The sequence below is a fragment of the Sesamum indicum genome, linkage group LG9, assembly GCF_026168435.1.
Source record: "Sesamum indicum cultivar Baizhima isolate 11 linkage group LG9, ASM2616843v1, whole genome shotgun sequence".
NCBI lineage: Eukaryota > Viridiplantae > Streptophyta > Magnoliopsida > Lamiales > Pedaliaceae > Sesamum > Sesamum indicum.
Window position 1 is genome coordinate 10,018,962 of NC_142665.1, and position 72,089 is coordinate 10,091,050.

Here is a 72,089-nt window from a genome sequence, read left to right on the forward strand (position 1 = left end):
ATTGACTTTAGGTCAAATGGGAGATCGTTAGAATAGGTGACCGGAAAGCCAATTAGATTGGCACACTTGTAATCCATTCTGACAATAACTCGATTCCATGTAATATTATTTAGTGAATAAAATGAGTATTCACTATTGGCATTTTGTTTATTGTGCTCATTATATATATTTGCAATTCCTTTAGACATCACAACAAAGCCTAGAAACCACTTTGACAGTCGTGCAACAGTTGTCAAGTTGAAAACCTCGAGATTGGGCATTGAGTGTCCTATGGAGACTTGCATTAAGAGTCGCATTCATTTGATGAGTGTCGCGTTTCATCGGCAACAGACGTGGGATGTTTATGCAGTCTTAGTGGGTCGATTAGCTAGGTATCGAATCGACTGAACTGACTCACGGGAATTGTTATGTGGAAGCCTTGGAAGCTTGGTCTGTATAACTTGAATCTCTGGCTCCGATAATATGGGAATAATCCTTAGACTTGAGGAATCACGGCAGTCACGTGCGTACAATGACTATATCTTAGATTTGTACCAGAGGTGATTGTGTCTCAGAGATGGTCATCATAAGCTTTATCCCGTGCAGTCAAAGCATGTAGCGAGGACAGTGTGTTTCAAGAAGAGGACCCTTCCCCTGTCAATATATGACAGAGGTCTCCTATACACTTGGAGATGCGTCCACACTCTATGAACCTGTGGCCACAGTCATTGGTTGAATAGGAAAAGAGGTTCCTATGTCGAGCAATTTGACATAACGCAATTTCAAGTATTAAGCATAGACGAGCCGACACCCAATTTCATGTCCTAGACTAAGGCTAGGAGACGGTAGACGGAAAGACCATACCCGTATGGACTCGAGAGCCTAAAAGTCCACGTAGATATTCGCCTAGTCTCTAGTGTACCATGGACCATTGCTAGATGGCCACCCATGGTTAGGGATTTCTTGATCAAGATTTGATCGAGATTTATTAATTAAATTAAATTTAATTGATAAAAATATTTAACACTAGCCCAAGTCTAACTAAAAGGTGAACCTAAAGAATCACACACAAATCACTGACAAGGGACGGGGAATTAATTGACAATTAATTATTCGAATGGGTGACCAAAAGCCAATTGGATTAGCGATTTTGAGAACCATTCAAGTAATCTTTATTTAAGCAATGTTGTCCTAATGAATGTGGTAAGATTTCGTCGTTAACATACGTATCTGTTGTGCTTATCAAATTACGTCAAACACTACTTGGACGTCACAACAGATGCCCATAGACCACTTTAACAACCGTGCAACAGTTAGACTGCGCATTGGATGGCAATCATGAAACCAACTATTTAGGGTTGGGTCTGAAATGTTTCAAATCAAGAATCTCGAGACTGGGCATCGAAAGTCCTACTGAGACTTGCATTAAGAGTCGCATTCATTTTATGAGTGTTGTATTTCATCGGCGATAGATGTGGGACGTCTATATGATCTTAATGGGTCAATTGGCTAGGTGTCAAATCGACTGAATTGACTCGCGGGGATCGTTATATGGAAGCCTTGGAGGCTTGGTCGTATGACTTGAGTTTTCGGCTATGATATTATGGGAGTAGTCCTCAGACTTGAGGAATCATGGCAGTCACGTGCATGCGATGACTGGATCTTAGATTTGTGCGAGAGATGATCGTGCCTTAGACATGGTCATCATAAGCTTTGTCTAGTGCAGTCAAAGTATGTAGCGAGGACGGTGAGTTCCAATAAGAGGATCCATCTCAAAACGTGACAGAGGTATCTGCTATTCACTTCGAGATGCGTCTACGCTCTATAAACATGTGGCCTCAGTCATTGGACGAATAGGAAGAAGTGGTTCTTATGTCGAGCAATTTGGCATAACACGATCTAAAGTATTAAGCATAGACGCCTAGTCCGGGATGGAAACCGATGCCCAATTCCATACCCTAGACTAAGGCCGAGAGGCGGTAGATGGAATGACCATACTCGCATGGACTCGGAAGCCTAAAAGTTAGCATGGATATTCGCTTAGTCTCTAGTGTCATGGACCGTTGCTAGATGGCCACCCATGGTGATGGGCTTTCTTGATCAAGGTTTGATCGAGAATTATTAATTAAATTAGATTTAATTAATAATAGTATTGGACACTAGCCAAAATCTAGCTGAAAGGTGAACCTAAAGAGTCACACACAAATCACCGAGAAGGACAAGAAATTAATTGGAATTAATTCCATAAGTAATTGGATTACTTATATGTGAGAGGGATCCATTGGATCGACAAGCCCAAGGATAAATTAATTGGATTAATTTATATTAGGCTTGCCCATATTATTCAATAAGTTCGACTTATTATTTAATAAGAGTTATTGGGTTCATATATTTAATTGGATTAAATATATGATGGACTTAATTAAGTGGATTTTAATTAAATTAAATTTAATTAATAGGATCTTGTATTTTAATTAATTAAAATCGGCCCAAGCCGATTAATTAAGTTGGTGAAAATTATTAGAAAAAGAAAATTATTGACTAACAAATTCACTTTTGGAAAATGTCATGTTAGTCATCCTTTATTTGGAATAAAGAATTTTTTTACCTTATGGATGATTAAAATAAACCTAGACATATTTTAATGCATCCATTCAAGGTATATATGTGTATTAGTTATTTAGAATAACTAATGAATAAATACACAATACACAAAATAATTTCCTCTCCACTATTTCCACCATTCGGCCACCCCCCTCTCTATACATACTTGGTGTGTTTGTCTCCTAATTTTCTTCTAGCAAAGAGAATTGAGGGATTCCAATACCGGTGTGGTGTGGATCCAACTTTAGAGGGCTTCTACATTGAAGCTTTGCGTGAACAGATCAAAACGAATGTGGTTCGAAGTAAATCAAAGAAAGAGGTAATTCTTGATTTACGTTCTAGTACCTCTCATTTTCATTCAACCATTAGCCCCATTTAGTTTTTATTGTCGTTTATTTAATTAACTACATCGAACGCCCGGGAACTCCAAGTGTATACCTATTGGAACTATCATTTTATTGCGATCTTATTTTAATTTACGCACTTTTATTATCGTCGCTTCCGCTTGCGCGTTCCCGGCCGATCCACTCGCATCTTGCGGTGACTTTCATTAATTCCATGAGTAATTGGATTACTTACAAATGGGAGAAATCTTGAATGGAAGAGCCCAAGGATAAATTAATAGGATTGATTTATATTGGGCTTGCCTTTATTACATAATAAATTGGACTTATTAATCAATAAAGACTTATTGGGCTCATGTATTTAATTCGATTAAATATATGATGGGCTTAATTAGGTGAATTTTAATTAAATTGGATTCAATTAAATTAGTTTGGCCTTGTATTTTTGTTCCAATAAAATCGGACAAGCACCCCTTAATTAAACGCATTGGATAATTCTAGAAAATAAAATAATTGACTAGTAATTCTCACTTTTGGAAAGGCTATATTGGTTATTCTTTATTTGGAATAAAGAATATATTGCCTTATGGATAATGAAATGAACCTAGACACATTCTAGTACATCCATACAAGGTGTGTGTATATTTATATATATATTAATTACTTGGAATAACTAATTATTACACGAAAAAAAGATAAATATTCGTACCCTTCTCTCTACACACTTAGTATGTTTTCCCCCTTATTCTCTTCTAGCAAAGGGAGTTAAAGGATCCCTATATTCCAGTGTGGTGTGGATGAGTATTTAGAGAACTTCTAAATTGGAGTCTCACATGAACATATCAACAAAAGGAGGTGCGAAGGAAATCAAACAAGAGGTAGTCCTTGATTTACGTTTCTTGCGCTCCTCAATTTTAATTTCACCATAAACCTTGATTTAGTTTTTATTGTTTATTTTCTTAACTTCATTGAACGTTCGGGTACTCCAACAGTACACCAGTTGGAATCATGATATTATTATATTTATTTTTTATGAATTTTAGTTACCAGTTTCGCTTGCGCATTCTCGAGCCAATCACTCGCTCGCTCCTTTCATTGTCGATGTCCAGTCTCGAGGTTCTCGACTTGGAACATTTCAGACCAACCCTAAGAAGTTGGTCTCTTAATTGTCATCCAATGCACATCCCAACTACATAGATTATCTAATTGGTCTATGGGCATTTGTTGTGACGTTAAAATACCGTTCAACGTTAACAGTAAACACAACAAACACATAATGCCACAGATGAATGCTTACTACATTCATCAATTAATATTATATTAATAAAGACTGCTAAATAGTTTCCGAAACTGTTAATTCAATTGGCTTATGGTCACCTATTCTAACACCAAGGCCCACAAGCGGGCATTTCCAAAAAAACCTCACACAGAAGGGAAGTATATTGTTTATGTCAAACACATAAAACATATTTATTTGTTAGCTGGAGGAGGGACAGTATCATCATCACCAGCAGGATGGACCACTTTCAATGGAACAATATCCTCCACCATGGGGTCTTCTGGATCTATTGGAGCCTCATCCTCTCGAGGGATATGAAGTAGGTTCTAAAGCAGTCCAAGGGTATTCTTCATCAGGTTCAGGTGCATCTGCAAGACCCGTGTGAATATCTAGGAAACCAGTAGAGTAGTCAATGGTAGGTAGCCAGCATCTGCAAATTAGGAAGCACAAGTCCGGTATCCATGAAAATAGTACTTCAAAGCACTATTTGTGAGGAGAAGCTGAAATTCCTCAGACTTCTTGAACTCTGCCATCTGGCTGACCCATAACTCCTTAAACCTTTGTTTCTCCTCCTTGATAGAAGGATAATCCTGCATTTTTAAGGCTGCTTGCTCCAAGTAATAATGAAGACTCGATATCTCAAACTTTAGATAGGATATACTGGTTTTCATGCTTGCGCTTTTTTTCATGCATTTCTTTCTCCATTTCTTCCACTTTCTTCTGGGCCTCCTCGGCAGTAAATCCTCCTTGCTCCAACAGATCCCCAACCAGCAAGGCGGTCTACAAATAGGTTAGGTAGACCCATCAGGTTAACATATGCTAAAATTAAAACTTTTTCTCCCTTGATTCTTTACCTTGCTAACATAAGAATAAGAAGCCAAGAAGTTCATGGGTTGATCATGAAGTAAAGCCTCCAGGACAATCCTGTCTGGGGGAGCAAGGAGCCCCTTTATGAAATTAGATGCTGAACTGACCTCACTTTCCTCTTTTAAGAGGCAAAACAATCTCGTTAAATTTAAGTTTCTATCTCTTGATTTGCACGTCTACTGGACGGGGAGTGCTAACGCGGGCTGAAGGTCTGGGAATCAGAGGAGCAAAGGAGCCAGTGGAAGCCTTGGCCTTCTTAGCAGAGGGTGAGATTAGATTTGCTTGGCGCTTTCCTTTAGGATCACCAATAAATCGCTAGGGTAGAAGAGGGGCTTTTGGCATAAGAGCGTTTGGATGACTAGCCGTCCCTAGAATTTTTCCTTGCCGAGAGCCTTGTCTTGCAATAGTTTGTTAAACATGTTGACTGCATCAAATTACAAGTACGTCAGTTTTGTTGGAATAGGTGACCAGAAAGTCAATTGGATTGGCAGTTTTTGGAACTATTCGAGCGATCTTTATTCAAGTAATATTATTCCAATGAGTATGGTAAGTATTCATCTTTGGTATATGTGTCTGTTGTGCTTACCAACTACGTTAAAGCGACATATGCTCACATACCATTTAGATAACCCATGTACTTGGGTTGCGCATTGGATGGTGGCTGTAAAACCAACTTTCGAGGGTTGATCTGAAATGTTCCAGATCGAGGACCTCGAGACTAGGCATCGAGAGTCTTATTGAGACTTGCACTGAGTATTGCATTCATTGGATGAGTGTTGTGTTTTATCGATGACAGACATTGGACGTATATGGAATTTCAGTGGATTAGTTGACAAGGTAGTCAACGACTGAACTAACTCGTGGAGATCGTCATGTAAAAGCCTTGGAGGCTTGATCGGTATAACTTGAGTCCTCGGCTCCAAGTACATGAGTAATCCTCAGCTTGAGGAATCATGACAGTTACGTGCACACGAAGACTGTATCTTGGATCTATGAGAGAGATGATTGTGTCACAGATATGATCATTGTAAATCTTATCCAGTGCAGTCAGAATGTGTAGCAAGGATAACGGGTTCCAAGAAGAGGATTCATCCCCTATCAATGTATGACAAAGGTATCTCCTATGCACTTGGAGGAGTGTTCATGCCTTATGAACTTGTGGCCAAATTGATTGATTAAATAGAAAAAAGAGGTTCATATGTCGAGCAATTAAGCGTAACGTAGTCTCAAGTATAAAAATTGACTATACCCATATGGACTCGAGAGCTTAAATGTTCACTCGGATACTCACCTAGTCTCTAGTGCCATATAACCGTTGCTAGGCAGCCATCCATGGTAGCGGGCTTTCTTGACCAATGGTTGATCAAGCATGTTAATTAGATTGAATTCAATTAATCGGTAGTGTTGGACACTAGTCCAAATCTAGCTAAAAGGTGAACCTAAAGAGTCACACACAAATCACCAAGGAAGAACATGGAATTAGTTCTGGAATGTGTATGTAAATAATTGGATTATATTTACACGTGGGGTGATCCATTGGATGGATAGCCCAAGATTAAATTAATTAAATTAGTTTAATTGGGTTCATTTTAATTGATTAATAAATTATATTTATGAATTAATTAAGATATTTTGGGCTTATGCACTTAATTGCATGAAATACGTGTTGGGCTCAATTTAATTGAATTTTTATTAAATTAGATTTAATTAAAATTTATTGGCCCTTGAATTCCCTTGAATTTATTTTACATAAATTCAGCACACTAGCCAATTGATGGAAGGAGAGTTGACCAAAAAATTGCACTTTTGAAAAGTGCAAGCTTGGCCATAATTAGAACCCTCTCTATATAGCATGATTGGATCATACCATATAGATGGAGGAGTTACCTTATGAATGAGTGGGATGTATCTAGACGCATATCCACTTATCTAAACAAGGTATATATATATATATACTGTGCATAATTATTTAGAAAATAATTACACAATACACAACAACACATAGTGAGTGGTGTAGAGAACACACACTCATTTCCTCTCCTCTCTTCAATTCGGCCGCCCCCCATTTCCTCTTTTGGTGAGAGTTTGGCTTTGATCTCTTCTAGAAAAAGGATTAAGGTCTTGTTCATTCCAGTATGATGTAGACTTTGCTTTAGAGGATTCCTACATTGGGATCTTGAAGTGAACAATTCTCGGCTAAAAACTTGAATCGAAAGAGGTATTCTCGTTTTAAGTTTACGCATCTCTTTATTTTTAGAACCATAGCCTCGTATGAATATTTTATTCTCTTTTTCATACAGCATCAAATGCCCAGGAAGACCAAGGGGACACCCCTTGGTATGATCAGTTTACGTTTAATTTTATTTTTTCTCTCTCACTTCTGCTAACGCGTTCCCTGGCCGATTGGCTTGTTCCCTTCAAGCTTAATTACATATACATGTATAAAGAAATATATAGAATTACAAAATCAGAATGCATGAAGAGGGTATACCAGCCATTGTATCAAAGACAACTTCTTTAGTGTGACGTCCGTAGAATTTTGTACATAATTGGGAGACTAATTGGTAATTATTAGGAATTTAAATTTAATTAATAAATAAATTATATATTGAATTTGGGATATAATAAAACTTGAATGGGTTAAATTAGAGTTTGTTATAATATTTTAAAGCAAATCATATTAATTAAGAAATTTAAAAGGACGTAATGGGTATTTTGAAAAAGGTCTAATTAAATAAATAAAATAATAATAATATCATATATATATATAACATATATTACTAAATAATATATATATATGTAAATGATTTATATATATTAGTAAATAATATATCTACTTATATATATGTGTCAGAGAGAAAGAGACAAGAAAAGAAAAAAAAAGAGTAATGAATTGGGGGGAGGGGTGGGCCTTACCCACCGCCCTAATCCCCATAAATATACATACTTATATATATGTTTATATGTACAAAGCATCAACACAACTGCAATTTCCTTTCTTCTTCGGTTGGCGCGTGGGAGGTAAGAATTGTAATTTTAATTCTTAGTAATTTATATAATTATATTATTTAATTAGTCTTTTTATTAAATATAGTTTATATTGAGCGGTGAACTATTTAATCGGAGTATTTTATGATTTTGGCCATTTAAATTAGTGTCGTATTAAATATCACATTTGCTATAAAAATGATATAGTTGAGTAATGAAAATATTAGATTTGTTAGATTTAATTATTATTATAGCTAATTTACACAATTCCATCGGAATGATTAACTAAATTTGTAATTCTATGTATTGTTGCTTAATTAAATTGTATAGCAACGACAAATTGACAGAAAATTTATAGAAATGTTTCGAAAAGTTATATTTAAAAAATATTATGTTATGAAAGAGAGAAAATGAGGTTTCAGTGGTAATGTAATTTACGAATGTTGTTAAAAACGACAGTTATAAATATATAAGGGGTTTGATTAAGTGAATTGGGAAATTAAATATATTGATTATACATATAACATTCTATTATAGGACGTAACGACAAAGTAGAGGGTTAAGCAGTCCCTTGCGAACCGAAGCATTTTGGGATATAAGGTAAGTATAGCTAATTGGATTTATATATATCTATATGTGTAGTATTGTATATATTATATATATTGGTTTCTTGGATGCGAACGTGGACTTGGCTTTATATTATTATGCGTGGCTTTCGTATATCGATTGTTTATATAATTAGTTGTGGATTATTTGTTAGATTATCATAATATTGGTGAAATTGTTACTATGTGATATGTGATGGTAATATAGAGATATGCGGGATATGATTATGTGATAATCATATAATTGATTGTTGATGAAATCAAATTGGGAGTTGTTATTGAGAAAGTGATTATTATCAAGAATAGAATGACGATTGTGAGTTGGAATAAAAGATGATGATTACCTAATTGGGAACACAGTCAATGGTTCATGAAAATGTGATTGATGATAATGTGATTGATATTGAGATATGAAAAATATATGATTTAAGCCAGGTACCATGGCGCGTAGGGTACCGGGGTATTTCGGGGCAGCAGGGAATATCCTGTACTGTTAGCTACACACTGGGGTGGTGTGGGGGTACCATGTTTGTTGTGATGTCAAATGTGTTATATTGCTACACAGTTGGAGTAAAAGAGTGTGGGGATATCACACAACGGGTATCCTGTGCTGTATATGATACGATGATGGCTGGCGGAACCATTGACTGATGTACTCCAGCTAGAGTAAGTGGGGCCCTTAACTAATAAATGATAACGAATGAACATTATGTCGTGGATTGATTTACAGTTGTGAGTATGTATTACTACTTATATCTAATGTTGTTGTATGACGATTGACTATTGTCGGTGTGACTGCATGTACGTGAATCTTTGTCTGTGTATATATATATAGACTGATCAGCTATACTTATTGAGTAGGCAGTTTATTTCTTGCCACGTACTTTTCAGGGAATAGGTCAAACTGACTAGCTACATTGGACTTTGAGTTGTGCTGTCGTTCTTATTAGGTGGGTCAGCCGTGACATCTGAAGCCAAAGTTTTTGATTGTTGGGTTGTTAAAATATTCTGGTCTTTTATCGAGATTTATGTTTAAAGTTGTGGTATGATTTTCCTTGAGGTTATGTACATGAGAACATGTAGTGAGGGTAAATATAACTTTTGGAGGTATCTATTATCTTTTGCGGTATATATATTATTAATAAATTAAAATTTATTTTACGAGTTGAAAGAGCATTACTTATAGAATGAGTTCTGATTAAAGAAAGGATGAAATAGTAATAATTAGATGTAGCGAGTAGGGGGTGCTACATTTAGGACTCGGCCCATAGCAGAAAAGAAGGGTTGGGTGTACTAGCTCTCGAGGATCATACTGAAAAGCATTCAATAGCTCTAATAAAAGTTTGAAAAGGAGCAGGATGGTTACGAGTTGAATATCTAGGCAGGTCTAGAGTGATAGAAATCCAAGATGTGGGGAGGCATCAGGGAGTAGAGGATGACACAAAGAATTAATGGCGTTTCCACTCATTAACAGAAGTATTAGAAGGGAAAATTGGGCATCCCCTCGACAAGTAAAATTGACCCGAACTCACTTTCTTCAACATAAAAAGGAATGAAACTGTGCAGCAGTGGGGGTTCTCCTAAATTTCTTACCAAGAGATAAAAACCAACTATTATACTAATGGTTCTAGGTGGAAATTGATTTAGAGGCACTTTGAGTAAGGTGGACACTTCAGCAAAAAGAGAACGAATTGGGTTATTGATACTTCTATCCATTATAGATAAATGTAAATTTGAATCAATTCATTCGTTAAAAGTTGCTTTTATTACTACTTTAATAGTTCCTATGTGGATCCATTTCATAGTAACGACTACTTCTTCTCTAAGCTTACTTAATTTTTTAAGAATTTTTTATTTAGGAATTAGTTGCATTTTCATCACATTACCAGTAAGTTCCATAGGTATAGCAAACTCACCTGAACTTACTTTGTAGATTATGTGATATTTCCTTTAGTTCAGTCTTATCTGGTTCAAGACTTTTTCAATTCCTCCAATCCTAAATCTATTGTATGCCTGAGGTTGGAATCTTGTCTCATGATTTTTTCAAGCGTTTTATTTGACACTGTCATCCTGAAAAAGAATCCTGACAGGCTTTCGGAAGTTTGAAACCTATCTCTCTTGTTGTAATTATTCTGACTCAGAGATAAAAACCATAGAGATAAAAACCAACTATTATACTAATGGTTCTAGGGGAAAATTAATTTAGAGGCACTCTGAGTAAGGTGGACACTTCAGCAAAAAGAGAACGAATTGGAAATCACAGACCAGTTTCTAGTTGGTCTACATAGAAGCTCACGAAGCCCTTTGGGGGCAAGTGGGAGTGTTCAGCAGAAGAAGGGATCTTAATAAAAAAAATCGTCAGGTATCCTAAATCGAGACCTAAGATCACCTACATCCTCCTCCTTCACACAAGAACGGTAAACCTTATAAGATTCAATACCAAAAGCTACCAACATGTCCTTCATCTTTCTCTCGGATTCCTCCCTAGAAATTCTCCTCTTGCTAGTCACTTGCTCTTCACCCTTGCCCATTTGGAGGCCAGAGTGAGAGGTTGTAGAGAGGGCTGCTAAATCGATCATAAAGTCCTTTATCGCTCGCTCGTCTACACCCTTGTTGGACATGATTAGAAAATCCAAAGGAGAAAAGGAGACTTACCTGGAGATGAAGACACTACAAGATGATAACGGGAGAAAAGACGAGAGACTACGAAATCAAGGGGTTAGAGATTGCTCTAGCCTCAGACACGAGGAAAAAGGGGGAAAGAAAGTTTTTTTTTTTACCTTAGAATATGAATGGTAAAGGTAAAGACAAAGGAAAAATTCCTTATATATGATCTATAATGAATAGTCCTTCTCTTTGAGGACTCAAGCAGACTGTTGTTTCTCCCGCTAACTGCTCAAGTTTTCAGGAAAAACTCAAAAATAAGACTCTTCTCCTTTTTTGTAATCATTACCATTAATGATTATTTGTTCTCTTTAGGTGTAAATTTAAAATTCAAATCACATCTCTATAAGAAAAGGAGGGAATTAGATAAACTTTATTCCCCTTGCCGATAAGCAGGAAATATATATATTTTTGTAGGACAGTCGTATACTCCAACAGTCCAACTCTCCTAGAGTGGGGGGCAGTGATGATGCCACCTAAAGTTATTGGGTCAAGACCACAAGCTAGGCATACCTGTAGCACCCCCCTCAGGTCGGGCCAGTATGCTGTTTCTCCTTTCTGTCAGCTAGAGTACGAATCTTATTTTGTTTGTATAAAGAGAACGTAGGAATGGAGATTAACTGTGGTGGACTACTCGAGGTGTTTGATTTGTATATATGATGTTGTGGGTTGGTTATGTTGTTATGACGTTGGGGTTACGTATTCATATGGATTAAATTATTATGTGCATTTAATTTATAAACACAGGGATTGCTATAAGTATGACGTTTAGGGTAGATATAGCCCTTGTAGCGAAGGGGGGGGTGCTACAATACCGCCCAGCTAGCTCATCAGCAAGAGGAATAAGGGCTCACCAGCAGGACGGATAAAGCCCACTAGTAGCATGGATAAAGCCTATCAACCGGGGAAGAAAGGCCCATAGGCTTACCTGCTATTTTACTGAACTAACAGGCCTAAGAAATAAGTTTATTTCAGTCGAGCACATCATCATATAGCTAGGAGGACATGTCATATAGCTTTCCACATATTTGTACATGTCACCCTTAATATCAGCAGGTGGTTCCAACTAAATCGATGGCTGATGAGCTGAAAAATCTATGAATAATCGATCCCTGGATTTTTAGGAAAATTTGGCAGGATTTTGTCCAGCTGGTATATCTCAGTCAATATTTATCCAAAATGTAAACGGATTTTTTTGGATGATAGCCAACTTGAAAAGCTTTCTAATGCTGTACGGATAATTGACCCTGGATCCAACTCTTTACATGCCTATAAATAAGAGACTTTATGCAGGCATTTGGTAACATCTCTCTTATTCTCAAGCTCTCACTTCCTTGCATTATTCTTTCTCGGATTTTAATATATTCCGAACTTATAATTTGCACTCCACATGAATACTCATTATCATTAATCATATTTCACAATTATTCTCACTTGAATTCAAATTTTTTCTTTTTATTTCTTCATAAATCGTTACTAACTTAACCATCAGAGTGCTAACCTCTGTTTTGCAAGGCTAACCCTTATGGTGTGGCCAAACCTATAGTACCCATCAACATATAAAAAAAGACATGATTTGACAACGAACAATAATTTTTTACTTTCTAAAACACAACATTAAATATACAAGAATATATATACATATATATAAAAGAGACATAATTTAATAATTAATAATATGTTTTGTTTCTCAAAATACAACATCAAATATACAATATTTATTGCAAATTATTTTAAACTATTTATTTATCTCTATTTTTCTTTCTCTAATTCAAACACAACGATACTTTTATAATTCTACTGGGTCAACCTACACAAGCCCGGACCAAATGATCACGGGCCAAGTTGATCTCGAGTATCGTTCGGGATCAACCCGAGCCGACCTGAGCCGATACACAACTTAAAACTCCAACCAGAACAGAAAGAAAACATCCAGAAGTGGGGCTGGATCTGGTAAATCAATGTCACACTCACATGGGCATAGTGACCAGTCATTATCCTGACAACCTTAATTTAAAAGTCAAACTCCCAAAACCCACTCCTAAATATCCAGCTATCTGGATTTGCTCCAAACACGTGTCGGCCTTACAGATAATTTATTATTATTAATCACAAAACAATAATTAATAATTAGTTTGAATTAATCTTGGATAAAGCTATAATTTTCTCAAATTCAAATTTGAACTCGGTTCCTTCAACTCTTTCTTTTTTCCTATCTGGTTGGCTTTTTTTAAGGGATAAAAATTAAACTTACACTCTTTTTGCCTAATTACAGAAATCATCATTTATAGTAAAAAATATAAATAATTTATGTAAGTTTTTAAAGATATAAGTGATTTGTATAAATAATGTTGAAAATTTTAAAGCTATATGTTTTTTTTTTCAAAGGATAGAAAGTTAGATATAATTATCCCTTATTTTAATTATAATAATGGGAAAAAATCAAAGACTTGTTTAGTTGTTATGAATAGAAAATTAATTATAATTTGAATTCAATTACCCAAGATATCTCGATTTGTTTGCACAAACACGAACAATTAATATATTTTTACTAAAAAAAATGAATTATTTCGAAGGATGCAATTTAAATATCACGGTAATTAATATTTTTTTATCATGATTAAATAAATTAATGTGAAATTTGACTATAATTAATTAAAAGAAATAAAAATTGAAAATGAAACCAAAGGAAGCACCGACTTCTAGGGGGTTTACTGCAATTTTATCCATAGTTTAGGTACTCTCAAAAAATTTCCTGTCAATTTAAATATGAATTTTCATCTATATTTGTTTCAAATTTATTTCACATGCATATATATAGGTATATATCATTTTTTGAATAAATTTTGCTATAATATTTTATTTGTGAATTAAAAAATGTTTTCTATTTTAATTATAATACTGAGATTGTTAATTTTTCACCTACTACTAGTCTAAATAATAATAAAAAATATATATTAGAGAATATTTTCTTTTATGGTAAATTACAATAGATTTTTTCTAAATCTTTTTACAATTATAAATATTTTATATTATTTAAAAAAATACAAATGTTCTCTTAAGATTAATTGATGTCTAACAGAAACCTTCTATAAAGGGCTGTCACGGGGGTATGAAATGACCATTAATTTCATAGAAGTATTTATAATTTTTCAACAATAAAAGATATATATATATATAATTATGACAAATTTCAAAAAAGTATGTTATAACTTATCCTTTCCTTTAATACAATAGGGGTGGAGAGATTGAGTTTTAACTCATTTTCTTTTTATTGAGAAAAGGTGATATAAATTCAATCAAAATATTGATACAAAAAATTGCAAGCAACCCCTTACGATATTGCAAATGAGCAAATTACTCTCTTATAAAAAGTATATAGCAATATTACATCTTTATATTTTAAAGTACAGGGATGTTTTAAAGTGAAGCAATTTTACCTCTTTAGACAGTGATGTAAATTGTTTTATTTTTAAAAAAATACAAGGGGTACATTGCTATTATTTTTCTATAAAAAAATAATTACTCATTTATAATATCCTATCGAAATAAATTGCATTAAACCCAATATTGATATCGTATATTAGAGAAAATGAGTATTTTGTTAGAGAAAATCTTTTAAGATAAGGTAGTAACATAATTTTCTTTTACGCCAAAATTCAAATTTCAAAAAGAGTATTAAAGCTAGACCAAAGACTTGGCCTTCAAAAAAAAGTAAAACAGCAGCAGCCAACAAACAACCCGTACTCTAGAGAGAGAGAGAGAGAAGAGGATGGAGAGAGCGACACCTGTTCGGAAGCCTCACACTTCCACTCCAGATCTGCTGACTTGGTCGGAGGCTCCGCCGCCGGAATCTTCCTCCTCCGCCGGTGCTTCTCGACCCGCGGCCCGCTCTAACCAGGTACCTCCGATATTACGTCATTTTCCGGCGACCTGCATCACACATTTAACATCGCGTCATTGCTTCTCATTTTGGAGTATTATTTTATTTTTTATTGTTTTTTGAGTAGCCGTCGTATGGAATTGGTAAGGTGCTGTTTGGAGGTCAGATTACTGATGAGGAAGCTGAGAGCCTTAATAAAAGGTATTTTACCAATTACTCTTTTTTAAGGTCTCCTCTATAGCTCTGCTTTCTTCTCCCTTTTTCTTCAACCCCAACTCCCCCCGCCCCCACCCCGCCCCCCTCTTGTGTTGTATATGTCTATTAGAATATGTTTGTTCTTACCTGTAAGAATTAGAGGGTGCTTGTGTGAAATTATAAGTTATTTAAAATATCTTAAGTGATATTGTAAGTGTGGTAGGTAATTTTTTTTTAGAAAAAGGGTCAAAATCTTAACAAATCATTTTGATATATCAATTGACAATTTGTTATTATTAATAATTAATATTAAAATGCTTCAATGGGCTGCCTTGGTTTTGTGCTATTACAACTTATAAAAAATTGATTGCCCTTAAACAGGAAAATTCTTATTTAGATTTAAAATCGAATTAATCCCCCATTAAGTGCAATAACACTTGTTATGTTACTAATGACTCTTATTAAACTGTACACGAAATCACACAATAAATGCATTTCACGTTGGTCCATAATGTTGAATGAACATGTATTTTACTATTAAATGTTTTAAACTATCTGCGGAAGTTCAGGTAGCCAATCCATTGGTGACAAAACGTTTTTGTGTTCGGAACTTGGACAGGTTTCAGAAACATCATGTGTCAATTGTGCATGGCAAATGTCTGAACGCGAATTCTTAAACGATCTTGGCATATGACATTAGTGTCTGAGTAGAAATGTGTGTATTCATTACTTTCAGGAAGCCTTGCTCAGGCTATAAATTAAAGGAGATGACTGGAAGCAAAATATTCACAGCCGACAGTGGATATGATTCAACAGAATCTGGAACTTTTGACGGTAACTCTAATACCCGAACATCTGTCCGTATCGTCCAGGTATCCATCTATATTTCCACCAGAGAATCGATAGATATTAGCATGTCTAAAGGCATCAGTAATCTAAATTTGCTTGAACTTTTTGTTATTTTCATCTCGTTTTACTACTAGCAAGCTGCGAATGGGATAAGCCAGATCTCCTTCAGCACTGAAGAGAAAATTTCCCTCAAGAAACCGACCACTCTACCTGAGGTAGCGAAACAACGTGAACTGAGTGGAACGTTGGAGAGTGACTCTGAAAGCAGAGCAAAGAAGCAGCTTTCAGATGCTAAAAGTAAGGAACTCAGCGGCAGTGACATATTCGGCCCTCCTCCTGAAATCCCTCCTCGATCGTCGGCTGCTGCACGCACAATGGGAATGAGAGAAAACAAAGATCTGGGCGAGCCTGCACCACGATGTGTACGCACTTCTGTCAAAGTTTCTAATGTGAGTTTAACTTCTTTAGCAGCTGGCCCCCTCTCTTTCCCCTATCTTTCTTTCTTTCCTTTTTCTCGTGATGGTTTAGTTTTATGTGAATAGAAGTGCATGGAAATAATTATTGTTTGGCATGTCTATAAGCACCATAAAATTTGCAATCTCGTAAAAGATTTGAACGATAAGCCTGCATTGCATGAGGAACTTTAAACTGTCTTAGGCTACATTTGGATGAAAAGATTTGAATTTGACAGAAAAGCTTATGGAAAACATTTCTAATGATTCCATAATAAATGAACCTGAAATCTGTCATAATTTCATAATATCAAGCAAAATGAGAGTTAAAGAGTTTGAAGTCCTTTCTAATATGAAATACCCGAACAAATCCAAGGATTTGTTATTTGGGATTTCAAATCCATCATTGCAAACATAATGCTAGTTTCCATGATCTTCGTATTCTAGTTCGACGTAAATTGTGTTATTTTCTGTTGTTATTGCTTATCATGTAAACTTGCAATTGTCTTCTTAGTCCCCAATTTTTCTTTAAGAAGGAATGTTTTTGTTCATCTTAGCTGTCCACAGGTTTACAAAGAAAACTGTTTCTATTGCTCTCTTTCAACAAAAAACGAGAAGCTTTTCGACTGTGGCGTGGAAACATTGTTGGATGCTTAGTTTTACATGAATAGTCCTTTAGGTTTAAAAGAGATATGTCACTCCATTCCTGTCAAGCCGTTATGTATTTTTTCAACTAATGTCGCTGTGCTTGACAACTATTTCTACTATCTATGGCTTCTAATCTATACTTATGAGAGATATTAAATATCGGGAAAAATGCAAGCAACCCCTTTGTTATATCTCAAATGAGCAAATTACCCCCTTATGAAAAAATAAATAGCGATTTATCTCCCTGTATTTTTTAAAATACAACAATTTACCCCCTATATTTTTTAAATGAAGCAATATACCTCCCTGTATAAGGAGGTAAATTGCTTCTTTTTAAAAAGTATAGGGGGGTAAATTGCTATATATTTTTATATGAGAGTAATATGCTCATTTTCAATATCACAGGAGGGTAAATTGCTATTCACCCATTAATTATCATATGATCCTCCTTTCCAACGGTGAAAGTACTTTCTTTTAGGGAAAAATCCAGAGACCTCCCCTGTGATAATGGAAATGTTCAAAAAACCCTTTGTGAAAATTAAATTATCAATTACCTTCCTTGTGATATAAAATAATGTTCAAAAGACCCCCTCCACATAGAAATTGGACCACACGTGTTTTGACTGCGGATGGGCTATGAATACCTATGGTCCCAAAGTTTTCCAGAATTTTAGCAGTATTTGGTCTTTTAATCATATCTTCTTGCTTATCTTTAATAATCAACCCCTAATACACAGAATTATGCCCAACATGCTTCTGAAATAAATTAAGCCTTCATAAATTAATATCTTTTTTTCGACCGCCTTGTTATCGGGTATTTCAAGTTCTCGGTTTTACAGACTTCCTCCAACCACACTACCGCAGCAAATGGTTCGCAGATACTTGGCTCCTTCAGCAACAAATGGCACAACTCTATTTTGTTTCCTACCTTAGGGCGTAGAAGACATTCCGATACAGGGACTTAATATAATTTTGGATTACAAATTGAACAGAAGCCTTTTATTGAAGAAATATAGAGAATATTACATAGATATTATTCCTCCGTTGGAGGAGACAACTGTTTAGCCTTTAATATTATAGAGGACTCGACTTATTGGGGAAACCTCCATAAATTGAAAGATTAAAATACTACAAATGATTGAAAAGACTCAGAATTCTAATGCTTTGAAGAGTTGGAGAAGTTTTCTAATAATCCCCATCTGCTTCATTGCACCCTTATTTATAGGCGTCCGTGAACTTCAAATTCGAACTTCAAACTTATTTTTTGATGATGTCATTGTATTCGTCATCCTCTTGTCTCTTTCGAATCACGTCACTGCATTCGTCATTGCTTCGTTCTTTCCAGTTGTTGGTCATAATGGCTTGCTGGTCATGTGATTTCCAGCTGTCTTTCCTCTTTGCTGACTGTTGGCTTTCGTCGTTTTCTGCCGACAGTCTTATCCTTGATCTTTTACATTCTTTAATTTTTACTTCTTTTTGTAAAAGTTTTTCTTTCTCCCTTGTCTTGGTCTAGTTCGGGTTTATTTTACGTAGCTTGAATTTTTTTCACGAACAGGGGCTTTTCTTGTTTTTCACAGTAAGAGCATAAATGGTTATGACATTGCCCAACATGCAACATATTGCATGTCTTCATTCTTGTTGCTTCGGTCGCTGGCAGCTTATTCTCCCAAATTAACATCCTCTTCTTTTCAAATAAGCTTTCTATGAACTCGGTACTTTTTTCGGCCATGGAATTTAACAGGAACGATCCATTCACTTTGTTGGAGAAAATTGTGAACAGATACTTGACTTTGTCCATCTCCATGAGACAAACCCATAATCCCCGAGCTCTTTTGGTAGAGATACTGTCTTCATTAATGGCTGGTACCATGGGAGCTTCTCCTGAGGCAGCTTTTGATTTTGCCATCATGATTGACCTCTGCAGCTTCATGAAATGAAAGGAGCAACTGATATGAAATTTATTTTTAGAACATCGTCTCTCTTTAATTGAGGATTGTTTTCCCACAAATTAAAGACCGCCCCCACTAATCTATTTCAAAAGTTTTGAGATTTCTGGGAAACTCAGTGACATAGTATGAACTAAAGTTAGAGCTCCAAAATACCATTCTCGGACATCTTCTAGTTTCGACCCTTCTAACATCCAAACCCTATTATATTTGCCGGATGTTTATATAATGGTCTTGCTTAGGTTCACTCCTTTGCGAGAAATTAATTTTTTTTCACATGCGTTGATAGTCTTGCCAAGCAGAAGAAGATATCAATTCGTTAGTATTAATCTTAGAAGTGCCGGTCATTGGCCTAAAGCTAATCTCTTCATCTTTAACCCCCGAGGTGCTGGGTTGACTTGAACCTACAGGAGCTTGCACTTCCTATGTTCAATTGTTGTTGTTTCACCAGAGTCTGGTGATGCTCTTGTGCAATCGGTACTCGAATTCGACGCTACAGATCTAGAACCCTGTACTCTAAAGGCATGCCTCAACTTTATGAGTCATCCCCAAAGGTGATGCTTTCTGAATTGATTCTCGTAAATCCTTCCATAGCGAGGTGGATGCTAATAAGAAACTCCTTATTGTGACCTGGACTGTGTCTAGATCAGCTATTTGAATTTGTCCGCCAACTTGGGCATTCACTGCTAGCTGTCCGAAGTTTCTGTCAAGCTCCTTCAGGTTTTCCCGAAGGTGCCTGGGTCTCAACATGATAGAGTTTGCTTCAGATGCCTCCATCTCTCGTCAGAAAATCTGCAAGAACATTTTCATGAGATTTTTAAAGACAATATTATAACAATAATATTAGCATTCAGCTTGCATTTGATAATACGAGTTTTTTTTATCTTTGATTCTAATTTATTTTTTAAGAAAGCCTTAATATTAGTATTATCAATCTTTAAAGTAAATTCTTTAGCAAGTAAAAATAAAGGTCATTTCTTAAAAGCTTTCTAAACCGCAAAGAATTCTTTCTCGTTAACATGCCAAACTTTGGCTTGTTGTTCTGAGAACAATCCTGCTGTATATCTACGAGATTTTTCCCCTGTAACTGTCTTCCTAATGAGCACTGCTGCCCATCTATAATCATTGGCGTCTGTGTAGACCACCAATTCATCCTCGTCTTATGGTATAGCAAGCTTCACAAGTTATTGCAAACCTGTTTCAGCTCACGAACCCTTTTTCTATGGATTTCTTCCTATTTCCACTTTTAACTTTCTGTTTCTTTCAGAAGTGGTTGGAAATTCTTCCTGTATCTTGCAAGATCCTTAATGAAGATACCTGCAAAATTAACAACTCCCAAGAAGCTCTGCAAATGCTTCTTATCCTCGAGTACGTCTGGAAAATTGTGGATTTTCTCCACAATATGGTCATGTAACTCGATTCATGTTTCGTCATTAAGAACTCCTAGAAATTCAATTTTATTGACAGCAATAGTAGCTTTGTTTTCAGAAAGTACTAATCCTTCTCAAAATATTTCAAGACGTTTAATATGTTTTTTCATATTCTTAGATGCAATCAATAAGTCTCTTGATGTTTTTAAGAGAAAACTTGCTTTCCTCGCTAATTTCTAGCGATTTCATTTCATGCAGTGCTTCATTAAGGTTTCTGATTTCCTCCTTGGATTCCTTGTAGAAGCTATCGCTATCGATCAGTCCCTGTTGCCTGAAAGACAAAAGAAACTTTCCAATTTCTCTTATCCTACATTTTTGGATGAGTTAATTTGACATCAAAATCATCACGTTTGCTGCGAAAATTTGTAGGCATTATTCTATTAAATGTCTTTTCTCTTCTCAAAACCTATATTTCACTACCACAGTTAGTAGTAAAGATTAATAGATTTATCTGATTATCTTGCATATATCTTGCAAATATTTAAATAAAATTATTCCCAAGCAAGACATCGGCACTTGTATCATGAAAGTAGATAGGTGGTGTTTTTACCCTAAACCAAGGTGATCCAAATGCTCCTTTAATTATGATTTTAGCTTCCCGTATCCCCTTATTGAGTATTAGGATTTTCTGTGAAAAATCTCTACCTGCAATAATGGATAAGGTTTCCCTTGCTTCCTTAGGAAAAACTCCAGGTTTTGCCATGCAAATCCTTGAACCTGAATCAATATAAGCTACAAAATATTCTGTCTTATATTGATCATGTAACATACCAACACATATGTATATAGAAAAGGGACTCGTCATTCAATCCTTGTGGTAACACCATTAAGACTGAATTCCATTCCATTACCTTTTCTTTCCTATAGTTTATGATCTTTAAGGAAACTTAACCCCAAAGTCATACTCCTATTTTCTCGTCCTGCAACACCTGCAACTAAGATTTCATGGTCTGCTGTTTCTAACATCCCTTCATATCTTTCAACAACAGGTTACTGTAAATGATATAGGTCATCACAAAGAAAAAAAATTTCTTTCTTAGGATGTCAAATATAACTTGTATTTCTTTCCATCCTTCAAGTCATTTGAGTTTTACATTATCTATCTTAGTCTCTTGAGGAGTTTAAGTTTTTAATAACTCTTTCTCCTTCCCTTTGTAGCCAGTAATCCTATCTTCTGAAAAGGATATCCCGCTACTAAACTCAGTTCTAGAGATAAGTATTCTATCTAAAATTGGGTGATCTTTTATGATGATATTAACACCACCTATTCTAGGTATCCTTATAGGATCTGGTGTCATTACCTCAGCAAGTTCCTTGAAAATTCTAGGAATAGAAACAAATCTGAATGATGCGTATTGGAAAGGGCATATGCAATTCTATAAGTTATATAATACGGTCTGTTTCCTTATTTCATTAGATTTTTTCTTTTAAAATCTTGGTGAAGGGTTAAAACTCTACTAAAATCTTAATCTTTTAGGTTGTATGCAATCATATGATGAATGTCAAATATTAATTTTTCTACATACATATTACCTATCATTGTTTCAAGACAACCATGTATTAGGTTATTGATTCTTCTGTCCATTATAGATAATATTTTTTAATCAATTTCTTCATTAAAAGTTGTTTTTATTACTACTTCAATAGTTCTTATGTGGATCTATTTCATAGTAACGACTACTTCTTCTTTAAGCTTACTTAATTTTTCAAGAATTTCTTATTTAGGAATTAGTTGCATTTTCATCACATTACCAGTAAGTTCCATAGGTATAGCAAACTCACCCGAACTTACTTTGTAGATTATGTGATGTTTCCTTTAGTTCAGTCTTATCTGGTTCAAGACTTTTTCAATTCCTCAAATCTTAAATCCATTGTATGGCTGAGGTTGAAATCTTGTCTCATGATTCTTTCAATCGTTTTGTTTGACACCGTTATCCTGGAAAAGAATCCTGACAGGCTTTCGAAATTTTGAAGCCTATCTCCCTCGGTGTAATTATTCTGACTCGGTTGAAGATCCATCTGAATCAGACTCTATTTCCTCCTCATAAACACTCTCGTCTGACGAAAGATCTTCGAATTGGTAGATGGATACCAAATCGCCATAGTAGACTGTGTCTAGAATATCATTCGTTACTTCAATTTTTTTCAATTCACCACATTTCTGCAGGCAATCGGGAGATATATGCCCTCTTGCTCCACAAGTCCAGCAATTGCAGTCTTTGAAACTTTCATTGGCTCGGGTATGGGCCCGTCTGAAAGTTCTTGTAGGAGTTTTTTCAGTGGATCTTTCATTGTCTAGATTCTTGGGATGAATCCCTTATTGGTCATATTTTCTGCCCAGATTTGTATGATCTAGCTTTTGAATTGGACCACCATGATCTTCGTCGGGAAAAGGTTTTCTTGGAACTCCTGGGATAGGAGTCACTATTTTGCTTCCTCCTTTTCCTTGGCTCGCTTGATTCTCCTATAATAGCCGAAAAATCATTATTATCACAACAAAGAGGAGTTCGTTTGATTTTACCTCTCAGTCTTTTCATATTTTTCTGGATGAATGTTTGATAACACCAATCATTCAGTTTGTCTTTAAGGAAAGACATTCTTCGCGCAGCTGAATCTAGTTGTCCTTCAGGTACTTTTTATGACTGGATCAACATTTCCCTCCATGGACTGCATATCTTTGTGAAGAACATTGGAGCTGCTACTTCTATTACTACTCTAGAATAAATACTTATAAAACCAATAGATATATTCATCTAGTACGCAAATACTTCTTAGTTCAAGGTTAAAGAGAGCTTGTGTATATTCTTTAGCCTTTTCTGCTCTACTTCCTTCGAAGTAACCATCTCCAATGATGTATCTTGATGAGCTTTCCTAGCCGGTCTACTATCGTGCCTTTTGAATCTCCGGCAAGGATACTAGCTTTGGTATCTTCTGGGGTATTATCTCATCTGATCTTCACAAAACCCTAAATTTAACTCCACCGATTTTATGAAGTTTTCTTTGTCAAGTTCTAAGGTAGTTGTTGTAATCTTGATGGCTGCAACACATTCATCTATCAACTTTTCGATATTTCAGAAATCGATAACATCCAAGTTCAGTATAGCACCATATGGATGCAAGGGCTGGAGCATGGTCCTCGCCCAAGGTGTATTTTCAGGCACTTTTCTCGAATTTCTTTTAGTCGGGTTTCCACGAACATCAAAGTGGTATTAGTGTGGAAATCTGCACTTTTTCTCATCGGATGATCCTGTAGAGGATCATTGGAACCTGTGCTTACCTCTGGCGGTAGTAGTGTTGGAGTGATTTCATTGATTTGGATATTGACTAAATTCACAATCCCGATTTGGGAAAAGGATTCCACCAATTCTTGTAAATCTGATAGATCTGCTCTCGTTACCTCCATTATTTTATGGATCTAATGGATGTTATGATCAAATCTTCTCTGGTCTTTAGCTTTGGAATCTCCGTGGCCTTCCCCTTCTGATGTAAAAGAGGCACTGTTATAAGGGCGTCTTTGATTCGCTCTTGTCTAGATTTAGATGTCTCAGGGTTCTCTCTTTGGTTTCTCCTCAGATCTGCAATTTCTGCTTTCAGATCTGTAAGGCCCTTATGTAGATCAGAAAGGATCTTAAGGACCTCGTCCACTTTCAGACTCAAAGATTCTATTTTCATAGGTATATGGATTAACCTATGTTCATAGTCTTGAACTGTCTTTTGTATCTCCCTCAGATCTTGGGAGATCTTTGATGTATCTAGCTTGAGTTCTTTGCAGTCAGTTCTTTTAATCATAATTTCGGATCAATCTTCTTAGGCCCGTTGTAACATTTGTCAAGAATTTTAATGAGAAATTCCCTTCTCTGTATTTCCAAATCTTAAAAAATTACCTATTTTCATTGTAACTCGAACTTTCGTTTGGTTCCATTTTCTCTGAAAGAGTTTCCTCCATTAGTGGATAAATAATATCAAATTCAATATAATCATATATTCCTTCAATAAACCTAGGCTCTGATACCATATTTCGCGAGCAGGGGATTAGCATGAAATTAGAGATGAATAATGTGCAAAATTTTATTGAATTCATGGGACTAAAACCGTCGATCAGGGGGCAGTGTGATAATTTATTCATAACAAACGGGTGGTTTTTGATGTTAAAATTTTCATAAGAGGTTTTTGATATTTTCATATATCACACGGGTCAAAATGAATTTGACCCCTTTTTTTTATGATAAATTCAATTAGTAAGGTATTAAAGCCAAGCCAAACAAAACATCATGAGTTCAAATCTTATTTCCATCCATTTATAAAAGAAGACTTTTTACATGCTAAGCTTCACAACAAGAATACGGTTTACAAGGGAGATTACGTGTAACATATATTAAAAATATTATATGATTCGCTCCTGTAACAACTTAAATGTATGTTTAGATGAGGTGGTCATCACTAATGTTTCTTATTTGCAGCCTGCTGGAGGTCAAAGCAATATAATGTTCGGTGACGAACCGGAGGTCAAGACCACAAAGAAAATTCACAACCACAAATTTGTGGAGCTGACAGGCACCGACATTTTCAAGGGAGACGTTCCTCCAGGTACTGCAGAGAAGCCACTGAGTGTGGCCAAATTGAAAGAAATGAGCGGGAACGACATATTTGCCGATGGCAAGGTCGAATCCAGAGATTACTTTGGTGGTGTTCGCAAACCCCCCGGCGGAGAGAGCAGCATCGCCTTGCTGTAGTTTGATCTTGTGCCATGTAAGTTCTTGGGTACGTTTCTTTCTTCTGCTAGTCCTACGTTAAGTCTCCGAGGGGTTAAGGTAGCATGGTAGTAATGTAGTAAGTTCTGTATTTAGGATTGTGTACTTTTTTTATGTTCTCTAGTTCTGGGATATGGTTAATGTTGCACGAAGATCGAACCGGTTTATTTGACTATATACTTTCTGCAGCATTCCATATTTTGATTTCATTACCATAAAAAGAATCTAGGTGATCTAATTATGGAGCGAATGCAACGTTCGGTCATGAATTTGGCATGATTATAGACAGATAATTCTTACTCGAATCAGGTCTAACATAATCAAATTAATTGATTATACATCAGGTGTGGTACATTTACAATGTTGATTGGTCGATTTTCTTTAATTGTATACAAATCACACGATAAGTATATTATACTTATCCTATAATTGGTTTTGATTTAGCAAAATTTGATTTGGTTAGAATTTGTAGAGTGTTATTCGTACTTAATACATTAACGTGTTTCCTAAGAACTATTTCCTTTCCTTAAGGTTTGTTTGGTTAACAAGGAATAGGAGGGAAAGTGAAAAGGCAAGAGGAAGTGAAGAATTATAGTTTTGTATTTTAAATATTTGGAATGAGTGGAAGGAGAGTAAATTTTAAATAATTTTCTTTGTTTGGTATGGGAAAAATAAATTAAGAAGGAAATATTAAATTTCTTTTTATTTTTGACTGATTAACCTTCTCTTTGTTTTGTATTAAAAAATAAACAAGTTAATATTATATTAAAATAAATTAAGTTACTAAAAAGTTAAAATTTTGATTTTTCAATCAAGATATATGGCAAATTAAAAATTAAAAATTTTAAAATACGCAAAAGAAAAGTATGTTCACTTGATTGTTGACTTTAATGTATTTTTTATGGCGGATTTGTTTTTTTTTTTTTCTTTCCTATCAAATTGGTTGTGGGCCATTTTTATTTTGGGCTTCTAACCCCCTGATGTTCTGATGCATGATCATGACCCTGCACAGGCTCTAATGACTCAGTTGGGCCAACAGCGTTTTCCCTTAACGCTTCTATCCTATATGAAATGTACATATGTAAGTAGATTCCTAATATATACCTTAGTATAATATTATATTTTATCTACTATTCCTAGAAAATCTAATCCCTACTCTGATACCACCTAATGTAGCACCCTCTATCGCTACTAGGGTTATATCTTCCATAAACGTCATATTTAAAGTAACCCATGTATCTATATATATATATATATGTACATAATCATCTAATTAATATGCACATAATCTCAACGTCATAATAGGCATACTCAACCCACGATATTTTATAAATATACATATCAAACACCACAAGGTGCTCCATCACAAGTAATCCCTACGCTTTCACGTTCTCTTTATATAAACAAAATGTGATTTGTATTCTAACTGACAATGAGGAGAAAATTACATACTGGTCCGATCTGCCTGAATATGCATTTAGTCCTAGCCTTCGACAGAAAGACACCTCAAGATCTATTCCTGAAAAAAAAAATGTCAGCAAATGAATGAGCCTACAACTCAGTAAGTAAATAACTAACTCTATCTACATATGTATATCAAATATAGCCCCAAACAAGATAAGTAGGCAACATGCATAGCATATAGTCAGTTTAATTCCAACATAATTAGTTTTATTGCATCACATAGCTAACTCGCAATAAAACAATCAATTAAACCCCTTTTTTCCTAATTTGCTTATCAGAAAGTGATATCGTGTTTTTTCCGTCAACTCAATTTCACCATTATATAAGTTCAAGTGAATCCCCTTGACAGCCGGCTTATCAATCTCATTTCGCATCACAGCTCTTTCAATTCGCATCATAGCTCTTTTATTTCACATCATAGCTCTTTTATATCGGATCATAGCTTTTTTACATTGCATCATAGCTCTTTTCACATCACATCTTTTTCATATCGCATCAAAGCTTTTTTCATTTTATTTCTTTCAAATATCGCATCAAAGCTCTTTTTATTTTATTTCTTTCAAATATCACATCATAGCTCCTTTTATTTTATTTCGCCTTACAGGCTTTCAATAACATCAAGGAGTATTCACGTCATAATTATATTTAATTTCCACCACTCCTTCATTTCCACATATTACCCTTCTTGTAAGCAACTAATAACGTAAAATCATATATTGATACATTCTCATTTTCAGACACCCACAACACATCATACAACAAATATAACATTTCAACGTATTCTTTCATTTCACGTACACCATGTAGTCAATCAAATTAAATTATCCACCACACATATATTTCAGATAAGCCAGTTTCAGCATGAATCACAAATTTATATAACAATAATACCACAAATAAAGGAAACATATAGATAACACTAATTATTCACTTACCTCAATCTTATAATACTTTTATCTATTCAATAGGTAATGGTTCAGTCTTTCACTTTATTCCCGTATCCTATAATGAGTTATACCAAATATAATTAATATATCAAGAATATCGTAAATTTTTTAAATAGAATATTAAATATTATTCGCACAATTTTTAATAATTTTTTAATATTTTATTTTTACCGAAATATAAATCTTCATTCTAGTTCTTCTTAATAACTAGACACTCTAGGAAGATAAATACTTATAATTTATCATTTAAGTCGTAGGTATTCATTTAACCAAGTCTCATATATATTTATAACTATCATTTTTAATAACATCCCTAAATTAGATTATCATTATAAACCTCATTTTTTCTCTTTAATAATATGATATTTCTTAAATATAATTTTTCAGAATATTTCTATGAATTTCCTGTCAATCCCTCGCTACTATATACTTTAATAAAATAACAATACGTAGAATTGCGTATTTGGTTAATAATTCGATGGAATTGTATAAATTAATTATAGTAATATGTAAATTTAACAAATTTAATAATATAATTAACCAACGATATATTTTTATATCCGATTTGATATTCAATTCAACACTATTTTAAATAATCAAACTCGTAAAATATTCTGATTGAATAATAAATCGCTCAATATAATCATTATTTAATAAATGAACTAATTAAATAATATAATTATATAAATTAATATAAATTAAAATGCTCTATTTCCTTTTTTTATTTTCATTTTATTTGTCTTTACACTCACATCCTATAGCTAAATTGATATATTTTTTTTATCATGATATTATTTTATTTCTTACTCATATATTTGTATCTATTAAATTTTTATTTTAGTTGTCTTTACACTCATATCCTATAGTTAAATTGATATTTTTTCTTTATCATGATATTATTTTATTCTTATATATTATTTTTTATGATACTGGAAAGCTATTGAATTAACAATTTCTATCCTTTGCTCTTTTTTTTTTCAATTAAATTTTAATACTTATTTATCTTTTACTATTTAATTTTCTCGATGTCTATGATAATTACTTGATTTTGTTATATAAAAATAAATAAATTAATTTAATATTAGTAAAAACATATTTCATTTTTAAAATTTATTTTTATAATTCTAATGAATTTGTCATTTAGTATTTTTTCTATTTATATATTTATTATTTTGTGTCTTTTATAGACCAGTTTATATATATGTATATATATATATATATTATAATTACATCCGTTAAATTTATATTTTATAGTTTAATTTTGTTGTTCTCTGTCAGATTTTTTTTTTCTATAAGAATGAACAAATTTATTTAGTGTTAATCGACACATATTTTATTTAATATTTATTTGTATAATTCTATTCAAACTACGATTAAATTTTTATTTCTATTTAAACAGTTACCTCTTTGCCTTTTTTTTTTTATATATATTATAATTATAATTTCGTCCATTCAATTTGTATATTATAATTTATGTTTTCATTCCTTTTTAGATTTTTTTTATTTATTTTGTTTTTATATTTGCAACAAAAAGAAACAAATTCATTTAGTGCTAATAGGTACATACTAAAGTACATATCAAATTTAATATTAATTTGTATAATTTTACTCAAATTATTATTCTTTATTTCTAGTTAAATATTTACCCCATTGTGTTTTTCATATATCATTTTTTTATATCTATTATAGTTTCATCTATTAAACTTTTATTTTTATAGTTTACTTTTTGGTTCCTTTTCTGATTTCTTTTCTATTTTTTTTTTATTTTTGTTTTTCAACAAAAGGAACAAAATCATTTAGTGCTTATAGGTACGTAAATTATAAATATTTTATGATTCTACTTAATTTTGTATTTAAATTTTTAACCTTTTTTTTTTTATCTTTTTATCACTTATTTTTTATATATATTATAATTAAGTAGAAAAACAAATGCAAATGCAACCCCCTGTGATAACGCAAATGAGCAAATTACTCCCTTATGAAAAACAAATAACGATTTACCTTCCTATATTTTTTAAAATACAACAATTTACCCCCATATAATTTTTAAAATGAAGCAATTTACCTCCCTGTATAAGGAGGTAAATTGTTTCATTTTAAAAAGTACAAGGGGATAAATTATTATATTTTTTTCATAGGGGGATAAAGAGCTCATTTTCAATATCACAGGGGTATAAATTGCTATTCACTCAATATTTATTTGTATGATTCTACTTAATTTTGTATTTAAATTTATAACCTTTTTTTTTTATCTTTTTATCACTTATTTTTTTATATATATTATAATTTCATCCATTAAGTTTATATATAATTTTTTTTCGAATTATCTAAACGTGATGCAACCAAATCTATGATGATATGTTTCTTAATTATTTGCATTTACATGTAAATATATGTATTTATGTATTTTTAATTTGAGCTATTTTTGAAAGAATCTTATTCAATAAAATCTTATTTTATGTTAATAAAAGTCCTTTTGTTTTTTTTTACAGCTAGCGATAATGTATTTATGATTCAATTGAACTAAGCCATTTCATTTTTATTGGTACTCATTTTATTTTTCATTTCATGATAATTTATGCCTATTTTTTTAGTTCAAATCGATGAGATTTTGAGATTATTTTATTAATCGTCCATCTTTCTATATATATATATATATATATATATTTCTGTCAGTTGTCTTCTTTATAATTTATTAAAAATAAATTTAATTTCATTCTTTATATTTTATTTTATTTTTTACAGATTAAGATAATTTTAGATTTATATACTTTAATATAGATTTTGATGGTACACAAATTATAATAAAAAATACATTTAATTAATTATATATTTTTCAATAAAGCTGGATTTTTGTTAAAAAACTATCTTCATATTTAATAGGATGTCATAATTTTATGAAAGTAATCTTTGTAAAATACAAATTTTGGCTACTAAAATATTTGTACGTATAGGAAAATATTATTTTTGATAATAATCAAAATAGATTAAAAATTCAAATTTATTATATTTTATTTATTAAAAATAAAAAATTTTATATTACGAAAGAGATATAAAAAATTATATAATCGTACATTGCATGTACTCTAGTAGTAGTATATGTATGTGGTGAAATGTAAAACGAATAAAAAAGTTGTAATAAGTTTGGGAGGGAAAAGAGAAAAAAATGTAACGACGACTCCGCTGGGGATCGAACCCAGAATCTCTGGTTCCGTAGACCAGCGCCTTATCCATTGGGCCACGGAGTCATTGTTTCTTGTCTCTCGTTGATAGTTTAATATAAAACTATTTAAGACTTGTTTAAATTAATATCAAGCTTTAACAATTGTGTTTGAATTTGATTTTATTGCTTTAATCAAGCTCAAACAAGTTTTAATTTGATCAAATATGAATCGAGGTAGAGTAATTTGATATTTGTGCGTATATTTTATTATTTTTGCACTAATTGAGTCGAGTTCGAGTCGAGTTTCAAAGCTTATCGGACAAAATATTTTTTTCAAATTTTGTCGAATAGTTTGATTTAATTTTCTGCACTACCTATAGCTTCATGAGTAACAAAGTGGAGTTGCCAAAAGGTAAATTTAGTTAAATTTGGTATAATTATAAATATATTTTTGTTATTTGACAAATCATAAATATCATCTTGACTTTAATATCCGTCTAACAACGAGCCAATTCCACTAGCATTCATTAGATTTCCATCCAATTTTTGTAGTGAATTGACAAAATATCATTTTGAATTATAAATTGTAATTTTATATATTTTTCGAATTTTTTTGACATATTTTATGAACTAATATTTTCTATGGATCATTTATTGTTCCCATACTCAATTTTTTTATATTTTTTCAAATATATATATATATATATTAAAATTTTCAGTAAGATAATTTACTAATGTCCGCTGGAGGATTATATAATTATTTTTTATTTTGATAAATATTTATAATATTTTAAATAATAAAAAGTGTTCATAATTATATAAAAAATTAAAAAGAAAACGTAATAAAACTTTAGATTGACACATTTACATGTTGTGGCGTATATTTGACTCATTCTTGAAAGCCGGAAAAGCTAAGAGAGAACATAAATAATAAAACTTAGACTATACTCGTTTGTTCCTAATCCCCCACCCACTATCATTTGTTCTCAGACGAAAAGAGCTGAAGCCTGAGGGCATATTCTTGGAGTTGGGGGTGTTGAAGTTTTGGAGGTGATGAATGCATGTCAGGAAAAGTTTACAGTATGCGGAAAAGATAGTGGGAACCTTATCATCATCGTAATCAGTAAAGAATCCGAAGCATAGAAGTAGCAGGAAATGGGGAGAAAGCAGGAGCAAGAAGAGAAACAAGAACAAAAGCAGCAATCCAAGTCACTGAGGAGTAAAGCAGTTCACTTTGTATCTGATCTAACCACTGTTTTGCTCAACCCCATCTCTGATAAACCCTCCAAGCCGCCTCCAAAGCCATCTTCTCATGTAAAACTTCAATTATTCTCCGAAAATCTTCTTTTTGTTTGTTTTGTGCTTTTGTTCTGTTTGTTTGCTGCCTGTTGGTTTTCTTTAGGTGTGATGTGGGAATAGGATTTTGGTTATTTGATTGTCAGAGTTCCCTTTTTTGTTGCCTAATTTTTGAGGGCCCATTTGGATTTATGAGCTGTTTGATCAGAATTTTATGGGGTTTTAGATTCTAGGTATGCAGAGCTTTGAATTCGTTTCTTGAAGCTGATGTTTAGGGTTTTGATGTACTTTAGTGTAGCTAAATGATTGTATATTAGAGGACCAGTTGATATATCCGTGGTGCTATTTTTGGATATAGTTTAGCTACATGCACTAGTCGGATTTGCTTAAGAACTGAGTATGTGATTATTACATTTCTGTTTTTTTGATAGCGTAGCCTATTAGAAAACCCATTTAAAATTGTTCTAACGTGTTGTACTTGTTTGTTCATTGCATGGGCAATGGAATGACAATTCTGTTATTTTCAGATGATGCTTGTGATCTTTTAGTTAAAAAGAATGATCAATCTGTGTCGATTGGGGTTAGAACTACGTTAAAGAAGTATCTATGAGTCTGGAGGGGGGGGACAGGGTGGGACAGAAAGGGAAAATGGGATAGCATTTCAGCATATGAGCTAAATTTGTTATGGAGTCTACTTATAATTGGCTGCCTTCGCCTGTCATGTGGACTATAATGAAGGTTGACCACTTTAAAGTTGAGAGTCTTGATTAAGTGAAGAAGATACCCTTTCTCTTTTTTAAATTGCATCAAGCACCCCTTTCTTTCCATTTTCATTCGCCTCATTTCATCACTAATCTTATTATGAACATTTGCTACTGGATGTGACAGGATGATGTGAATAACTCCGAGAACAGTCACTCAGATATAGAGGAGGGTTCGAATGACTCTGTTGATGGCCCTGATACATCATCTTTTACGGCATTTCTCTATTCACTTTTAGCATCCTCAGAATCTCGGAGTAACTCTAACTTTGAAGAGAAAATAGATTCTGATGACAATCTGTTTAAGCCATCATCTGAGCCTACAGTAACAAGAGAGAATGCCAAAAAGAAAAGTTTGTTCTCAAGGGGTAAACAATCCCTTGGTAAAGCATTCTATCAAGCTGCTAAACTAGGTGGTTTTCGAAATCAAGGCCCAAAAGGCAGTTCTGATATGGTAGTTGGCAATGGAAGTAATTCTAAGACATCTGTGGATGAAGGGATTCCAATGCAAACTTTGAATGAGTCACTGTCTTCAGAAAATCTTCCTGAAACTTCTGAACCATCATTGCTTCTCTCTGAAAAGACTCGGAGTGTCCTTTATGCTGCACTCCCTGTGATTGTTCAGGGACGAAAATGGATGCTATTATACAGGTTCAGAATCCTTAAGTGAACTTTTTTATTACATTTCCATTTCTTAAGTTTGATTTTGCATGTTCATTCTGCAACTCAATTGCTCTAATTTGTTATCTTTCAGTACTTGGAGGCATGGTATATCCCTTTCAACATTATACAGAAGAAGTATGCTCTGGCCCGGCCTCAGCCTGCTGGTATTCTTTTCCTATCTGTTTTCTTATGTTATTTCTATCTATATTTAATGTCATAGATTAAACCATCGGATACAGCTTTAAGCCAGTGACTCTCTGAACATAAGTAACTGCATGCATACTTATTTCTATCTATAAGTATTTACATTCCTTCTACTTGTTTCATTTGGCTGTGAAAGCTTAACAAATTGAGCCATCACTGAGGTGGTTAGCTTTGTACAACTGTAATATACATGATGTAATATTAATATGTTACTTTACAATTTCTGCAACTTTTTCCATGAATACTATTAAACTGCTCCATATTCTGTCAACCTGGCTTTAAATTTTGTTGGAAATATTTGTTCTTTATTTATTGCGTTTAATAGTGTAAAAACCTAAAGCCGTCGTACTAAGCATCATGGGTGCGGATACATGGCTGACTTTTAGCTTCTCTTGCCAAAAGCCACATAAATATGACATTAAAAGATATAGTTCTCTATTGCACATCCAAAGTCCAAGATTTGCTTTGCTTGTCGAGACTTGAGAACTTAAGTGCAAGGTTAGGTATATACAAAAGCTTTTACCAGCTTCATATCTTTCTCATTTTCATCACTTTCTTAAGATTTTCATTCTCATTGCTGAAAACTTATCAAAAGTTTTTAGCTGGTTGAAGTTTATTCAAATAACACAAAGAAAAAAAATTCTATTTAGAATTGCAGTTGTCACTAGTCCTCTTTATTTAGTTTATGCATTTGCATTTTCAAAAAAATTCTCATATATAAATTAAAAATATGTATTAATCAATAGAATGCTGTCGTTGTTCAGTTATGATATTTATTTCGAATGATTTTCATGATTATAAGATTATTACTTTGTGCCTTGCACTATGTAGGAGCTCGTTTTTCTTCTATTCAGAATCATTCTTCATAGTTTGGAAACACTTGCTAGAAATCGGTTCATTACTCATATTTGCTAAAGATACACTCCTGATTCTCTGAAGTGTCTATAAATGATCTAGCGGGAAAATTATTTGTTTAATCCTTTAAGTTTGCCAGCTATTAATTTCAGTCTTTTAAGTTTATGCGTTTTAGTTAGTCCTGTAACTTTCATAAATGTGTAATTTTAGTCTTCTGACCCAATTTCGGACAATTTTACCCTGTACAACTTTTTAAAGAGTAAATTTAGTCCACCTCTCATAACTAATGCTCACATAGAAGGTATGAATTTATAGAGACTTAGTTTTATTTTGGAAGTATGTTGGGTCTTTTAAAAGCATTAGGATGGACTATTAATCTTTATCATCAAAAGGGCAAAAGAGTCCTAAATTAGGCTAAAGGACCGAATCTATACAAAATTGATAGATGACGGATTAAATCTAATATTGCCAAAGTTAAGAACAAAAAGGAATTTGGGTCAAAGTTATAGGACGAAAATTTTCTTTTAACCATGATCTAGCATATTTTGTAATCTCGTCTCATGCTTTAGAAATTAATGTTATATTTTGACCTTAATGATCTGCAGATTTGTCTAGAATATGTGCATAATTTTGGGTGCCATTTGAACCTTTTTGTGATTATGAGGTATCGACTACCCCTTTGTTGCTTAAGAACAAGAAACCCAAGCGATCCTTTGCTCATTTGTGTGTGTGCATGTTAATGTTTACTGTAGGCTCTCCATGTCAACCTACTTTAACCTTTTATAACATTGTCTGCACCTGATGCCCCTTGGCTACAAATGCTAGGTTACTGCTTATTCACACTCATGCTTTTTTGGATTTTTCCTGAAATAGCATTTATAGATATCATCTAAACTGAGATCCTCCTTGGCTTGGCTCGTCCTGGGGTGTACATGCAAGTTTGTCTTTGCTCTTTTTTCTTTGTTAGGTTGTTGGGGATCGTAATGGTGCAGTATTTGGTGGCTTGGTTGAGGCACCTTTGAGACCAACAAATAGGAGAAGGTATCAGGTAATGATGATCGTAAAAACTTTTTACTTTACATGGAATAATATTCTTTTACTCAATGCTCTCAAATTAAATCTTCATATTGTTACAGGGATCAAACAGTTCGTTTGTCTTTACGAATACCTCTGGTCATCCTCTTATATTTCGTCCTACAGGTATCAATTCTTCCTTTTATCAAAATTTTAGGGTCCAATTCTTTCTTCTCTTGTTTGGGGAAGGTTGAAGTGATATCTTTGTCATAGTTTGCTTGCTTGGCCGGCTTAACAGTATCGGCTGAATTATTTAGACATTCCTGCATATGGTTTTGAACTTCGCACATCTTTTATGTAATTGCATTAACTATTAGGACACCTTGTCTAATTCTTTACGAAAACAATTTCAGAATTTTAACTGCCTTGTTTGTTTTCTTTTTCATGAAAGTTCAACTCAGGTTAACATTGGGCTTCCTGTGTAGCTCCATCTCAATTGCTTATTCATTACATGATAGCGCATCTACTAGCTTGTGCTCTAGTTTCCACTTGCCGTGCTAGTGTTGCAACTTGAATCTCTGTATGTAATATGCAAAGCCATTCTAATGGTAATAACAGATTGCTAATTATGGACATGGAATAGGAAATAGTGGGGAATATGATGTATCAGACACAAAAATACTTGAATTGGAGTTTGCAGTGCCTCACACATTTGTGATGGGGAAATTATGTGTATCGAGTGTTAGATAGTTACATGAGGCAACTTGTACTTACACATTTTATGGTCAATCTGCAGGCTCCAAAAATTATCAGTCCTAGGTCTCAGCATAATACGCCCCATTATCCATATTACTTTATTTTTCAAGAATATTCTTTAGGACGGTAATTGACTAATTGTATATGTTTACTCTCTCTCCTTCACCTTGCTTCTGAACAGAATAATGTTAAAGAATAATGGCTGTGGTTATGTACCCAACCAGCAAGATCAGATAAAGCTTAGATGGTGATAACATACACGGTAGGAATGACTTGGTATTTACTGGAAACATCTGGAGAGAGACATTAAGCCAGTTTGTCTTTGGATGAGTAGCCTGGGTAGAATGATAAAAGAAGAATTTATTCAAAGAAATGCATTTGTGTGGACATCCCCCAGGTGAAGTCTAGAGTTCTCAATTTGGAGAGTTTCTAATTATTGCAAATCCAAGAAGAATATAATTAATCATTGAAGTGTTACCTTGAGAATACTAATGAATCATTTTATGAATAATTAAATAATTGTCTATGGATGGGTGTTTACCTACCAGGATCCATACCCAACAAATATGTGTAACTGGTACTTGTATACCCTACTCGGATCCTATCTATAGAATACCAATTGGGTCTCCCTCATATTATATCCTAAACAATTAGGTTTGCTTTGAGGCTTACCCATTAAATTCTGTTACTTTGTCCATAATAAGTTTGAAAAAATAGTTTCTCAAATTTCAGTTTACATAAAAAAAAATGAATGAAGCAATTTTACATGTTTTTCGTAATGATAACGAGAACATGTTGCTATGTTAGTTTATAGAAAATATTTCATGAACTTGTGATCGATAAAATAAAAACTATCCGAATTTTCAACTTATGCAAATTTACCGTCATTGATATATAAATAATGATCTGACTTTGTTTAAATAATAGATTGTTAGCAATTGATTATACAATCATGATAGACACAAGATAGGAACGAAAATTGAAAAATTGGTGAAAAAAATTAAGTTGCGTATGAAAAACATATTTTAACCTTGGAATAAATTTTTTTATCCATTTGAACTTGTGTTCAACTTTCATTTGATGATTTTCGACAATTCAAATTCAAACAAATTTTATCTATTCCATATCTTAGTCTACCTTAACTAATTTAAATTTCTCATAGATATATTTTTTTCATTTTCTAAATTATTATGTTACATGCAAATTAATTTTATCATAAACTTAATTTGGAAAAAAAATTAAACATGAAGCACTCTAGCAAATTTTAAAAGTATCAATACATATAAAAAAATATGTACAAAATGTAATAATTTTTAGATGACAAGGTAAATCTATTTATCAAAGTTTGCAAATTCAACGATTTAATGTGCATATTCGAGTATTAGAATTTACATGTACCAATACCCATACCACGGGTATTTTAGAGTGTAAACCCTTGGCTTATTTATATTAATAAATAAAAAAAATAAAAAAAGACAAAAGTGGTAGCTTTTTGAAATTGCTAATAATTTGAGGACTTGCCAATTTTTTTTAATTATTTTTTAATTTTAGGGTGAAGTCGTGGATGGAGATCACAACTTCAAGTGGATTTTTTTTCATTTTTTTAATTTATTATCTTAATTAATTAAATTGTTAATAATTAAAAATTTTACTAAGCATAATCAATAATAAATTTAAAAAATTTTATTAATGAAAAAAAAATACAATCATTTATTACAAATATTATTTGTCATCTATGACCTCACATTGGCATATTAGGTTATCTTGAAATACCCTCACTTTGTTGGGATTGTTGTCTTGTTTGTGGCCAATCCATCTCAATTGAAAACGTGTTGTTTGGCTTCGACCAAAACGGCTAGAGACACAAAAAGGAGTGTCGTGGACCAACTCAAATTTTGGGACATTCTAATAATCCCAAGAGAATGCTCTAATCACGTCCCATAGACAGAGGAGAAGTTGTAACCATGTCTCGTGGTGGTGGGGGCATTCTTGTGGGATTATTGGGATGTTGAAATTTGAATTGGTCCACGACACTCTTCTTCGTGCCTCTACTCATCCTGGTCGAAGCCAAAGAACACGTAATGAATTGAGATGGATTGACCACAAATACGTGAAAGACAACAATCCGAACAAAGTGAGGGTATTTCAAGACAACCTAACATGTAAATGCGAGGTCGTAGACGATAAATAATTTTTACCGTAGATGATTGTATTAAATGCATTAAAAACATAAGGAGTTTTACATGTTACAACTCCTTATGTTACAACTCCTTAAGTTGTTAGGATATTATACGGTAAACATTTACATGTTAGGTAAGTTGTAACATGTTAGGTAAGAATTGTAGATTTGGTAAATGCATTAAAAACTCCTTCTGCAATTCTTATTCAGCTTATGCCGTTAATTTTTTTTAGGTGTAGCCAACCAGTGATGTGCTCTGTTTATGTTTCTATGTAAAATATAGGTATCCTTCTCATCTTATCTTCAACAACTATATTAATATGAAAATTTTGAGCTTTTGACTGTTTCAGATGTCAAACAGACCCTGTACTGTTTATTGCTCTTGGTAAAGTTAAGAGTTTGGTGTTAAGTGCTGAGGACTGTTGTAGAATATACAAAATTGCAGTGGAAAACTGCAGTCAAGACCCTAGAATTGTTGTTGCGATGGTTAGTCTGAAAAAGCTCATTTTTTCTTGCCCAAAAATTGTTTCGAGTTTACTCAGCTAATTCATCATATCTAATTAGAGCAGCATGATTCAATTATACAATTCAATAGATTATGAGGCTGCAGGGAGAATGGCTTAGTTCTTCGTTCTCAATATTGACGCCAATGCCCCCTGAACCTAATATCTATTTTCTTGTCTGGTTTGATGAGTTTCAGTTTCAGTAATTGCAAAATCAAACTTTTTCTTTTATGCTGACACATACCTGTAAAACAGGCATGAATCGCTACTTTACCTTGTGCTCTACCGATTATTTGGCCATGGGTGGTGGTGGTCATTTTGCACTATATTTGGACGGAGAGCTGTAAGCTTTTCATTTTCTTTAGTTTTAGTTTCTGGTTTCCTATTTGTTTCGATATGTATCATGCTCAACTTCTGTCATCACCCCAGATCAAGTGGATCAAGTTCATCCTCAGAAACCTATGGAAACCCTTGTTTGGCTCGCACAGAAGATTTTGATATCAAGGAAGTTGAGGTATTCAAAGGCATTTCATCCCTTCATTCTCCATTACTTAAACCCCCCCCCCTCCCCAACAAAAAAAAGCAACAGTTATCCAGTCGACTGTAGTATACATGTTGAATATTTAACTACTTCGTCCTTAGTAACATGATGGTGCTATATATTGTTTTGCTTAATGTAGCTGTGGGGTTTTGTATATGCTTCCAAGTTCGATGAGATGATTGCTTTATCACGAACAGAGGCACCAGGAATCTGCCACTGGTAGATAATCTGTTGATCATGTGTAATGTGCATCATCTCTCTTTCCCTGTCACTGCTCTAACTCGGAACAATATATCTCTGTAAATATTGACCAGATGCGTTTTGAAGACATTTTATACATGTACAGAGATGTACTATGTTGTATATAAAGCATTGAGTTTTTGGCTATTTTGTGATCTGTGCCCTCCTTGCAATGTTGTATTTACAGTTGATGTCGTTGGATGTTGCAAATAATACCAAATGGTTAATAGCAGAACCGCATGACGTGCACACAATTTTGTGTATTTTAGTTTAGGAGCCTTCTCAGGCTACCGTTTTACACCACATTGAGTGCAAAGGCTTTGGATATGATAGTCACAAGGTAAGTAACAAAGTCAGCAATCTAATGGCGGAAGGTGCAGCAAACAAAGAAACAGTCATGCTGCTGAGTTCGAAAACAATGCTACATTCTGTCAACCAGCAAATCTAAATTATCTTTAAAAATTGGAAACTGTGTTGGAAAGTTTGATCCAGAAAACAAAACTGTGGCTGGTGGGAGAGTTGATGACCAAGATAATGTTACTAAGGCCCACTGGGATAATTTTTTTAATTAATAAAAAATAAATAAATTATATAAATATAATTTAATTAAATATTATAATAAAAATATGACGTGGTTTGAATTAAAAAATACATTTTTTAAACAAAAAAATCCATGTTGTGGATTTCATCCACGACTTGGTTTATTTTATTTTTTAAATTTTGTTTAATTAAAATTTTTATAAATTAATTATATAAAATTAATTTTACCAACATATTAAAGTTCAAAAAATCTTAATATTAAAATTATATTAATTTAAAAAATTATAATTAAGTATACAAATGTAATAGTGTATATTTTTTTGTAAAATTGTAAAAAATACAATGAACTATACAATTCAAAATGTAAAAAATGTCCACCCGTTCCACAATTGCGTTTGTGGCGTTGACGCCGTGGTCGTCTTATTTCCTCGCCCACATTTTGCATTGGCTCATTTTGCGCCTCATTATCATCACCATCGAACCGACTTGATGTTGTTGCAGAACTAGACTCCACATTATCATGATATGGACTAAACGATGGAAATAAAATTAGTGAAATATTATATCCTGGTGCATATGGTTGATTAATACCAAGACCAAAGTCAAGATGTACTTGTTAAGAATAATCTTGTGTTTGGGTTGGCATATATGGAGCCGATTGGAACCAATCATCTTGAGGCAATTGAGGCATGTAGTAATCTTGAGGCGGTTGTGGCACGTATAACCCTGAGGCGTATATACTGTAGAAGGAACATCTATATCCACCCCAACATCATGATGTTCAACTGAACCAATAGACATTTGGCTAGAACTTCTTCTTTGCCTGTGGGATGTTGTGGGAGCATCATCGGATGGAGAAGTAATTTGTTGTGGCTAATGGGTCATGCCTTCCTTGATAATATATAACCTGTATTCGAATCTATCCACCAATTGACTATATCTTTCAATATTTAGTGGTCTATATTGACACAAAGCTTCAAGGGCATTCACTTCATCTGCCTGAAGATTGTAGAAAAATAGTGAGCCTTGTATTGTAAAAAAATATTTAAAATAAAGTATGTGATATTATATAACATCTTACCACAACTTGCAACATAGGTGCATCTCCAGGTTGGTACCCGCATTTCACACGTCTATCAGTAGATGATGACACGAAATTTTATGTTATGTTGTAGTACCATTTCCGATAACCTCGTTCTTTTTCTCTTTTACTAGAAATGGGTAGCCTCTGTACAATCGTGTCATATCGTCTTTATCATCTAGTGATGTATTGTATGTGCTCCAGTTGCCAATCTGTGCCCGTGTGGTTTTTTCTGGAGATCTGATGGAGGCTCATATCCCGAGTATCTGTCGCTTTTGGAATATTTTGCCTCATCTCGAATTGGCGAAAAATCTGTTCGGGACAATGCATTTTCACTATTGCATAGAATACTAATAGACATGATGATCTCCATAGCTGGGAGTTCAAATCAGCGGTGTAAGCCATAATTACATCTGAGTCCATATCATACGGCTGCCAGATAAACTGTAATAAATAAAAAGATGTAAATTAATACACAGTCATTTCAAAAATGTCGTGTTGAAGGATCTTTGTTGGAGAAGCGGCTCTGAATATCAAATCAGGAAATTCAATCAAATTATAGAAGAGATAAAGAACCAGAAACTAGCCACGTTTGAATTTTTAGACCATATTAACAAGGAAAAATGGATAGCATCTCATGATGGTGGATGGCGATATGGTATTTTGACGACAAACATGTAGGAATGCGTTAATGGAATATTGAAAGGGGCTCGCCGCCTACTGTTGACAGCAATGGCTAAGATGATGCTTCAACGAACTGTCCAATATTTTCGTCAGAGGTTAGCGAAAAGTAGTGTAATGTTGGTCAACAACCAACTGTGGACAGATTTTGCATATAAAATATTCATACGTTGGCAACAAATTATGTTGAGCATACCGTCAACAAATACCATCAGTTCCAACAGTCCACCTCGATTGTTACAAGACGTCAGAATGGACATGGACTCAATACCCATGTTGTCAAAATTGCAAACCGAGAATGTTCTTGTGACAAGTGGACTCAATTTGGTATTCCTTGCAGTCATGCTCAAAAGATATGCGCTGCATGCATGATTAATGTTGCATCAATGGTGAAGGATTATTATGATTTAATGACTTACAGGAATACATATTCTAAGTCATTTGAACCTCCATTCCGAAGATTATTGGGATATCTCGAAATTTGAGTTAGTCTACGATAGTACTATTCGTATCTCTTCACGCCTAGTCGAAATCAAGCTTCATGTATTACAACGAGATGGATTAGGCGCAAGCACGTGCAAGGCAACAAGCCCAACAAAGAAATTGTTCTACACAATCAAATGTCGGTGCAGGGTTGTCAAGAATAATTGTATAGTTCATTGTAATTTTTATAATTGTACAAAAAAATATACACTTGTACATTTGTATACTTAATTGTAATTTTTTAAATTAATACAATTTTAATATTATGATTTTTGGACTTTAATATGTTGTTAAAAATTAATTTTATATAATTAATTTATAAAAAATTAATTAAACAAAATTTTAAAAACTAAAATAAAATAAACCAAGTCGTGGTTGCAATCCTCGACGTGGGTTTTTTTAAAATAAATATTTTTTTTTAATTTGAGTGGTGGTTTGTAACCACGACTCATCATATATTATAGTATTTAATTAAATTATATTTATATAATTTATTTATTTTTTATTAATAAAAAATAATTAACCCAAGGCCCACTACTGAACGAGTGAGGAAATAATTTCATAAATATAAGGGTAAATTATAACGAGATCTTCTAAAATTTGACATAATTATAATATTTTTTTTTGTTTTTTAAAAAATTATCAATAACTTTGAATTTTAAAAGTTGTCTAACAATGAATTCAATCTGTTAGTTCCAGTTAGGTTTTATTCATTTTTTTATGATGAAATTATCAAAATTCTTTTTTGAACTATAACTTATAATTTTACTTATTTTCTCAAATTCTTTTATAAATTAAGTGAATATTTTTCTTTAATAAATTTCCATATTTTCAATCCACCTCCTTTTTTTTACAATTATTTTTTTTGAAAAAAAAGGACAATAACAACAAAATTGACAATTTCGGTCATCCATTCGAGGATACGGATTGGTTTAAGACAATAGTTATCCCTGATGAGTATGGCCCAAAAATGATTGGCTCAAGGAGAAATGCTAAGCCAAACCAGGCCCCTCGGCCCAGGAGAAAGTTAGCCCGCCCAAGGGCGCTAGGCTTAGCCCAAGAAGGAAGCACCCTGCATGGTTTAGCCCAAGAGGGAGGCCCACTAAGCTTAGCCCAAGAGGGAGCCCATCGCACCAGAACTTGTCCAAGAAAGAAGCCTACTCCGTCAAAATTGGACCAAGAAGGAGGCCAGTACGAAGGCCTACTTAAACTTTCCAAGGCTAGCCCGAGGGAAGGAAGATGTCCTCAAGGGGTTGGGATCTTCACCCTAAGAAGGACTCCTAGCAAGACAGGCGTCTTCACGAAGAAGAAGTCCTTCCTCATCCGAAGACGTTCTGCGCAAGGAGCAGATAAAGGGCAACCTTATCCATGAAAAGCCCGCCTTCCTTTTCGGATATGCAGCTCTCTCCAGATTCCCTGCGAAGAGGGGCTCCTCCTCTATAAATATGGGAGTCGGCCCTCAACGGACCCCCCCTTCCTTTCAGCGTTCTGAGAAATCTCTCTCTACTACTCTGCCATCTTATAACTCGTGCTCTTGCAATACGAGATTCTTATTTCTATCATACTTTCTTGTCATAATTTATTTTTGTATTTATTTATTCTTAAATTTGGGACTAACTTAACTATTGGAGTGCTAATGTGTTGTTTCACAGGTCCTTTTTCTCAAGTGCTTTCGCTCAATTAACCCAAACTCAACATCAAGATCCAAGAACTTTGGATCCGTGCTAAAATCGCACGCATCAATCCCCATTCGAGTATAGAAGGCGCTCTAGAAATTTGGGGAAGAATATGAATATTTAATGCTAAATTGTTCTCCTTCTTTGCATTCCTCTTTCACTAGATATGGTCCATATTTGCTGGTACAAACATCTTCCTTAGGGAGAGGATCTTTTTTTCGGTATTGCATTAAAAAAATAATGTACAGTCATATGACTGATGTTGTGTGCCATGAAATTTACCATAATCTATACAAGGCTATCGTACTAATTTTATTCGGCAATTCTGCACTAAGTATACGTAATCTAATTTCGTCCAGAATAATGTTAACCAATGTCGATGGGTCTCGATCCAATTGCTGAGATTTTCTCCTATTGCGCTCGTGCCAAATGTGATATACTAGAGATGTTAAAAGGTTGCGATAGGCGGCGAGGGAGAGGATCTTGCGCCACTTGAAATAAGCTAAAAAACTAAATAACAATATATCTTAACAACTTAGCCAAATATAATTCTCTTATGATCTCTATATCTATAACATAATATATATATATATATATATATATATAATTCTAATACTAATGGACCTAATATGTCATTAAACCATTTTAGCTGTTGTTGGGGTCCACAATCACCCAACTCTTTAATAAATCTTTTAGGTCAATTGCTATCCTTGGACTTGGTTCCAATCGTATCATTACTCCACCCTCTAAGACAGCCTTGTCCACAAGGATGGTGTTGGGAAGAATTTCTTGAAAAATTAAACAGTTGCCCAAGTTGTTGTAAAGGAATCTTGCCCTAGCCATTGAACAAAAAACTTGCAATCCATCAGTAAAAACAATCTAAGTGACATCTCCATAGTTGCAGTCGCCGAATAAAAATTCACATGTTGCAGAGAACATAGCCTAATCGGCATCACCATTGGTGGAGTTAGGATTTAGAGAGGATCTCGTCTATGATTTACGCAATTGGCAAATGATTGTCGTGGGTAGTTGTGAAAGCAAGTCAAAGGCGTGAATGCAGTAGTGAATAGGAAGATAGACACCGATCCCTAGCACCAAATTTTCCCCAAGGTAGTCTTTGTTAGGCAGTGTACGACGCGCTAATATATCTTCATGGGTGGTTGCGAGTAGAGCTAGAGTGTGGGAGGTTAGAAAACGTGGTTTAGCATAAGGGCATGGAGGCCTCTGTAGAATTTAGAGAAAAGGCGAAACTCGAGCTTGCTGTTGCGGTAGCTGCCTTCGGTTCTTCCACTACCACCTTTAGGTGAGAATTCGGCCTTAATTTTGTTGTTGGTGACAATGGAGAAAGGTATGAATAGGGAGGGCCACTATGGATTTAGGATGACGAAAATTAATTTAGTAGTTTTGTTGGGGAAATACACTAATGGAGGTTAGAAAAATGGGCTGCAATTAGGGTGATGGCGGAGCTGGAGCTACAGTAATGGTGGACAAGCGGCCGACAGCATTGGGCGGGTCTCTTCATAATAGGTTAACATTGTGATAAACTTCAAAAAAAATTTGGACAATGTATAATTATGTTTCTGCGATGACATGAGTCAAGATCCAAACGATCATAGGTGCTAATCGGGTGGCTCCGATGGAATTTCCCCTAATAAACAGGGGTTGTTGGCCATAAAAGGCCTCAATATACACCGAAAGCATGATTTGAATTGATAACATAGGACAAAGGGGCAACACCCAAGGGAAACTAAGCGGTGGTGGAGATCTTGACAGGAAATGAGCCAAGATCGGCTAGTATCGAGGCTGAAACCATCAAGAAGGTGTTGTTGCATTTTAAGTGGTTTGCGTACGAAATCAGCAAGTAGAGGATGAGTGGTTAGGTAGGAGAAGAAGAATAGGGCATGGCGTGAAGCGAAAGTAAGGGAAGGAGTTGCAATGGTGGCTATATTTTCTCAAGGTGCTGGTGTGTTAGGAGGTGAAGGGGATGGGTTGGAGGGTTTGGTTGGAGAAGAAGAAGAGTGGACAGTTAAAGGGGTTGGAAAATTTGTCAAAAGTTGTGTTGAAATAGGTGATCAGAATTCTAATTGAATTGGCAAATTTCGGGAACAATTCAAGCAATCTTTATTCAAATGATATTGTCCCGATAAATATGGTAAGCATTCATCATTGGTTATATATGTCTATAGACCATTTAGACAACCCACGTAGTTGGGCTGCACATTGAATGACGGCTATGAAACCAACTTCTGAGGGTTGGTCTAAAATTTTTCAAGTCGAGGACCTCGAGATTGGGCATCGAGAGTCCTATTGAGACTTGCACTGAGTATTGCATTCATTGGATGAGTGTCATGTTTCATGGGCGATAGACGTTAGACGTCTATGCAATTTCAGTGAGTTAGTTGATAAGGTAGTCAACTGACTATACTGGCTCACGGGGACCGTCATATGAAAGCTTTGAAGGCTTGGTTGGTATGACTTGAATCCCTGGATCCGATAGTACGGGAATAGTCCTCAAACTTGAGGAACCATGACAGTCACGTGCACACGATGGCTATATCTTGGATTTGTGCGAGAGGTGATTGCGTCACAGACATGGTTATTATAAGCCTTGTCTACTTGCTTCCAGGAAGTTGTTGGCTCAATAATGCTCTGCATGAAACAAATTTATGCGGCATCAAACTGGAATTTGGATATGCAACAACGGAGGCATTTTTTGGAGCCAAGATGACAGAGAGTCATCTGTATATAAACATGGGGTTAAGATGCTACCCCTTATTGAAAAATTCAATGTTGATCGTGAAAAAGAGATGTACATTGACGTGATCCTTCAGTCCCTTCATCTCTCCTTCGACCTATTTATCATGAACTCTAATGCTTGAGAAGACCATTCATGAGTTGATAAACATGTTGGACCAATATGAGGCAACAGTATTGGATTGGGAGACTTCGACCTCAAGAGTGAAAGGTAAGGGTGCTGGATGCTGAAATAGGAAGAAGAGTGAGACAGTGTTAGCCGCTGCAAACGCTTTAAAGGATCATGTTGCTCCGTTAGGCAAGGGTAAAGGAAATAGCAAGATAGTTAGGCAGTCAAGAATTGCAAGTAAAGTATGCATAAATTTTCAAGGGCCATTGGATGAGGGAATGTCGTGAACTCCTCTCCACCTAAGGTGTTGAATTTGTTATGAGTAATGTGATTACTAATTCTACTTCCTATGCATTAGATATCTGCTTTAGAAGCTTATTTCTGCAAATAGTTTACAGAAATAAAATGGAAGAGAAGGCTAAGACAATTAATCCCAAAGTTAGGCGATGATCGGGACATTACTCCAGAAGCTATAGACTTAGATGGACTTAGCTATTAGTGATCATGTTAGGATAGAATACAATTGTGTAACCCAGCACGATCAAGTTTTCACTAGTATATTGTTGGACAAGTTAGACTACAAACTTGTTCAATAAAAGTTCTTTTATTTGACGATAAGTTTGTAGGGTTATAAACTGGTATACTCCCTGTCATAATTGAATTATGTACGCTCAAAACAAATGCTTTAATGGATAATCAAGAATAAAACTTATAGAAATGGCATGCATAATCTAGGCCATATGCTCCTAGTTAGGATAAGTAGGTTAGTAGGTTCAAAGAGTCTAAAAATAGACAACTTGAGTCCACTAACTTATAAATCCTTCCTGAGAAGGAAGAAAACTGGTGAAGCACTTTGTAGGACAAAGTATGCTTATCAAGCGATCTATTGGATTGGATCCAAATAAATATCTGTAGTTCACTAAATATACAAGACCAATGGAGGGTTCACAAGTTTAAGGACTTTTGAACTGTTTGTGGAATTAGACTTGAAGTGGAGAACCAAACTAGTTGCGGAGTCAAACCCTTAGACTAGATCGAGGAGGTCTTGAAGTATCTTAATGAGCATGGATCTCACTTAGTAAATTTTTTTCTGGAAGAGACAATGTTGAATTTTCTCTGGTGAGGAAGAAATCGAACCTTGCTTCGACATGGTTCGGTCGGTGTTTCACTGAATTACCTGACGGATCTGGATACTTTCGAAAATTGTCGAGTTGAAAAACATGGAATTTTGAAATTATGATCCAGACACCAAATTTGATATGGATTGGCAAGCCTGTATTCTATAGAAGTTATTGAGTATGAGAGATGGTCCTGCATATGTCCCCTACTGCTGCTCCCATACCATTTCGACTATGAAATCAGCAAACACCTGGGCTTTGGCTGCATTTCTGGTTTGGAACTCAATGTCAAACTCCCCTAATTCCACCACCCATTTAACCATTTGCCCAGACACATCTGGCTTTGACATAATTTGCTTCAAGGGATGATTAGTAAGAACCACTATGGGGTGCGACTAAAAATAGGGTCACAACTTGCGAGCTGTTGTTACAAGTGCTAAGGCCAATTTCTCAATCTATATATACTTCTTCTCTGCCCCTTGTAACATTCTACTAACGTAATAGGTTGGGTTTTGTTATCAGTTTTCTTCCCTCACTAATACCGAACTCAACTGCTTCTTCCGAGATCGCCAAATAGACGTAAAACTTCTCACCTATCACTGGGTTCGCGAGCAATGGTGGGGTTGCTAGATATGCTTTCAGCTCTTACAAAGATTTTTCACATTCTTCAATCCATTTAAAACCTTTCACTTTTCTCAAAACCTTGAAAAATGGAAGGTTTCGATCTGCTGACCTAGCTATGAAGCGATTCAACAACGCTATTTTTTCCATGAGCTTTTGGACATCCTTGATCGATTTGGGCGATCCCAACTGCACGATTGCCTTTACCTTCTCCGACTTAGCTTCTATTCCTTTCTCGCTGACGATGTCCCCCAAAAATTTGACTGCATGCACCCCAAACGTACACTTGGAGGGGTTGAGTTTCATTCCATACAATCACATGATTGTGAATGCACCTTGTAAATGCCTCAAGTGCTCATTCTCCTCCTTACTTTTCAAAAGCATGTCATCCACATAGACTTCCATCGTGTTCCTTATCAAGGCTTTAAAGATTCTGTTCACCAATTTTTAGTAGGTGGCACCTACATTTTTAAGACCAAAAGGCATGACGTTATAATATTAGACCCCTTTTTCAGTAACAAATGATGTTTTTTCTCTATCTTCCTCCATCATGAATATCTGATGGTGCCCTTTGTTAAGCGTCCATCATGCTAACGATGCACATCCAACAGTAGAATCCATAAGAAGATCTATTTGAGGTAGGGGATAAGGGTCCTTAGGGAAAGCCTTATTTAAATCTGTAAAATCAGTACATACGCCACTTCCCGAAGACCTTTGGCATGATCACGATATTTGACAACCAGATCGTATATTGGATCTCCGAAACATATCCAACCTCCAGCAATTATTAACTTCTTCCTTGATGAGCTTGTTCCTTTCGACCTCAAATGCTTGCTTCTTTTGTTTCACTGATTTGACTTGGGGGTCTACATTGAGTCTGTACACTATAATCTCAGGATCTCCCTTTAAAATTAGATAGACTCCATGTGAACATATCATTGTTCCTCCTAAAAAAATCTATGGTTATCATCTCCAAATCTGGCATCATCTGTGACCTGATCCTGGTCGTTCTATCGAGCTCACCCTACACGAGCTCAATCTCCTTATACCCCTTCTACTGGTTCTATTCTCTTAGCTTTCCCTTTCTTAACCTCGTCCCCTTGTCTTCCTTGTTCTACCCTTTTCTTTTTTCTTTCTTCCCGAGATCTACTTGTTTTGTAGATAGGTTGTAACATTGTCTGACTGCTCTTTGATCGTATCTGACTTCTCCAACTCCACTCCTTGTTGGGAACTTCATCTTCAAATTATATTTTGAGACCATAGCCTGGAACATGTTCAACCCAGGTCGTCCACGTACCACATTATATGTGAAGCGATTATCAACCACCAAAAATTGGATCATGTAAGTCTTTCTTCTTGGTTCCTCCCTGATTAACATTGAAAGATCAATCAGTCCATCAGGCACTACCTCACTTCCTCCAACCCAATTAAAGGGATTTTCACGGGTTTCAATTTCAATTCTCCCAAATTCATTTTCTTTAACTCACTTGTGAATATGATATCCACGGAGCTACTATTATCGATCAACACCTTGTGTACCTAGTAATTTTGCAATGTCCATTATGATCACCATAGGATTGTTTTGCGTTCCTGATCCCGAGCATAGATCTTTATCCCCAAATACAATATCCTCCTATTGCCTAATATTCATCACCTGCTCTCCATAATTATTCCTAAAGCTATGCGTGTGCCTTTTTTCGGCTCTGATAGAATCTCCTCATGTAGGCTCTCTAGAGATTGTGTGGATGAATCCTTTTGTGGGTGCATTTTCACGAACTCTCTCTTCTCTCTCTGGGTCGCTTCTTTTGACCTTATCTCTACTTCTCGACCTACTCCTATGTCTCTTTCTTTGTTGACTTTCATCCACATCTTTCCTCCTTTCAATCACTATTTCTTTAAAGTAGCTCTGACGCACCAATCTTTTTATCTCATCTTTCAGTTGGTGACATTCTTCAGTGTCATGTCCTTTGTCCCTATGGAACTTGCAATATTTGTTAGAAAACCTCTTCGCGGGAGTATCTCGTGTTCTTCCTGGCCATTGCAAGAACTTTTACTTTTCCACCATCATCATAGCCATTGCGTCGTATTTTGGTCTTTCAAGTGTGATTCTATCCTGCTCGACTTCTACCTCCTTTTCCTTGGATAGCTGTCTTTTCATGTTATCTTTTAGAGCTGGAGTGACTGTTAATCTTTCCTACTTTACGATAGCTTTCTTGCTTGCTTCCTCAATCATACGTTGAATTCCCGCTTGAGTTAGATGTAGAATTTGATCCTCCTCCCGCATAGGTGTCTCCTCTTTGTACTGGTGTTTTCTTTTAGACGCTCCCTCCATATTGTTCAACAGGTTCTCAAGATATTTTCCACAGATGGCGCCAAACTGATCCAGGTCGTTCAGGTGAAGTCGGGTTGTGCACGACACTTCTTGAAGACAAGGTTGAATGAATCCTAAACCACCTGGAGATGTGAAATCTGAGAACAAAGAAGATCGTTAGGCTTGCTTAGAAGTCCCCAACTAAGACCCTCTGATGCTTAAGTTAGTATAATGTGAGGTCGAAAGCGATCTAGAAGGTTTAATGTGGTCGAATAAGCAGTGAACGTAACATACCATAAATGCTTCCGAACAGTAGTATTTATAGATCCAAAAAGTTCGTACACAATAGGTCCACATGGCGGTATCTCAGAGAATGCCTACGGGACGATCCAACGGTTGATATTTCTAGTTTTAGCTCTGGGTTGGATGGGCGCGTCGGTCCAACAGCCCGACCTAACAGAAAGTGCACAGATCCTATGACATTTTTGTTATTTTCTTCCCTATTAGATGTTGCAGCAGCAGTGGAGAGTGGCCAACAGTGGTGGGTGGGTTTCTTCATAAAAGGTTGACATTGTGATAGAGTTCGAAGAAACTGGGATAATGTAGAATTGTGTTTCTACAGTGGCATAGGTCAAGATCCAAACGGGGCACAAAGATTAATGGTGTGGCTCCAGTCGAATCGCCCCCAATAAATCGGGTTGTTGGCCGTAAAGGGTCCAATATCCACCGAAAGTATGATTCATATTGAAAACAAAGGACGAAGAGGTAGTGCCTAATGGAAACTAGGCGAGGTGGCGACCCCAATGGGAAATGGGCCATGATCGGCCCAATATCGAGGCTGAAACCATCAAGTAGGCGTCGTTGCAATTTTAGTAGTTTGGGGATGGTATCAGCAAGGAGGAGTATTCGTAGGGAGTTGGATAGGAGAAGAAGAAGAGGGCATGGCGTGAAGCGAAGGTGACAGGAGGAGTTGTTGCTTTGGCTGTATTTTTTGAGGTGCGGGTGTTGGGAGGCGAAGGGGATAGGTTGAAGAGTGAGGTTGGAGAAGAGGAATAGTGGATGGTCAAAGGGGCCGAGAAAGTGTTGGGAATTTGCTAGTGCAGTTGAAAAAATGACAGTCATTATGGATGCATGGCAAGCATCTTGGGGGAATGGAAATCATGCACTGCAGTAGCAGGGGAGGCGAACGAGGCCTGGAGGCACTGAAATCTGAAGTTGAGGTTTGAGCACATGCAGGTGGGAGTGTACGCGGTGGGGGTTCAGCTAATTAGGTAATTTTTCGGTCCAACCTAATGTTTGCGGTTTTTTAAAAGCTTAGCCCAAGCTAACTCGACAATCATCAAAATCGCACTTTGCAGTCTCATTGGGTTGGGGCTGTTTTTGCAGTTTTTAGTATAAAGTCAATCACTTGTACAAGCATATTAATATTTTATGACAACTTATGCTTTTGATATAATTGTTTATCATAATAAATACATTTTTTTGTAGTCATAGTTAGCAATAATATAAAATAATGATATGTCAATTACAATATGTAAAATATACATAGTTATATATTTATTATAGAAGAATAAGAATATAAAAAAATTACCTTTTTTTTAATAATATTGTGAAATGCTCTTATTTTGAATTAAATTGGTCAGATATAAATATTAAATAAATATTATTTGAAATAAAATAAGATGATTATAAAAATAAATCGTAACAAAATAATAATATTATCTACAACAAGCACACAAAAAGACACACACACATACATGCATATATGTATGTGTATATGTACGATATACAATGACTAAGAAAATAAATAAAATTATAGTGATTTATTTTATTTTATTTCTTTTATGTGGAGAAGTAACACAATAAAAAATTTATAAGTATGTGCATCATATATTTCACAATATAAAAATATATTAAAATAAAATAAATATATTTATTTAAATTTGTTTTGACTTGGTGTTTTTAATTATAGTTTAATATTTACTGTTAAATATTTTCAGTAAGCCTCGTACATTCTTAATAAATATTATTTACTTTGATGATCACATTACATAAACAAACAACAAAAATAATGGGATATTGTCCCATGAATTTCTTTCATTCATAAAAATGGTATCCCTTTTCAAATTTCTACAAAAGTATCTTCTTATATTTATATAGTCTATATATTTTTCCTAGTTACTGTTAAATTTTTAAATAATTTTATTTAAATAGTTACTAGTTGTGACTAAAATTCTTTATTATTATTATTTATTTTATTAGAATTTTGTTTCAATTCAACTATGTACATAATTAACAATTATGATATAAAAACAAATTGCAAAAATTATTTATTTGGACACATAAATTTATAATTCTATAATTATATAAAACGATATATTGGCATCACAAAAAAAAAAAAACTCCAAATATGGAAAATCATTTACATGTTTATAATATAGAAGATAGATATATTATAGAATACCAATAAAAAGTATCATAATTATTATTATTGTCTTGAATATTACCTTATATATTATAATTTTTTTTATATAAATTCTAATATATTATTTTTGTTGTTATTGATCTTATTATTATTATTACTACTACTATAATCCAACATGGTCTATGTAAATGTAAAACCAAAGCCGATTTTAATAAACACCCCTACATGCAGGCATGGTTGAGGAAGAGGTGAAATGAAAGCATCATCAGATGTGGACATGTTTAAGAAAATAGTTTTCCCAATCCGACTAGGGAAGGAGTTTAAAAAAATTGGAGTTAATGACTATTTTCTGCTAAATTATTGTCCTTCGCATTCCTCTTTCCACTAGATATAGTGCATGTCTACTAGTACAAACATCTTCCTTAGAAAGAGGATCTTGTGCCACATGATTTAATCTAAATCACTAAAAGACAATATATGTTAGCAACTTAGCTATATATAATTCTCTTAGCTATATATCTCTAGCATATAATATATAATAATGATAATACTGGTGGACTTAATACATCATATTAGGTCCATTGTAGTTGCTGTTGAAGTCCACAATCGCCCAATTCCTTCAATAAATCTTTTGGGCCAACTATTATCCATGGACAAGCCCAACCTTATTAATTACATAATTCTATTAAATATTATGAAATATTTGTAATTTTTAAATAACAAACGAATATTCACAATTATCTCAAACTTCATGGAGTTCATTTAATTTACACATTCTCGAGCAGAGGAAAAAATAGATAGACTTTTATTTTGGAACATGCAGAAAAAGAAAAGGTTGAAACTATATAATGTGAAATGCACCTTGTTAAAGATCCGAACTTTTTGAAAGAAATCTCACAATTTTATAGTGAGGATGATTTCAATTAGGAACAAACAGAATAGCCAACCAAGAAGTTACAGGAACAATCCAACATATGATCTGCGATGAGAGGCTATCCCAAGATTTTGTTTCGATTGATACCCATCATTTTCCCGCTCATTAATCTGACTGTTCAGATGGTATAACAGAGTAACCCGTGCAGAAGGCTACTGCGTCCGCGAACAAATTCTTTCATCTCCGAGGAAATTTCTGCTTTTACTGCACCTGTAATAGAGGAAAGCCCATGCAACGAGGCTACTGCTTTTGCCGACGGATAAATTCTTTCAGCTGTACGAAAATCTCTGCTTTGACCACAAGCCGCATCTTCTTAGAGTTTTCCCACAACAAACCCCCATATTCTCGAGCGAAATCACAAGCAGCATCAAAGACATCCTGTGAGACAAAGGGCAGAATCATAAGACAATGAAAGCAAATGCACGAGGACGACATTCATGCAGGAAACGGGCTTCACACATACCCTGGATGGAAATTCATCAATAAAATGAGCAGGCGTCATCTCGACTCTGTTCAAGTCTGCTTCCCACAACCTAATCTGATTTGATATTAATGGAGAAATCTTTAGCTACTTCTCCAGAGGAATTCAACAAATCATTGTAGGATGGAGAAATATATAAATCAGTGAGAATATAGTTAACTAAAGTCTGTAGCATTATAAGTATGCATGGAAACAATAGGGGAAGTTTCCACAAGGCAGTGGAGAAGCGCGGCAAGAGGAAATAAGGACGAAAATTAGGGTGTGCTGGGGCATTGATGGAAACAGAAACCTGATCAGTAACATTTTCTGGTACAGATGGTGTTCTCTCAGCAACTCGAGGATGAGCATTCTGCTGAAGAAAAGATATTATCTGCATTCCACATGTCAGGAAAGAATATCAACTTCACCATCATGACTACTGGGAAAGAGAAAAGTAACAAGTGTGCTGAAATAGGCATCAAATTTCAGAATTAAGGATTTAAAACCATTGAAAAGATTAAATTTTGATCCAAAAGGTCGGGCAAGCAAAACAAACGAATGTAACGTGATTTTTGTTGACTTTATCTTCCAGAAGCCCATGCTTTTAATTGATGAAAGAAAGAAGAACCAACCATTGAGATTCATCACCAAATTATTACTGCATTGCAGGGAGAAATATTTCAATAGTCAATACCAAGGCTCCAGGTCTAAGAAGAAACAGTGAAATCCCATTTCTATGTTAAAGAAAAAAATAGATGAAATATCATTAAGAATCTTTGGTGCTCTAAAGAAAATCATAATCCCTGCAATACAGACAATGGATGACTCAATTGGATATGAAGCATTGCCTTCAGCTTTTCTTTATTATTGGTTTTATATACTTGATGAATTTCTGGTACTTGGTTTGCTTTCGGGGCAAGCAAACTTAAAACAGCAGAAGTATCAAAAGAGAACAGACTGATCATAAGAAACAAATGAGCGCTTAAGATAGGGCTAAGCAGGAACCCCGATATGAAGACTGGAAAAAAATTGGGGATACCCCCTAAAAGGCCTATATTTCAACATAGAAGGTGATACTTGCCTGTTCCGCTGTAATGCCATTTTGAAATGCTTTATACAAGCTTTCTTTCGTGATTGCACCAACAATGAGGTTAGGAAGCTGGTACTCAACCCTGCAAGTTGAGTGAAGATGGCTTTCACAGAGAGATAAAAGATCAATTAACAGAATTTGCTCAAGAAGAGACTGAATAATAAAATTTTACAAAGAGTTGGGACATAGGTCAAGGTTATTTAGATTCTCAAGCAATTACTACTAGCACTATATTTCTAGTCTGAGCTTTAAATACCACAATCAGAACAGAGAAATGAAATCCCAGGTGCCTCTCAGTTTATAAGTTGTGAAGTTAGCCTTACATTTCGAGTTATCTTAGGAACTTATGAGCTGAACTCCCAGAATATATTCTTCTGTCCAGTAAGTCCCATAGACTTCTCTCGGTCAAAAACAAAATTCTACTTGTCCCTGCCCTTAGCCAACTCTTTCTCATACATATCTAGTCTTATAAAAGATAAAAATTCAAGACCCACCAAAATGGCCCTGGAAAGAGAACCATTCATCACCGATCATCAAAACCTAAAGCAGCCGCCTAAACCTACTTTAGGATAACCAAAACTGAAACTCTTCAGACTTTATTCCTTCATTTCCTCTTGTAGGTACTACAACTCCTGGAAGCCAAAGATTTACCCCACAGGTCACTTCCCTACTATTTAATGGATCAAGAGGTTATCGGTTGCAGTTAATTGAAAAATACCCATTGGCGAACTCTATTACCTACACTGTCCATGGACAAAACTTATCACGATCTCAGAAAAAACTACGATAGAGTTGGCTGGAGCTTTTATAGTCTGAATGCCATAAGCTCAGTACCATAATTATCAACAGCATGAATGGATGACTGGATTTAATAATACCAACAGAAACTGCTTTGAACAAAAAAGATGTGCATATACAAGTGATAAACATATAATCTAATCTCGCAAAAACGATCGAACACTTCGGCTTCTTTTGTCATCAAAAGAAAGAAAATTCCCTTTAGATTAACCAAGGTGAAGGCAAAAATTAAGGCCAAATGATCACTTGAAGACTGCAATTACCAAAGTGAGACCAGAAAATCTAAACAGACCGGTATAGCTGAATCCAAGAGTAAGGATCTCAAACCCTACCCTCATCTGGGAGTGCTTATTATATCTTCAATAAATCCAGAAAGTCTCTAGAACTCATGCATGCAATTATCAACGATTAAAAATATTCTTAACCCCATACATGAGTATATAACAACTAGCTCACATTCATGTTGCAAATGTCCTTCAAACAGGAGTCTTAACATTGGAATGTGGAATCCATCACCCTCTTATTTCTAAGAACCTTCAGCTGAAATATATGATTTGTGAAGCAAACTGCAGGCATACCTTGCGAAGAGGCGCAAGATCTCACAATGCAATTTAGATGATGAGTATGCATACATCCGAAAGTTGGTCTCCACGACAACAAACCCCTGATTAAAGAAAATTCCAATAAGAAAAGGGATGGAGAACTTGAGCATTTCATCGAAACATTTTCTTCAGAAAAAATCTGAATAGAAGAAAAATTTTAGTGCCTGTAAAGATTCCAACGTTAGTAAATAAAATCAAAAGCAGTGTATTTGCAAGGGAATGAACCAATTCTTAAGTACAACACCTGTTTTCTTGATGATGTATCCGCTAAGCTAATGGAGAGATTGGTGGCCAGTTTAGTAGGGATGAACCAACTCTCTTTCCTGCCCTGTAATTACTGATGGTTATTGCAAGATGAAGGCTGAGAACAGTCAATAGAATAAGCTATAAAGAGAGTTCAACCTGCTGGAGCTTGACCAATCCCAAATCAGCAAGATCCTTTATTATACTTCGCTGGATATCAGACAAAGTGTTTAAGTTATATGCCTGCAAAAAAAGGCGTTTCTTTAGTGTAATGATAAAGCTGAATCTACTGCATGTTTTCTTTATTCAGTTCCTGGTGTGGTAGATGCTAAGATCAACTGCTGACTTACAAAGAGAAGTTACAGAATCTAATAGGATTTAAGAGGATAAGGATAAATGTACCATGTATTTCATGTATTACAAACCAAAAGAGGATGAAAACAATTATAACATCCATCTATTATACCTAACATAAGCAATCATAACCTAATACCTTGCCGGTAATATGAAAGCTGAGTTCCAGCAGGAATGATATAAGATCAGCTGTATCCACTCCTAGATCCTACAGAAAAAGATAAAATCCAATAATTTTTCACTGAAAATAATGTTCACAATGTTTTGCACTGACTTTTAAACTAACCAATCCAGTCTCCAGTCTTATTGAGAAAAATGGTAATGCTAGAAAGAAACCTCAAACAAATTCTCCAAATTTAGTGAGAAACAGAAACTAGCTACCTGGCATCCTACAACTCGCTGTTCATTAGGTGGTTGGACCAAATACAAAATTTAATAGTAATTTACAGGTTAAAGCATCAGGCCTTCTGGAAAACTATCCATGCACATATACATCCCTGCTTGCTGGCTGGAAAGACAAAGACAAGAGAGTATCCTGCCTATATATCCGTATTTACAAAATCATTAGAATATGAGAACAGCTAACTCTGAATCCGTATTTGAGTCTGACATGACATTAACATTTTCCTGGGAAGATGATGATAGTTCAACATCTAAAACTTTACAAGTGGAAAATAAGTATAAAGTTGTTGCAGCTCAAGAAGTAAAGAAAAGGAGATGATGATTTTCAATGGTTTTGCTAACCAAAATAAGTCACTCCTGGTAAGAATACTACATAAAAGAAACTGGAAAACAAAGAGAGCCTGAACATTTGATACCTCACAGTTATTTATATATTCTCTGACTATGTACCAAAGTTGTGCATTTGTGTCCATCAGCTGTACAGGCATTTGTCAGTATTCGTATCATCATGCAATGTATAGGAACTAGGCTAGCAAACTCATACCAGAAATTGGAAGCCACTCTCTGTCAATTTTGGAGGCTCCTTGTCATCTCTGAAAGCAAATGCCAAATGTTTCATATAACATGACAAGAAATATTACAATGTACAGAAAACAATGAAAGTGTTGGCGAGTGGGAAATACTTTTGACTCAGAAGACCACGCTGGAATACTTTCATCATGGAAGAGCTTATGTTTGTTGATTTTTCCGCTTCACTAGAGCTTATAAGGTGCAGCAAGAAAAGCTGATTTTCCACAATTTGCAAGTCATAAAAAGAGTAGCCAAGCTATATAGGTATTAGGTAAACTGCAGGATGAGAAAATGTGATATTGACTCATTTTCTATATGAATTGATTCCTTGTTACGATTCGATTGAGCATCCTAATAGAAAATACAAAATAATGAAAACAAAATGTTGTTCACATTGAAATGAAATGATATAACTAGTTGCAGATTTCCACTTATCCACTGAACCAATGACGGAATGGGGGGGGGGGGGAGCTTTTTAATTTTCTTTTAGAATTTAATCTTTTTTCTTTATATATCCCCCCCCCCCCCCAAAAAAAAAAAAAAGAAATTGTTTTAGTTGCCCCTCAATAATGTGATAATATGAATCTAAAGTAGCAAAGTCCGATATATAAATGTAAAAGTGAAGGCTTTTAATTTATTAAAATGGATTAGTGCACATATAAATTAAGCTAAAAGAATACATATAGAAACAAATTGGTAGGGAGTTTAAGAGTTAAGTCTTTGCATGGAGAATTGAAGACTTGAGCATTCTTCACTTCTCTTCCCAAATTCTAACATTAGCCTATGATATTGACTCTATTTGAATCTTCGGCAACCACTGACTGAATATTTGTCCATGAATGCAGAAAATTATTATAGATTAATTGTATATGAATGAATGTTGTGTACAACTTTGATAAATTTGTACGGGTACTTGCTTATGATATAAAAATTTGCTTTTATTAGACATGTCAATTACTATCTTATTTATTTATTAATAAAAATATGACTAAAAAATATTTTAATAATTTTTCAGTCCCTTCGACCTTTTGCTTCGAGCTCCATCCCTACACTGAACATTAGTGCATAATGAAAAAGGAAAAGGTCGAGACATAAATGAAAATTCACCTCCCATTGTTGAACAGCATAGGCATCTAGATCCTCCAAGCTAGGAAGTCTCGCAATGATGTTTGAAGGCATTGGTTCTCTAGGTAAAACTCCACTGTGGGATTCCAGTGTCACAATCATATGCATTATCATAAAGAATACATAAATAAAATATGAAAATAAGACAGCATATGTAAAACTAAACCTTACCCGTGCAATATGTGCTTCTGGAGATTACGCTGAAATGTTGGATTAAAAAGATATGTAGCTTCTTTCTTCCTGCCATAACACTAAAACGAAAAACTTAAGCTATATGAAATCAAGATCGAAACATCCAACAGGCCAAACTAACATATTTAACAAGCCAAGAAAAAGTAAAGGCTCCCAGAAATTCATGCATCAAGAGAACAATAATGGGAGACACAAAAAGCTGTTATCATAGAAAGAAGATGACATTTGGAGGAGTTAAGTCAGACAAAACAAGAACTTGACTGGAGGATAATGAATTGGCCAACAATATACAGGTTGACAACCTCTTTTGGCCAAAGGCTTTTTACACTACTATAGAAGAAGCTTTACGAACTACTTTACAATATTTGGTTATGGAACCGAAAATCAAATAAGAAGGTTATCATATGCTCCCCAAAGCAAAAAGAATAGCTTCAGCAGTAAATGTGTCGAGGAAACTAATACTGTTTGAGTAAAATAATGAAAGGTGACCACCCATGTACTTCCTAGGCGTTTAGCTAGTTGATAAGCTCGTGCCTTACAACTAAGATCCACACAAGGAACAAAGGGAATATTTAAAGTAATGAGCCTCCCATGTAGGAGGCAATCCAATGCGAGATGCCGAGGTGCAGCAACGGACGAGAGTTGTACTAACAATAGTTGGTATTTGGTGCGTTCCTCTTGGCTTTGTCTTCAGCACATCTAAAAAGGGGGCCTGACACATAGAAATATTCAACTCATCTACCAACTCTAGGGTGTTGCACAACCATCATTCATCTGGTTACAAGCCAGGTTTTTTCTGGGTAGAAGAAAACCATCTTTCTACACCTAGAAAGCATCTCAACTATATCAACTTATAGTATCATCTATCATGTATATAACCTAGTTTGAACCCAGGAAGCAGTCACAAGGATTCTTTGTTTAACATTGAAAAAATTTCCACATGATCATAACCAGGTTCCTGTAATCGCACAGAGAAGAGTGAACTAACAAAATTATGAAAAAGTATATGAGATGAATTAACTATAATAAAGATGGTGAAACAATAAACAGCATTATTGACTTTTGACCTAGACGGCTTGGTCATGTAGAACCATTTAAACTGGTAAAAAGTAAAACGGAGAATGATGATGAGAATAAATGTACATTACCGCTCAACAGTTTCAGTCAGGATTCTCAACTGAATTAATCGATCTACTGCCACTCTGTGCTTTGAGATCCCATCAGCTAGAACCCATTCTTCCAACCACTTGGCTGTCACTGGACCATCTATGTATAACAGCTGCAGCACATATTTCTTTGCCAATGGAGGCAAAGATCTGAGTATAATATTAGGAAATCATATTAACAGTGAAAATGTGCAGAAATGTAGACAAAACGGAAACAGGGGGGAAGGGGGGCACAAGGGCCATATAGAGATAAAAATAATAATCCATTTAACTTGTACTGCATTCACTTGTAAAGCAAGACACTATTGTTTTCTATAGTATTTTGAAGACACCACAGAGAAAAGGAATAATTTACAACTAATAGCAAAATTAATCAAATTTTACAGACTGAAATTGTTCATCATTTAGCCCAAACATGAAAGACTGGACCAACCAAAAGGTGGTTATAATTCATTATGTAAATCAACATATCTTGTAGCAATAAAGTCTTCCGAGCATTAAGCTGTAAGTAATTTCAATGCCCAGACATCCAGAAAGGTGTGCAATGTAGGACAAGGACACGTGTGTTATATTAACAAGGTTAGACAAGGTTGGAACACATGTTGGACATGGCTGATGGAGTGTTCAACAATCCAATAAAGGAGAAAATTCCAAACATGGAGTCAGCACAGCAAATAAGCATTTCAAATCCCATCAGGACATGGCATGATACTTATGAAAATTTATCAAGTTCTTGGACGGAAGCTAACCTTCGTCTCTTTCCTTTAGAAAATCATTCTTCAAAAATCAACATTGATCCGTATATCGACCATCTTTTAAAATTCTCCAGTTCTTTCATATGGCTATTTGGATGTAACGAAGTTCAAAACAAGTATGTTTGCCTGTATCAGATTAGCATATAAACCAGTTATTTCTCCATCATGTCTAAATTCTTTTTAGAAAGTACTGCATCTTGTGTTGATATTCTGTTGTATTGTTCTTCGTGTCGGTAGTTATCAGCGATGATTATTTCCTTTTCATATTTGCTTCTACTCATAGTCAGTTAGTATAATTGAAGTGAAGAGGAAATGTTATCACCTATAGCAACTGCCACTAAGAGGAGAGCAACAATGGATTGTAAATTGTATGAAACCTCATATTACTGCTAAGGTTCATAGCAGTGAATAGGGAACAAATATTCAACCAGACAACATGCTAAGTAGTATAACCTGAGGATGGCTTCACAAATGAATGAATTCTCATAAAGCTTGTCGAGTTTCATTGCAGGCAATGATGCCACCATGTCCATAAAGTTTCTCGCCACAATTTTCAGTTGCGGCATCTTGTTCACCCTTAGCTATTTAACTTCCAGAGTTTTATTGTTGTATGTAAAGCGATAGATAGGACGACTTTATATGGATCACTAAATAGATTTGATTTCCAAATCTTGCGATCCCTAATTTCTTGAAGTGATGGCTTGATTTCTCCTCCAATTTGAATTGAGTCGCCACCCTACAACTTGTAAGACAGTCACTCTGCCACCATGTATTGATGTATGGACTTGAACTCTGTAGCAAAAGCTGAACAATGGCCAAGTTAATAACTCAAGGTCGAAAGCTAAAGCTTAATTAATTTGGCATTCAAACAAAACATTGCAATTTTTTCTAAACCCAAAAGTAACTTTATACTAACATCAGATCAAATTTACCAAAATAGTTACTATTCAAATTTGAATAATCAATTTAGTACCGAGGTACTGAAACGGCTTTGCATAAATTTAGGCCAATCAAAGTTTCAGTCTCATCAACTGTAACGAGCAGACAACCATATCTAGGTGTATAAGGTAGTCATATATATCATGAAAATGTTCTGCATGTATTATCATAATAAAAATTCAGTTTTACCAAATCTAACCTTGGATGCAGCAAGGTGTAAAGAAAATAAATTAGAATGTAAACATGATTTCTTGCCTCAGCATCTCCATCGCCCTAATCCCTAAGTACAAAACAAAAAAACTTAATACTTCCAGAAATCACTTTAGCATTGTGATCCTCAAGAAAATAGTTTATGCTGTAACTTCTGCTTATTTGGAGTTTCCTTTTTGCCCCACTAATTCCGTTCCGGTTTAAACTCCACTATTCATCATTATATATTAGTAATAGGGGAAATTGGTGCAAAAATTCTAACTACAGCCCGAGTTGGGAAAAGAGTTAGCATATAGAGTTTATGAAAACAGTGAACAAATCAACACTCAGCCTCAAGAAATGTCGATAGAACGTGATCAAAATACACCTCACAGACCAGCATGCAGCCTCCTGAAGGAACTATCCGCTGAAATCAGAGAACTCGACAAGCAAAGTCATTTGCTGTAGATTCTGAGGAAATAATATCTAGATTGTATATCCTTCGACGAGGGCGGGACAGAGACAGCCAAGAGGGGCGGTGGAAGGAGAGGGAGGAACGGAAGGGAAAAAGAGAGAAGAGAGAAGGGGGCAGCTGAAAAGAGAGGAGGGGAAGGGGGAGAGAGAGAGAAGAGGGAGGGGGGGGGGGGGGTGGGGCGAGAAGGAGAAATAGAAGAGGGGTAATTACAAAAATATAAATTGTGTTTTTACAAAAAACAAATTAGAGAAAAAGGAAGTATGGGAGAAAAAAATTGGAGCTAATTCTTTTATTAATTTAATAAATCAAAATTTAACTTTTTTAATTGTATTAATAATTATATTATAATTAAAATTATTTTATTTTTTATTTATATAATTTTTTTATCAATCAATATTTATATTACTTTATTTCTTTTTTATATTTTTCTAATTAATTTTTATTTAAATAGATAAAGTATATCAAAAACATTTTAATGCGTGAGATTCTAGGACGAATCCAACAGTTTTTTGGATCTTAACGATGGACTTGGGCTGATTAAACAAAAGAATTTGATAATTAGCACCTGCAAAACAACACGTTAGCAATCTGACGCTCAAGTTAGTTCCGAATAATGAGAAATTGACATAACAATAAGAATTTCATGAACAAAATATGGTTAGAACGCGAGTTTAGAGTTACAGTAAGAGTAGCAAAATAATTTTCAGATTCTTGATGGTGTCACAATTGGAGGACGCTGCCTGTATTTACAGAGAGCGTCCCCCTTCGTGGGGACTCTACACATTACTTGATTTTCGAGAAAAAGGGCGAGAAATATGTGGATAAGGCATAATTCCATCTTATTCTTAGTTTGATCATCACGTTTCTGTTTAGAAAATGACTTCTTTTACGTGAGGACTCCTACTTTGCATGGAGTCCTTCTAAGTCAAGGAGTCCAAAGCCTTGGGGATGCCCTCCTTCTCCTGGGCTAAGCATTGAAAGACAGGCTTGTAAGCTGACCAGCCTCTTACTGGGCTTTCTTCTTGGGCCGATTTTGGTAATCTTCCAGTGGGCCGCCTTCATTATGGGCTAATGGGCTTGACTTGGGCTTTGTGACATCTTTTAGGCCATACACATCATTTAGTCCCCCAACTCTAAGGAGGAAGGATGCTCCCTAGCTCCTTAGAGTAGGAGCCTTTACATCGCGAGAAGAAGAGACCCTTCTTCAATACTCTGGTGCCTATTCCTTTCTACCACCTTCTGCATCTTTGGGAAAGTGTATCTCAGCTTTTGTCAGATTGATTTGATAACCATAATTATGGCAAGGGCATGCGACGTTTGAGTAACCACTCAGCCCGCGCTTGGTAATCATCCTCCCACGCGCATGGTAACCGCCCACTTCCAAGTGATTACTAGAGGATCCTAGGGTTAACTCCTTCAGCCATTATTGTGACCTTCCTCTATCCTCTTCTTTCAAAAGTTCCTTTTTGAAGCACAAAGGTCTTTCGTCTTCATCTGTTGTAAGTATTTTTCTCCCTTCTTCCTAAGGTTCATCGTTTCTTCAAATGCCTTCTTCTAATGAATCTGTCTGTTTTCTTTAAGGAGACATTCTGGGTGATGATCCCTCTGAAGCCACCTCAAGGAAGACATGTCTTATCTTGATTTGCCAGGGGTCAGGAGGAGATTGAGACAAGCTAAGCTACTGCCAAACGTTTGATAGATGAGGACAGTAATGAGGAGGTAGGGGATAATGAGGGTGAGGGTTCTTCTCGTGAAGAGGAGAGGGAGCCAAAGTCCAATTTGGAGGAAGAGAGGACACTTGGGTCTTTCTTTTAGGAGGATAAGGTGTTTGGATCTCCTCCTAGGGAAGAGGAGAGGAGGTCTCTCCAGGAAGAGAAGAGGGTTCCCCAATCACCGATAGACTAGGGGTCCTCTACTGTGAAGACTTTCTCCAAAGACCAGTTGCTACAAGAATTTGACATCCCCCTGTATTTTGTTATGTATACTCTTTCTCCTACAAGTCATCCATTCAATTCTCCACCTAATTATTTATGTTTCTTTGCTGCACAGTCGCACTCAGGTTTGCATTTTTCTATTCCCCTCTTTTATTCAGAGGTCGCCCGCCTTTTATAGGTCTCTCTAAACCAATTGGTTCCTAACTCTTCAGAATTTTGGCTGCGTTGTTTATGGTTTTTTTTGTTTTAATGGTACCCCTATAACAACACATGTATTCGCTAAGTGCTATCATCTCAAGCGGGCTGAAAAAGGTTTTTTCTATTTTGTTCCCCGAAAGGGGGTGTCTTTCTTGCCACCTCCTAATCATCCCAAACACTGAAAAAATAGTTATGTTTTTGTCCTTCCTCCTCATGCTTGGTCCTTCCCTCGCTAATGGGTTCAAGAGACCCTACCCCTTGTACATGTAGGGCCAAGAACATTAGCTCTATCTTCTTTGTTAGCTAGATTGAATGAAACCCCATATGACTGCCAGTCCCTCATTGACGAGAGGCTGTTAGGGCACTTTTGCTTGACTCCTAAAACCGAACCTTTAGGGGATTCTTTGGATATTTTTTTGTTTTATGTTTGATGTTGCCTCTTCTTTTTTGTGCATTCTTGAAGTACTAAATTCTTCTTTGTTTGTTTGCAAAGAACATCATGTTTAGAAAACTCATGAGGGACAATGTGTTAGGGGTCGCGCTAGAAGGACCTTTACTCCAGGATCATCGAAGGGGGCCCTCGCCTCCAGTAAATTAAAAGGTAAACGTCCCTCCTCCTTTTTTTCCCCGGGTCTAGTAGCAGGGAGTTCTTCAAATAGACCACGTACAGGCTCCACGGGGGCTCCTCCCCACGTCCCTCATCTGTGCCTCCTCCTACCCCCTCCTCCAAGGAAGATATGGAAACCCCCAATGTCTTCGCGCACCTCCTCTGCTTGCCTTTACAGCCGCCAATCACTGGATCAAGAGAGGGGGAGAAATCCCCTTGTCTGACCTAAGAAGGGGGGTTTTATCTCCCAGGGACAAGCATCTTCTAGCCTCTCTTCTCAAAGAGAAGCTTGAGGGGATGGGAGCTTATTATTTGTTTAAGGTACTGTTCTCTCGCTATGTTTCTTTTCTCCATGCAATACTTTTTTTGACGCTCCATGTTTTTTGCAGGTGGCATCTGTGCATGGAGAGCTTTCTTCCAGGTTTCAGGGGTAATGCATGCAATTTTAGCACGGGTCCAAAGTCTTGGATTTTGATGTTGGATTTGGGCTAATTGAATGAAAGCTCTTGAGAAAGAGGACCTGCAAAACGGAAGGTTAGCACTCTGATGCTTAAGTTAGTTTCAAATTTAAGAATAGATCAATATAAAGATAAATTATAAAGAGAAATCATGAAAGAAATAAGAATTTTGTGAGTGAGAATATGAATATCATAATAGCAATGTAGCAGTGAAGACTTCTATGAATGTGGCGGGAGGGGGGGTCCGCTGAGAGGAGTCCCTCTATGGCAAGAGTCCTAAGAGGTGCATCTGGTGAGGAAGGCTAGATAAGGGTGCCTCTGTGTCCATTTCTTGAGTAACAAGTCCTCCGGTGAGGGGGGACTTCTACTTTGTGAGGTCTCCTGCTCTGCGAGTAGTCCTCTTAGGGTAAGGAGTTCGACTTCTGGAGGGCACCTTCCTCCCTCAGGCTGGGCTTGGAAAGGAGCAACAAGCCTTCACGCTGGGCCTTCTTCTTAGGCCGAGCTCATAAGTTTCATCCTTGGGCAGCTTCGAGGGTGGGGGGCTCCTCCTTGGGTTGAGCCTAGTGAGCCTTCCTCTTGGGCTGATGAGGAGGTAGACCTCCTTTTAGGGCTCAGCGCAGTAATTTTAGGCTGCCTCCCTCCTGGGCTCCTGGGCCTGACTTGGGCCTAGGTTTCTTCTTAGGCCATACCCATCCTACACAAGACATCCTCCACCTAAGTCCTCCTAAAGGACCCCTTCCTAAAATGTCCTCCCACAGGGCATCCTACAATAAGTTCTCTTAAAGAACCCCGTCCTAAAATGTCTGCCACGCAACAATGGTTTAACCAGTTGCCCCTGGAGTAATAGGAAACTTCTAGGAGTTTAGATCTGTTTTCCTACACCAATTTTTCAATAGCCGGAAGCTTTGAAAGACGGAGCTCAGTCTCTTTTTCGTACGCCAAATGGACAATGAGCCGCTAAGGGAGTACATACAAAGGTTTAACACTGCGGCCTTCGAAGTATCCTTTGCTACACAAGAGGTGAAGGCCAGCGCCTTCTAGCAGGGATTCTTAAACGGGGATTTCTTCAAGTCCTTGGCCAAGAATCTCGTCTCGAAGTTCGATGTCTTTTTGACTCGTGTGGCCAAGTACATTAACGTGGAAGACGCTTAGGCCGCCAAGAAGGAAAGTCGGTGAGAAAAGAGGTAGGAAGCTAGGGAAGAGAGCCCCTTCATGAAACAACGCACCAAATTAGGGACAAGACGGCACCCTTCCACAGGATCCATGCCATCTACACTCCTCTCATAGTGACATTACTCAGGCCCTCATGGCGGTCAAAGGAAAAGGCTTACTCACCCGCCCTCGATCATGGATAGCGCAACCTCAACGCCCAAGTCCGACAAATTTTGCTGATTCCATAATGATTATGGTAATACTATTGAAGAATGTTGGCACCTAAAAAATGAGATCGAAAGGCTCATCCAAAACGGGTACCTCCTGGAGTATGTCTGATGGGAAAAAGCTCGGAAAATGGGATCCTACATCAAGCAAGAAGCGAACAAAGGAAAAGAAGTGAAGATCTCCCTTCCCAAATCTTCACTCAACGAAGAGCGTAGAAATATCTTTGAAGGAAAACTTGAAGCCAATGACCCTCCTAAGAAGGGGGTTATATAAATGATAATAGGAGAGCCACATGGAGGCGACTCATACCATACTAGAAAAGCACAAACTAGGGAGGCACACAATACGACCATAAAAGAAGTTTAGGACATCGGGGCCGTGGAGGATGCCCCTCTCAACCAATTTGGAAGGGCGGAACGTTCGGGTCCCAAAAGCCCCCACAATGATGCTCTAGTCATCACCGCATATGACCAAATGCAGTTAGGAGACACCCCTTTGGAAACAGTGAACACCTCCCTTTATGAATTCACAAGGGAGGTTGTTCACCCAAGGGGCATGGTCTCACTCCCTTTGACTTAGGTACTGGCGCTACTCGAATAACATGTCTGCTAAAATTCATAGTGGTGGACCCTCAGCCTATGATGTCATTCTAGGAAGGTCCACCCTCAATGCCTTCTAAGCCGTGATATCTGCCTACCATACAAAAATCAAATTCCCTATGTTTGGAGGCACCCTCCAACCAACATAAGGAGGCACCCCCCCTAACAAACGCGAAAAGGGCGATGTCGAAAATAGTAAAAATGAGAAGACACTCTCAAAGGTCCAACCATTGGAAGATTTAATGAATTGGGGATTCTACCCAGAGATCCAAAAAAATTCATACGTATTGGTTCTCAACTAGAAGGTGCAACACTCGAAATCAAATGCCTACCCTGTAACGCGGACATTTTCGTATAGACTCCCCAAGACTTGGAGGGGTTCAACCCAAACATCATAACTCATCACCTTAATGTCGATTCCCACATGAAGATAGTGAAACAAAAGAAGAGGCATTTTGAGCCTGAAAAGGACAAGTTATCCAAACAAAGGTAGACAAACTATTGGCAGCTGGCCATATTGAGAAAATACAATTCCTCGAATGCTATCTAATGTGGTGTTAGTGCCCAAGCCAGGAGGGAAATAGCGAATGTGCATCGAATTCAGAGATCACAACAAGGCCTGCCCTAAGGATTTTTATCCTATTCCTCGAATTGACCAACTAGTAGACTCCACGTCTGGATGTGGGCTCTTAAGCATGATGGATGCCTCACAGGGGTACCATCAAATAATTCTAGCTCCTGAGACCGCAAAAGAGTCAGTTTCATTATATCCGCTGGAACCTTTTGCTACGTGGCCATGCTATTTGGCCTGAAGAACATCGGAGCCACCTACTAATGCTTGGTGGACAAAATATTCTGTCCTAAGCTTGGAACAAATGTGGAGGTGTATGTAGATGACATGCTTGTAAAGAGCAAGGAAACCCTGAATCATGTGGCAGACCTAGAGGAGACGTTTGTCGTCTTAAGAAAATACCGATTGAAACTCAACCATGGAAAGTGCTCATTTGGACTGAAAGGAGGACGTTTCCTGGGGTTCATGGTTACCCAAAGAGGGATTGAACCAGCCTCCTCAAAATTAAAGCCATCCTAGACATGAAGGCGCCCTCCGACATCAATGAAGTGTAAAGGCTAGCAGGGAAGGTGGCTGCACTGAGCCGGTTCATTTCTAAATTGGAAGAAAAAATCCTGCTCTTCTTCAAAGTTCTCTAGAAGGTGAAAGATTTCAATTGGGATAACTCCTGCCAACAAGCTTTTGAGGGTCTCAAGAAATATCTAGCAGGGTTACCCCTACTAGTGAAAAGCCTTCCCCACGGGACACTCTCTATGTCTACCTGTCAACTACTCCTTAAGAAATCAGCTCTGTCTTAATTCATGAAGAGGAAGGAAAACAAATGTCGATCTATTATGTCAGTAAGGTCCTTAATGGAGCAGAAGGACGATATACTCGCATAGAAAAAACGGCCCTCTCATTGGTTAGTACTGCTATAAGGCTGCGTTCGTACTTCCTCTCTCATCCTATCAGAGTGAAGACGAACCTACCTTTAAAGCAAACACTGGGCAAACCAGATACCTCAGGATGATTGGTGAAATGGACAGTGGAATTAAGTGAATACGATATCTCCTATCTACCTCGAACCACCATTAAGGCCCAAGCCTTAGCCGATTTTATCTTTAAGATGAAAGGAACATCTGAAGAGGGCACCCCCAACTAAGAAATGACTGCTGCATGTAGACGGGTCATCCACCTTCCAAGGTAGTGGCGCTGGCATAATCCTCACCTCACCTCAACGAGAAGACTTGGAGTTCACTGCTAAACTCGGATTCAAAGCCTTCAACAATGAGGCTGAATATGAAGCACTTGTAGCAGGGCTCGGGATGGCGCATGATGTGGGAGCTAGACATGTGATAGCCTATTCAGACTCTTATTTAATCGTATAGTAATGGAAGGCTCCTACGAAGCCAAGGAGGAGAACATAATCTAGTATCTAAAGCAAATAGCGGAACTCAAACAGGATTTGAGAGCTTTCAAGTCGTTCAAATCCAAGGGAAGAAAATATTAAAGCCGGCTGCCTCTCTAAATTAGTCAGCGGTTTAGAGAATTGTAGAACGAGATATATCACCATACAGTACCTCCCTCAACCAAGATCTCCAATTTGTATTCAAGCCGTATCCTCATTGGAAGATTAGAGGGCCCCCCGTCTTTCCAATGGCTGGTAGGGGGATGCCTTTCGGACGATAGGTAGGAGGCCGCCAGGCTTAAAGCCCGAGTTACTCATTTTCTACTATAGGGAGGGATCCTATACAAGAAACCCTTTACATATCCTTTGCTTATATTTTTATCCCAGTCAGAGGGGATGCATATCCTAAAAGAAATACATAGTGGCTGTTGCGGAGCGCAAGCGGGCACCTGGGTGCTCGCCAATAGGCACTGGGCAAGGTACTTATGACCTTCCATGAAACAAGATTCAAAGCAGCTAGTGATCAAATGCGAAGTGTCAAAAGCATTCCTCCCTCATACATCAGCCTATGAAGCCCTTGACAACCATGCTATCACCCTGCTGTTTTGTAATGGGGGATAGACATCATGGGACCATTTCCCTTAGCACCTGGTCAAAGAAAATTCCTACTAGTAGCTACCGATTACTTCACCAAGTCTGCATCATAGAAATCGAGGTGATGAAGTTCATATGGAAGAATATCATTTGCCGCTTTGGGCTCCCTCTCAAAATAATCTCAGACAATGGCCATTA

At 35.7% G+C, this 72,089-nt stretch overlaps 3 protein-coding genes, 1 long non-coding RNA gene and 1 other non-coding gene across 8 annotated transcripts; 2 read left to right on the forward strand and 3 right to left on the reverse strand.

The window, feature by feature from the left end:
• Positions 1-14,664: 14,664 nt before the first annotated feature.
• On the reverse strand, positions 14,665-15,649 carry LOC110012623 (uncharacterized). Its single transcript, XR_002287848.2, has 2 exons — positions 15,424-15,649; positions 14,665-15,263 (listed from the first exon to the last, which is right to left on the reverse strand). It is a non-coding gene; the product is annotated as an uncharacterized LOC110012623 (long non-coding RNA).
• Positions 15,096-25,682, forward strand: LOC105171207 (uncharacterized). Of its 2 annotated transcripts, none has more exons than XM_011092242.3 (5): positions 15,096-15,231; positions 15,341-15,414; positions 16,145-16,280; positions 16,392-16,706; positions 25,194-25,682. In XM_011092242.3, exons 1-5 carry the CDS (start codon positions 15,103-15,105, stop codon positions 25,464-25,466), a joined length of 927 nt encoding a protein of 308 aa, XP_011090544.1. In that variant the 5' UTR covers positions 15,096-15,102; the 3' UTR covers positions 25,467-25,682. The 2 variants fall into 2 exon arrangements, with proteins under 2 accessions (XP_011090544.1, XP_011090545.1); XM_011092243.3 differs by having other exon boundaries at positions 15,098-15,231; positions 15,362-15,414.
• Positions 25,683-31,070: 5,388 nt separating this feature from the next.
• Positions 31,071-31,143, reverse strand: TRNAR-ACG (transfer RNA arginine (anticodon ACG)). Its single transcript has one exon. It is a non-coding gene; the product is annotated as a tRNA-Arg (tRNA).
• Positions 31,144-31,964: 821 nt separating this feature from the next.
• LOC105171208 (TLD-domain containing nucleolar protein) lies at positions 31,965-40,217 on the forward strand. 2 transcript variants are annotated; one of them, XR_016067434.1, is made up of 8 exons: positions 31,965-32,372; positions 33,243-33,766; positions 33,870-33,942; positions 35,805-35,885; positions 35,974-36,037; positions 39,137-39,272; positions 39,545-39,632; positions 39,719-39,745. XR_016067434.1 is itself a non-coding variant. In XM_011092244.3 (8 exons), the coding sequence occupies exons 1-8, from the start codon at positions 32,214-32,216 to the stop codon at positions 40,051-40,053; spliced, it is 1,158 nt and encodes a 385-aa protein (XP_011090546.1). In that variant the 5' UTR covers positions 31,968-32,213; the 3' UTR covers positions 40,054-40,217. The 2 variants fall into 2 exon arrangements, 1 of the variants encoding a protein (XP_011090546.1); XM_011092244.3 differs by lacking the exon at positions 39,137-39,272 and adding an exon at positions 39,970-40,217 and having other exon boundaries at positions 31,968-32,372; positions 39,719-39,803.
• A 14,498-nt stretch (positions 40,218-54,715) lies between these two features.
• Positions 54,716-64,325, reverse strand: LOC105171210 (transcription factor-like protein). Of its 2 annotated transcripts, none has more exons than XM_088885109.1 (16): positions 64,086-64,325; positions 63,014-63,364; positions 61,788-61,955; positions 60,619-60,687; positions 60,430-60,523; positions 59,436-59,536; positions 59,297-59,345; positions 59,169-59,228; positions 58,490-58,558; positions 58,156-58,239; positions 57,998-58,081; positions 57,730-57,815; positions 56,345-56,435; positions 55,574-55,654; positions 55,267-55,341; positions 54,716-55,181 (listed from the first exon to the last, which is right to left on the reverse strand). In XM_088885109.1, the coding sequence occupies exons 2-16, from the start codon at positions 63,124-63,126 to the stop codon at positions 55,044-55,046; spliced, it is 1,362 nt and encodes a 453-aa protein (XP_088741235.1). In that variant the 5' UTR covers positions 63,127-63,364; positions 64,086-64,325; the 3' UTR covers positions 54,716-55,043. The 2 variants fall into 2 exon arrangements, with proteins under 2 accessions (XP_088741235.1, XP_088741234.1); XM_088885108.1 differs by having other exon boundaries at positions 64,077-64,325.
• Positions 64,326-72,089: the final 7,764 nt, after the last annotated feature.

Excerpts from the sequence above, each read along its gene's own strand:
- LOC105171207 (XM_011092242.3), top strand. The coding sequence starts at position 15,103 with ATGGAGAGAGCGACACCTGTTCGGAAGCCTCACACTTCCACTCCAGAT. Across the intron at positions 15,232-15,340 it reads CCGCGGCCCGCTCTAACCAG|CCGTCGTATGGAATTGGTAA; the intron begins GTACCTCCGATA and ends TTTTTTGAGTAG. Across the intron at positions 16,281-16,391 it reads CATCTGTCCGTATCGTCCAG|CAAGCTGCGAATGGGATAAG; the intron begins GTATCCATCTAT and ends TTTTACTACTAG.
- LOC105171208 (XM_011092244.3), top strand. The coding sequence starts at position 32,214 with ATGGGGAGAAAGCAGGAGCAAGAAGAGAAACAAGAACAAAAGCAGCAA. Across the intron at positions 33,943-35,804 it reads GGCCCGGCCTCAGCCTGCTG|GTTGTTGGGGATCGTAATGG; the intron begins GTATTCTTTTCC and ends TTTCTTTGTTAG. Across the intron at positions 39,633-39,718 it reads CTATATTTGGACGGAGAGCT|ATCAAGTGGATCAAGTTCAT; the intron begins GTAAGCTTTTCA and ends TCATCACCCCAG.
- LOC105171210 (XM_088885109.1), bottom strand. The coding sequence starts at position 63,126 with ATGCCGCAACTGAAAATTGTGGCGAGAAACTTTATGGACATGGTGGCA. Across the intron at positions 61,956-63,013 it reads ATTTGTGAAGCCATCCTCAG|ATCTTTGCCTCCATTGGCAA; the intron begins GTTATACTACTT and ends TATTATACTCAG. Across the intron at positions 55,655-56,344 it reads ATGGCATTACAGCGGAACAG|ATAATATCTTTTCTTCAGCA; the intron begins GCAAGTATCACC and ends TGTGGAATGCAG.